The sequence below is a fragment of the Centroberyx gerrardi genome, chromosome 22, assembly GCF_048128805.1.
Source record: "Centroberyx gerrardi isolate f3 chromosome 22, fCenGer3.hap1.cur.20231027, whole genome shotgun sequence".
In the NCBI taxonomy this organism is placed as follows: domain Eukaryota; kingdom Metazoa; phylum Chordata; class Actinopteri; order Beryciformes; family Berycidae; genus Centroberyx; species Centroberyx gerrardi.
The window spans coordinates 11,844,285-11,916,373 of NC_136018.1; the positions used below are offsets into that span (position 1 = coordinate 11,844,285).

General features: G+C 44.3%; 3 protein-coding genes across 5 annotated transcripts in view; all 3 read right to left on the reverse strand.

The window, feature by feature from the left end:
• Positions 1-309: 309 nt before the first annotated feature.
• Positions 310-37,527, reverse strand: slco5a1 (solute carrier organic anion transporter family member 5A1). Its single transcript, XM_071924014.2, has 9 exons — positions 36,134-37,527; positions 16,278-16,410; positions 15,940-16,157; positions 11,172-11,336; positions 7,246-7,444; positions 3,492-3,651; positions 2,059-2,300; positions 1,651-1,715; positions 310-767 (listed from the first exon to the last, which is right to left on the reverse strand). The coding sequence occupies exons 1-9, from the start codon at positions 37,092-37,094 to the stop codon at positions 310-312; spliced, it is 2,601 nt and encodes an 866-aa protein (XP_071780115.1). The 5' UTR covers positions 37,095-37,527.
• A 24,603-nt stretch (positions 37,528-62,130) lies between these two features.
• prdm14 (PR domain containing 14) lies at positions 62,131-67,422 on the reverse strand. Its single transcript, XM_071924022.2, has 8 exons — positions 66,786-67,422; positions 66,224-66,277; positions 65,961-66,121; positions 65,313-65,583; positions 65,014-65,216; positions 64,306-64,407; positions 62,994-63,213; positions 62,131-62,300 (listed from the first exon to the last, which is right to left on the reverse strand). The coding sequence occupies exons 1-8, from the start codon at positions 67,420-67,422 to the stop codon at positions 62,131-62,133; spliced, it is 1,818 nt and encodes a 605-aa protein (XP_071780123.1).
• Positions 67,423-70,145: 2,723 nt separating this feature from the next.
• Positions 70,146-72,089, reverse strand: part of ncoa2 (nuclear receptor coactivator 2) — a 65,309-nt gene continuing 63,365 nt past the window's right edge. For all 3 annotated transcript variants that reach the window (XM_071923992.2, XM_071923993.2, XM_071923991.2), the window contains exon 22: positions 70,146-72,089. This exon is cut by the window's right edge and continues 1,514 nt beyond it. The gene's annotated coding sequence lies outside the window, so the exon portion shown is untranslated.

Here is a 72,089-nt window from a genome sequence, read left to right on the forward strand (position 1 = left end):
CGTGTACATCATCCAAACCTTGAAATGGAGGTCTGACCTTCTGTGGACGCTGTGTGTGGCTGCAGCTGATGATATGCTCAGGATCGAAAAAACAGGTCCATCGGAGCGTCTATTATCACGGACAACGATGGCCAGCCCTTTAAGTATGGCGGGCGTGCTTGTCGGTCCATTGGTGTCTCTGCCTGTCAGTCAGAGCTTCGGAGCCCCGCCCCGGTGTCTGATCGGTGTAAAGCAGACACCGCGTGGCGCAGAAACAGAAGCAGGAAGGCACATGCCACGACGAACTCCAGAGGGAGGCTTGGCCTGTTCTCAGACGTGGGCGGAGCCTCTGTGGTGATGCGGCAAGAGGATGGGCGGGGTTATTGCTTTGAGGGCGTTGCCGGGGCAACTGAGGCTGCTGTGGCCACGGTTAAGCAACAGGGCGGCGGGCGGGTCGGGCCGAGGCGGGATGAAGACCGGGCAGGAGCGGGTGCGGGCGTGGCTCTTCTGGCCCCCGGCGTGGCAGATGAGCTCGCTGACGGTGCCCAGCGGAGGCAGCCGCTGCCGCCAGCGCTCCGCCCGCTCCTCCTTGTGCTTGATGGAGTACCAGGTGAGGAAGATGAAGATGAAGCCGACGAACTTGAGGCTGGCGGCCAGGCCGAAGTAGACGAAGCGGAACGAGGTGACGTCGTACTCCCAGCATGAGCCGTGCACGCCGCAGTCCTGCTGCCACAGCATGCAGGTGGTGTCTATCACAGCACCGAAGTAGATGGGCGTAGGGATGTAGGCTGGGGTGAGAGAGAGAGAGAGAGAGAGAGAGAGAGAGAGAGAGAGAGAGAGAGAGAGAGAGAGAGAGAGAGAGAGAGAGAGAGAGAGAGAGAGAGAGAGAGAGAGAGAGAGAGATTTCATTTTATTCACAGAAAATGATAAGCTGCTATGACGCAAATAAATAATATCACTCGCAGCAAAAACCTTGGATGTGGTTTAACTGTGTTGCAATACAGCCACCCCACCACTTGGTGGCACCATTTTTTTAGATTAGAAATACAGTATGTTACCATGTTGACCCAGCACTGCCAGCAATGCAAAAACTTCTTCTTCTTAGACATGCAGTATAGTGAAGTTCAGCTTCACTATACTGCACCTTTACTGCACTTGTGCTGCCTCTGAGTTTTCTGAAATCATTATAAAGATCCTATCCCTGCTCCAATTTTATACCCATATACTATGCATGCATGCACGCACACACACACACACACACACACACACACACACATACACACACACACACATGCAAACACCCACCTACCACCCACACACACAGTTCTTGGGATGTTTTATGACACAGGTGATTTGACAGTTACATGTTCACATAGCCATACCAAGAAGATCAGAGGCATGTTAGGGCACTGCTTACTAACCCCTGAGGCTTTTCTACACCCATCTACCCAAAAGTTCAGAAGCAGACCACTGCGGTGCTGCATTCCAGTCTTTCTCGAAAATTGTGGAGGCAGTCTCCTCCACTTCCTCTACATCTCCTCTTTATGGCTGAAGTGGATATAATGGATGAAATCAATAAGGGATCGTAGCTTTTCACCACGACTCACCAGGTCAGAAACAGTGCGTGGTCGTAATATTTTTTATATTTAGTGCATGTGGTCTGGAACTTACCTAGAGTTCGGAGCAAGACAAACTGCATCCCAAGAGCAAAAGGCCTCTCCTGCTCATCAACAGACCTGACAAAAGAAGAGCACAGCATATAAAGTAAACAAATTCAAGCTCCTTAGTCTTCACTGTGCCCTGAAACTCAAAGACTAACATTGGCACATCCCAACAAGTGCAATAAAAGGCACAAATTATGCTAAATTTACATCCATTCATTAGGTCAGATGGACAGATAGACAGAAAGCTAGACAGGCTTTTGGGCAGGGAGGACACAAACTGCTGTGAGACACGAGCAACCAGCTGCTAACCAGCTGCAGCAGTAATCACCCCTCTGCATCCCGAGGGACGAGCCAGGAAAAAGGAGAGGATAATTAAACTTGTCTCTGACAGTGATTGACAGAAGCGGCCCCCTACCTGAGTGTGACGATGATGGCGGAGGGCTGGGCACAGGCGGTGATGAGCGTGACGATGAAGAGGAAGATGAGGAAGGGGATGAGGGTGTTGCAGGTGCGGTCGCACTTCCCCGACACGGCGTAGCCGTTCTCGTTCAGGTAGGTTTTCACTATGACCAGCTGCAGCTGGTTGCCTTGGCCTCCAGAGGACGGGGTGATGACCTGCCTGCTCTGCACACAGCCGCAGTCTGTGTAGTTCCTGATCTGTAAACACATGAACACACACATGTAAGCATGCAGTGCACACACATAATATACACTCTCTCTCTCTCTCTCTCTCTCTCCAGCTCACACACATACACACCAGTGTTCATCTCGTCATGAAGTAAGTAAATATTCTGTCCCATGACAATATTTGAAATGATTTTATTTCATTCTAGTATCGATGAAGAAAGCAGACGTTTTTCTCTGTTGTTAAAAGTTGTTCTGTCCATTCTACTATCTTTATCATAGTAATACCATTAAAATTTATCTCCTCAGTATCTGTGCTTTTTACCCCTCAGTGTTTTGACAAATTTTCTTATACTGATACAAGTTCCTGGCAGTTCCATACAGTACAGTATGTTGTGTTGATGTGTTTGATTACCTGGACTTGACTGATTAAACTTAATGTTTGACTTGATTGAATTTATTCTCACAAACAATGACTTTTTCACTATTATTGAGTTGAAAAACAGAAAAAAATAGGAAAATGTTTAAATGTTGTAACCTAGACTAAAAGATTGGTGTTGTTTTTTGAAGTGGACGTATTTTTGTTGACTATAATATAATTATTTTAGTTGATAATTGATTGAATTGAGTCAATATGCCATGACTAAAATCTGATTAAATTTGAAAGCTATTTTCATCAGAAGACTAAGACTATAAGTGAATTAAAAAATTATGTGAAAATAAACACTGACACACACACACACACACACACACACACACACACACACACACAATGGGTGGCACCATAGGTATGGTGCAATCATTCAGTGATCTAGCAAAGAATCTAGACATTTCCTTTCCTCATTTTGTTATAATTTCCTGTCTGACATTGTCGTGGAGCCTGAGACTTCCCGTCTCATATTTACTTTTGGGGATATGGGAGGAGAATGTATATTACTGGTTAAGGCTGTTGATATAAGACACACAATGGGTTCACATACCATAATGGCACGCATAGCTCTACGAAATCCATTCATTTTTTCCACATAAAAGGCCTATATATCAAATTCTGCTGAGGCAGGAAGGTTTAATCAAAGAATATTGTATCACTGAAAAACAAAGAAGCTATGAGTGGAGCCAGCATGGGTGTGTCAATATAAGTCAATGTGTGAGTGTGCATGTGTTGATACCTACCATGCAAGTGTGTGTGTGTGTGTGTGTGTGTGTGTGAGCACGAGCACTCACCCCGGTGCTGTCGTTGCCCACAGTGCTGCATCCGGCCAGACAGGGGTTGAAGTAGGTGATGCCGTCAGAGCCGCAGACCGGAGCGTACTCATGGATTCTGCAGCCACAGTTCACATTGCAACTGCCTGTCAGGTTCCTGTGGGTCATCGTCAGGGTCGGCCTGCACAGACGGACAGCGGAAAGGTGGGGGAAGAACGAGAGACACTGATCAGGTCCACACGGAACGCATGGCGTAATATATTTAGTCTTCATTGCATTATTTATTCTTTTTTTTTTTTAAAGGAGAGTAGGCAGTCCACTCATCTGTAGTATTTTTTATTGGGACTTCTGCATTTTGTGTTTCTTAAAATTTAGACCACATTTCCCATAAAACCCTGCTGCAAAGAGAATGTTGTTACAGAGATAAGCTAACATGAAATTTCAGTTAAGCTGTATTTGCAAAGTAAGGTTCCTGTTTTGTGCCATAAAGCAATCTCCCTTTGTGCTTTAAAGCAACACAGCAATCCAACCGGCATGAAGTGTAAAATGTAGCGTACAGGCTGGTGCAGGCTGCCAATCTTTTCAGCAATGGGCTCATTTGTTTACTTTAATTACACTAATGTCTCAAAATTAATTTTAATATGCTACACACAGCCCCTGTAATTAACTTCAATTTAGCCTTTTACAATCCGAGCGTGATGATCGCGACGAGGAGAGAAAGAAAGGCGAGAGAGACAGGAACAAGAGAGAGGGGGGTGAGAAAGCGAGACCTCCGCCGGGTCGCCCGGCAGTGTGGGAACGGCCGCTCTAAGCCAAACAGGTCCGCTGCTCCGTCCAAACTGGGAGCAGCGAGGCGAGTCCTGGGTTTTCTCTGGGAGGCTTCGCACTGAGCCCAGCGGAACAGCCAGGGACAGGCTCTAACACAACACAGCCCTGGGGTGGCGCTGAGACACACACACACACACACAAGGACACACACATGTACAAACACACACCTACTGCCAATTCCAATGAGACAACACCTCTTTCCCCACGTGTGCAATTGGATAGTGTGTGTTGAAATGATTATTTGTGTCATGTCATGGTGGGTCATTTGGCCCGCCTGCCAAAAACACATTCTTCTTTCTTTTCATGATATATATTACAACATAAAATAAAACCTCTCAGTGTATTTCATTCCCTGCAAAACGGGAAGGAATTAGCTTATATTATATTTATACTACCACTTAAGTCACTGAGCCATCGTGTTCTACAAGACTATATGGTGATTTTATAGTGGCTGTCATAGGAGTAAAGTTAATTTGTCAAATCAGCACAGGTTAAGAGAGGCACTAGAGTTGGGCTTGTCCTGACATAACAGTGCCACATTCCAGGACTCTGTGTGTGTGTGTGTGTGTGTGTGTGTGTGTGTGTGTACGCAGGCGCATAAAATGGCATCTACCCTGCCAGCGTCCCAGTCTCGCTGCACTGATCGCACATGCCCTTTTCCCAGACAAAGCCCCGGCCCTCATTGAACCCTCCAGATGTTGTGTCGCTCTATGCAGGCTGCACCGCATAAAAACCCAAACAGAGAGCCGAGGGACACAGTGGCTTAATCTGGTTTAGCACTGCAGAACAGAGCACAGGGTGAATGTCTGCCTTCCTAGTATTAGAGAGAGAGGAATGAAGAGGAGTCTGTCTGGCACAAAAGATCGGAGGCGTCAGAGTTTAGCGAGAACAGGTTTTCTGTGTGTGGGTGTCATGGAATAACCTTAGCTGTGTTTTGGGATTTTGATTGGAAGAAAAATGGAGGACAAACAAAACTATTTTCTTATATTCACGTTTTCACCAGGTGAATGCATTGTGGAGCTTGTGCAGCATGGTAGCTATATTATTAGATTTACTAAACAACACTGAACGCCTTTTTGGATCACATTGTTGTGTGGAAATATTGCCTGATAGCATCACTGTTGTCACTACAACAGAGCCACTGAGACTGAAAAGTCAACTGAAGAACAACATTTGCGAGACAGTGACTAGCCTGTCAGTGGGAGAGAGCAGAGTCTAGACTCAGCGTGTGAGTACAGACAAGTGGCACAAAGGGTGGGCTCAGGCTAAACATTCCTCATGTGGGTGCTACCAGTGAGTGGTGACCAGTCCTGTTCATAATGAAGAGACCCACAGGCTCACAGGACCCTGCTGACCCCTCTACAAACACTGACTCAAGTCATTAATAGGTCACATATGGGACTTAAAAGGGGAACTCTGACTGTTTGGCTCTTTATAAACTCTTTGATCAACTTAATATTGTGCAAAGAAAACAAATGGTAGCAGTTTGTGTGTCCGGTGTTAAGTGTTCTGTGGTGCATGCAGTATATGCTTGTGCTTTTGAGAAGATGCTGAGCTTGCTTGACCATGCTTAAGTGTTATAATGCACCGAATGAATCCACTAAACAAATACCGGACATACATTAAACTGCTACCAATGTCCTTGATGCACCATGGTAAGTTGATCAGAGAGCTTATTTGCCAAAAAGTGTATTCCTTTGCAAATTGTAGGCACCAGCCAAGCGGGTCCGTCTCCGTAGCATTTCCATTATATACCATTCCTTTTTACACAAGCCTGTGTTGTGCAGTATTCATTAGGCAGGCTAGTAAAATTCCAACCTCTGATTATTGTTGGCCTGTCCGTCAGTCAACACTACAAAAACTGAATCGGTTCACCTTATTATAACAAGTAAATTCCCTGTGTGACTTAATTACTTACGACTATATGCCTGAATGCATTAAACAGATGACTTGCTGTGCAGGAGCTGGCTTCCATTGTCGTACAATGGGTACAATAGCATCAGTATGACGAAACAATATGAATAATGAAGTAAGTGTGTAATATGTGTGTAATCACTTTACCGGGTCTCAGTGTGTGTCACACCTTTTGGATCATCCAAGGTCACTCCATACTTGATGTGTGTGTGCCTGTACGCATGTGTATGAGTGTGTGTGTTCATAAGTGTGTGTACAAGCAGACTTCTACACCATATTTCAGTCCGTAGCAGTGACACATCGGATGACTGTTAACTGTGCAGCATAGCTGGTGATGTGGTGTTGAGCAGCAGCTTCAGAAATAGAGGTGGCAGAGTGATTCATCGGAGCCACAAGAGCAGATGCCAGTGTTGCTAATTAATCATTCACACTCCGCCTCAACGCCACAACGGATGATGATGATGGGAACAGTGACAGCACCCTGGAACCATACCCTCCAACAGTGTGTGTGTGTGTATTCTGGATACTAGTACATATCCTGACTAAGGTCATAATCGGGGATAAGCAGTTTGGATGCATCTTTCTATCCTGTTCACACAAATCCCTGTGCACATGAATAGACAGAATAGTCCATATATTATCACGGAAAGGGAGCTTACACAGCAAAAAAAAACATATGCTTATGCAGGCTTTTGTGCCAACTCTAGTGCTTGAGTATCCTGTATTGGAAGATAAATGTAAATATAACTTTGGTGTTGTAGAAGTCATACTTTAGGCATGTCTGCTGCACTTCCGCTGCACATCCAAAAAGGAATTGTTGGGAAAATCTTGCACGGCTAACACAGAACAGATGCAGAATGATGAGGGGGAACTTCTACTGACTATAACTAGGCTAAAAAAATATGTGGTTTTGATGGTAGTGTAAACCAGGGGATGAGTGTGTAACTTACTAGCATGTTTTTCCCACTTAACCCTGCCTCTCCATGTTTAATCTATAATAAATCTGTGATAATATAAAAGGAATTGTCCTTACCCAGTAGTGTAAGGTATATTGATGCCTCCCAGGTTGATGCTCTCGCAGCCCACTATGAAGAGTGTGGAAAAGCAGAGCAGAGACACTCCGCTGCAGATCATGGCCAGCTTGGCCGACTCCCTGGCACCGAGCTTTAGCTTCTTGATGATGTAGCCCCCCAATACGATGCCCACCCCGGCACTGGGCACGATGATCACACCTAGGGCGGAGAGAGAGAGAGAGAGAGAGAGAGAGAGAGAGAGAGAGAGAGATGTGGGAAGAGGGATAGGAAGAGAAAGAGGAGGAGAGCAAAAGGGAGCGGGGAAGATAGGGCAGAGGGGGGAGATGGAGAGAGCGAGTGGGGAAAAAGATGGGGAGAGGATGAGAGAGGTGGGAGAGTGAGAAAGCGGAGGGAGAGGTGGGAGGAAGATGTGAGAGGGAGAAGGAGAAAAAAAAGAGTAGGTGAGATGGAGGAAAAAGACAGAGGTGTTGATATTACAGGCGGCGCACAGAAATAGAGAGCAGCAAATTCTGACATCGAAAAAGTTCACACCGAATTAATTACTGTTTAGCAGCACAGAAATTTATACCCACACCTGCAAAGTGGCAGGAAAAGAGAAGAAGTCTAAAAATGAAGTACCATAAAACAACTATTTCCATCAGGCTGAGTAACATGAATGTATGGGATGCTAATGTGACATGTTTTTATATGAAATTTTGTATTATGCCTTGTTGGACAGGACAAACGTCAATCTTTGCGCGACTACCCTGGTTAAACAAAGAACAAATAACTTCAATATAGTCATATATAGCCTAGTTCAGCCAAGCAGGCTACCAGTGAATCATCTCAGGCTGTGGCAGGGCAAAACACGTGCTCTCTGTCCACTAGAGCCAGTCTAATTGACAGCATGGAGAAAAGGCAAAGCTGGCTGCTGGCAAGATGGACGGGGTGGAAGGGGTCATTGTGCAAATCCACCGGAGGAGTAAAAGCCCAGAGAGGCTGCACATGCCTGTCCTCAAGCCCAGCCACGGGCGCTCTCGGCTGGGTAACGAGACAGCGGGATGAGGGGGTGGGGGGGTGGGGGGGGCTGAGACAGAGGATCAGCGCAGAGAAGTGATCCAAGTGCACAGAGATGTCATCTGCTGTTGGTTGGTGTGTGTGTGTGTGTGTGTGTGTGTGTGTGAGTGAGAGAGAGAGAGAGCGAGAGAGAGAGAAGGATTTGTCTTTGAGCGATGTCACAGGGTATACTGTAAGTGTCCGCCCCCACACACACCCCTCTCTCTCTCACACACACACACACACACACACACACACTACATTTGCTGCGCCCTCTTGGAGCGCTCTCAGTAGGGGCCGGGCAGCAGACAGCTGTAGCTTAATATTATCCTGTAAGTGCATGTGTTTCTGTGGTAAAAGCTTGTGCTTTCCACAGGATTAAACACACACACACACACACACATCTACACATCCAAACCGGATATCATGTCACAGTGACTGAAAGCACACACACACACACACACTGTTCTGCCATCCAGATTACTAGCTAGTATGCTGTCGTAAATATGAGAGAAATATGGTGATTTCTGTGTGTGTGTGTGTGTGATTCTGCCTCTATGTGTGTCAGTGTTCAGTGATATACATCTATGAGATCCTAGTGGAAAAGAAGTCGTGACTCTGACAAGCTCTTGCACGGCCTTTGTTAACCGCAGCTTGTGCGGGAGAGACGAGGTGGAAAAAACACGGGGGACAAAGGGAAGAAGTGAGAGAAAAAGAAAACAGATATCTAAAAGGAAGAGCGGTTGAGATAAGGGGGAGCCAGTGAATTGAAAAACGACAGAGAAATTGACAGCAGCAGCAGCAGCATAGGGAATCTGCAGCTGAGGGGAGGTGTGTGTGATGTGTTATAGTGCTATTTCTGTAGCTAATGAGCATGGAGCAGTGGCAGCTCTAGTGAGAAACAGACTGGTAAACTGCGATATTCCCTGTTTTTGTTTTTTTTTTTGGGGGGGGGGGGCATGTTTGGTGCAAAGTGGTCACTGTTGAGGTGTTTTTGCCCGGCACTTCATGGGGATCGCCTGGCATTCAGTGTGGCCCGGTACAGTGACGTCTTCCTCTGTGCGTACCGCTCTTTTCTTTGTCCATGGTGGCTAATCGCTGCTCATGCAAACTACCCGGTTCTCCCTCTATTTATTCCAAACAAGCTGCTTTTGCTGCTGCCAGAAATATAAAACGCATCACCTCCTGTGCGCCAGAGGATTTTTCCCCAGAAAACACCTATCCGACACCGAGTGTTCAGAACAGCAAATGTAAAAGCTGTCACGAACTGGGTTGAATAACTATTGTGTTCTATCAATCGGCATGAAAACAGGTCAGATTATTACTTTAACGCTCTTGGTTCGTCTGGTCATTCTTAAAAAACCGAGGGGAAGAATCACAGTTGGTCAGTCCATCTGGCAGCCCAGAGAGTCACAGTGCTCCCGTCAACAGGAGTGCCCTCTCCTCCGCCTCTCCCATCATCATCACATCCCAACAGCTTGGCATCGTTTGGGTAGCCATGGCAACTGCACCACCCGTTTGCCCTTACCCCTTGTATCCTGGCAACAGGCAACTGAGATGAGGCAATGGCATTGTGTGTGTGTATGCGTAGGTGTGTGTGTGTCTGGAAATGACCATATGTTAGCGAGCAGAATACACACACACACACACACACACCTTTTGCTTTCATAGCCAGAATTGAGTTTGCAATCAATCCTTGCTGCAATAATCCTGGTACCAGATTCGTTGTGTATTTAGCATCACTGGCTCAGATGGGACTGAAGGATGAGACGAGGGGTTTGTACGCTGCACAGTATGTGATGCGCAAATTACAGGCAGAGCCCAGGAGTCCGAGCGTATGTGCGTGTGTGTGTGCGCGTGTGACGCATGCAGTCAATAGAGACTTGTGTGCTTCAGTCAGGGGATGTAATGGTATCTCTGAATGAAAAGCCAACAGGAGTCCATGAGTCATAGCACCGCCCGCTGACTGCGTATCGCCGCGCGCGCGTGGAGAAGAATGTGAGAGTAAACAGGTGCAGAATCTGTATAGTAACATGCTGCATTCATGCTGATGACGAACAGCTCAGCATGGGATTTGTGTGAAGATTTGTAGTTAAATTTGAGTTTTCACAACAGTAGACTGTTTACTTTCTTTTGTTAATAAGACACAGTTCAAAGAAAATACACGATTTCGGCATGAAATTCAATTTTTTTCAGAGGGCATTTTTGCCTCCATGATCTGATATTTAGGGGCATTTTGGTCCTTTTCTGGGCCATTTAATTGAACTATGAAATAATGCATTTGCATTATATTGTATATTGGCAAATAAACACTCAATTTGTACCAGTGAGATTTGTCTTATTTTAAATCATATCCCACATGTCCTGCACTTCTTTCCCACTGCTGGAAACTCATGGCAGGCTTTATAGAAGAGGATGGTGCCGTTTCCCCTCTATGTCCCCAACCAGTCCATCTTCCACCCCTCGATTGTTGAAGTTTTTACGATATTGGTTGTTTTATTTTCTGTTGACACAGTGGCTTGTGTGGAGTCAACATTTTCTTCTACTGCTAGCTGTTTGGTGCCAACATTTTGTACTGCTTCAGGCCCTGTGCTCAGTTGTTTTCTGATTAAAAAAAAAACGCTCAATTTTGCTAGCCTAGAACACACTGGAAAGAAACCTCTGGTCACAAGCTTCCACAATTCACATGGGACTATTTGACAAATAAAAAAAGTGCACTCCTAATTATCAGGAGCCTTTTTCTACCTCCTCATTTTTAATTTCACAGACAGTTTTGCCCCAAGCCCCCGTTAATTCCTGACGCTGCTGTACACTCAGATGCTGTGGCGATAGCACCGCGGTAAAAAGAACAAAAGACTGGAGTGAGAGAGAAAGAGAGAGAGAGTCTTACCGGTATATATGCTGGCGTTGGAGGCAGGGATACCAAACTGTGACTCGATGAACTTGGGGATGAAGGTGATGAAAGCGGTGACGATGGCACACTCCGCCGTGTAGGACAGGCTGACAAACAGGAAGGTCATGTTGCTGAGGATCCTCACCGCTGCCTTGGGGAGGTCTGGGGAGGGAGACAAGACCCGATAGACTACTTCATTACTGGGGTGTGGTAATTAACGCACAATCAGTATCTCTATTTGGCTCTCATTCTCTCTCACACACACAAACACACATTAACCCTAACCCTAACCCTAAACTTAAGTAGACTATAAATCATTAGGGGAACGCTGTAATTAACAACAGACATAGAAAATTGTGTATCCCAAATAAACCTTATCTCAGGTGCAGGATAAAAACAAGTAATTAATGAACAAAGCAAAAAAGGAATACCTATTAATAACATCTATAAATGTCCCTCACACTTCAAACTTGGACTCAACCCATGCCTCATCATATCTGGATAAGCGTCCTTGGTTTACAGCAGGAGCACACAGCAATACACAGAGAGATGCATCGCTAAGCGGTTCAATGCTCTACGATTCCCATAAAAACCACATGCTTTTAGGTCATTGGTGAACAAAATCTAAACATCTATTGTGCATTTTTGGTAGCCTGTCATCCAATTAGCCTCTAGTCAGCAAATGTGTTGTCTCTGGTGTCAGCAGACTAGTAATAACTGTAATTCTATCAAGTCTTTAAGAGACACAAAAACAAGCACTGCAAATTCAGCTTGAATGGCATCACCCTTGCTTCATCATAACAAGGGCAAACATGCCCTTCATGTCCGCCGGAGGACAGTGCCCATATGACCGGGTCAACACGCCCAGTCATCTTGCTTGTCACTCAAAGTCATGTGGTTAAACTGTACATTACTGATGCTGGGCAGATTGAAATGGATTCATCTCTCTGTACACCCCAGCACCTACTGTCCACTTCATTGGCTGGTTGAGCAACACAAACAAAAGGTGGTAGAAAGCTTTTCTTTTCCCCAAAGGGTACATTTTGTTTTCACTTGCCCTCCTCCACAGGGATTGCAGGGAGTGCAGGATCTTTTTCTAAACAGCGTCCCTGGAGCTGGTAGGGGTTCAGTGTCTTGCTCCTTGCAAGATCCCAAGTCTTGTGCTGGGGGATCCCAAGGCGTAAGACAGCAGGATCCCTGCTGTGGACACGGTTGTCTGGCTTGTTCTGTTTGTCCCGTTGCCATCATGACCCTGACCCAGATAAGTGACAATCACATTGAGTATTACATTGAATTATCCATAGTTATTCATAATTCCTATATTCCCATAATGATTTCAATGAAAGCCACCTGAGCCATGCCATAATTGAGCCTTGGACCCTCCGAGTTTAGATTGACAATATTGACAGCAGCTTTTATTGGTCCTAACAAGCTCACAAGTGATTGCCTTGTCCACAGCCACAAGGGCTTCTACTCACACCCACACAGAAAGTCATTATCACAGAAAGATTTCACACAATACAGTGTGACCAGGGAGAGGGAGGGAGGGAGAGAGGGAGCGATAGAGAGAGAGACAGGGAGAGAATTGCAAATATCACATTTGCATCTTTTATTGCGTGGTTGATAGTTCTCAAGGCCAAGAGAGGTCCTTCAACCGAAAACAATGATCACACAATTAAAGCTGCAATGTAATGTGTGTGTGTGCACAGGAACCTTCTTTATTTAAATGGTTTTGAACTTTGGTGGCTTATTTCCACCACTAAAACTTTGTTTTGTGTGATATTTCTCTCCTGTTCTATCGCTGACCTGAACTAACTGTGGGAAGGAAGATGAGGGATGACAGGAACCAAAAGGACTATTTATAGTGTCTTTCATTCATCACCTAGCCCTGCCTCTGTGATCAACTGAAAAAAACAAAAAACATTGCAATCAGATTTTTAGATTTGACCCTGAAATGCTTACTCTCTCACCTCAGCTGTTTTTCTTTCTGTGTGTGTGTGTGTGTGTGTGTGTGTGTGTGTCTAGGGGATTATGAGGTTGGGGGTGTAGGGAATTCCACACTAAGCCCTTGGATGAAGCCAAGTATTATGACTTTACAGTCATAATTAAAAATGACTTCTTAAGGCTATCATGAGTTTTTTTTCTGGCTCACATGCTCCTCACACAAAGAAAAGAAAGAATAAAAGAAAAGGCCGGAATTAGGTAAGGAGCGGCGTATTAGTGCTATTTATCAGGCAAGTTATGTAGCTATGGGCGGTCCCAGGCTGGGCGGCGTAGTGCCTTCATTTGGGCATAGCGTCTCGCCGCTAATTCAGCTGATCTTGTTCTAGGTGGAGAAAATGCTAGCATCTGTTAGCGTTATCCGAGATCAGAGGTAGGAATAGCATGGTGACGCTAATTATTTCATTCCTGGGGAGCTGGGTTGTAATCTTGTCAGGATGGGGACAGATGGTGAGGTCCTGTTGATGTCTAAAGCAGCTGCTCTCTCAATCAGACGGACCACTGGCTCGCAGGAGTTGCCACGCTTGCTTTCGTAGAAATTATTTGATGATTCAAACCGTTTCCAACCATTTGTGTTTCCCCATAACTTTTTTCTTTGAGCGAAAATAGCTCGTATTAGCATAATATAAGAAATAGTTGTAAAAGCACTGAATGTTATATGTTGTGGTGTTTCATTCCACAAAGCTGGTAGTCTAAGCAGTGGAACCGACCTGAGCCCAAATCCCGAACATCCAGACTTAGCCAGACTCCTGGACAGTGGTCTTGTTTTGCTAAATCCTGGAAGACTGCGGGTCGTCCCATGGTGAACCAGCAATCCACCAGGGCTCTCATGTAATCTTTTTGAGTCCTCGCTTGACTTTCTGCCAATCTGTAATCTTAAAGGACTGTAGCCAAGTGGCTCGCACACAACTCAAGTGAAAGCAGATGCTTTGAAGGAAAATTATTTAGGTATTAGTCATTCTAATGTTCATTATGTCTATTAACCACCATTACTTTTATTTATGTTGTTCAGTTGCAATCACAAAACCTGTGGACCTCTCATTTATCCTCCCTCTTACTAATATAGAGCTATTGACTGCTGATTCAGCACTGCAGCTAATGTTCATTCTGTTGACTGAGGTCTGTGCCAGATGCTTTCTTAACTCAGGTCCTTACCATCTATTGTGAACTTGAGTCTGAACATTGGGTTTGGAAGTAAATAATGGCATCACACTTGGGTCAAATAGTGCTTGCAAATAATCCTTGGTGTTTTTTTTATCCTCATATAGTAGAAGATGGGAGCAAAACACCAACCTGGCATTCCACAAGGAGTAAAAGAAATGCTAAGAATCATTTGCAAATACTATTTAACCATCTGAATTGCATCCTATAATCAAAAACCCGTCCTTCACACATGCATTGCTGAAAACTTTCCATGTTAGCAAAAAAATGCTAGCTAGTGCTCTGAAGGGCAAAAAAGTGCTTGGTGAAAACAGCCACTTCACTGCAGAATATCTTTCATGAAAAGTGCTGAATTTGTCCTATAGACAAACACACACACACACACACACCTCAATAGAAGGACACAGACAGAGCTAAAATACATTACTGAACCAAACATTAGAGCACCTGAGTTTGCAAAACAGCCCATATATACACCCTGCTGGGACAATTAAAACAAAATGCAATATAGCTAGCAGTGGTCTGCAGAACTGTATTCATGGTTATGGTAGGTGTTAGCGCCGCTCACCAGGACAAAAATCCTGTCTGGTTTGCTGCGGGTGTTATTCAAACCTGACAGTTGAGAGCATATGTATGAGTAGTATGCACCCATGCAAAATGTATGTTAGAATTCACGATACTGCTATTGAGCATGATGAAGAGTGTGCGAGCAAATGTGTGTGTGCGTGTGTCTGTTGCAGTGTGCGTCTGCTCCTGTGTGTGGAAACGTGACTGGGTTCCCCTGAGAGCTCATTTAAGGGAGAGAAACTGTCTGACTGAGAGGAAAAAAAAACAGAACAGAGGAGACTGGGAAACACTGGAGCAGCATTCAGCTTAACCAGGGAACTCTCCCAAGGAAAATAAGGACATATCTGGCATATCTAGTTCAGCAAAGAAATAAATAAAAAAATGTTCTAGCATAAATGCATGTAGGTGTACAGGTGCATGGAACTACAGCATGTTATATGTAGTTCCATTATACGTATACAGTTGTACTAGTAGTGTATAGTACTGTAACTGTACTGGAATTTTTATGTTTTCACATCAATTGAAGGATTTCATCCCATTTCAACCCATTTCATGGGTTGAGAAGATTCTCTGAACTCTTCAGCTCATGAAAGTCTTTCAAAACCCATTGGATAATGTCAAAAATGCATTGTCATCAAGCTAAAAACAAGGTTAGTTCCTGAAAACTTGCCATTTTGGAGATACAAGATTTTCAGCCGACAGCACCATTATTCTACTTTTAGCCATGTCCTCTATTCATTTATAGTCATAGTATAACTATAACTCAGAGTCCTCTGAAGCTGGCTATGTTAACAATAAATTACCAGCATCATTAGGCAACTGCTTGGACAACCTCCTCCATCACCGATCAATAGCATCTTTACAGGAGGTCTCAATGGAGCCTTCACTATTAGATAAGAAGACTAATCCTGGCCATTGATTGGATTATGGACCATTTGCACATCAATAGCTTAGACAGCTCCTGTATGTAAAGGTATTTACAACCTGTAGGAGTCCAGTGCTAGAAAAGTAATGACTGACAGTATCCATTCCTCACCTTTGATGTCCTTCCCAAAGCCCATGGAGGAGGAGACGTTCTGGCCCTTGCTACTGGACTTCTCCTTCATCACGTCGTCGTCACTGGACTCATCACCGGCCGAGCTAATCTTTTTCTTCTTCCTCTTCTTGTGGCGTGGAGGCAGCTTTTTGGGGAAGGCAAACATGGGGAAGATGACCAGAAGCATGGCTACAGCACACAAGAGAAAGCCGCTCCACCTGAAAGGAAGAAACAACACCGGGAACTGTAAAGGCAAGGAAGTACAGACCTATACGCACAGGCCTATACACACACACACACACACACAAGAATACAGGCAGTCATGCAGGTGTATTTACCAGTTGCCAACAAAGCGAGGGTCGCTCTGGTCAATGTTGACTACAGTTTTGGGGTCGACGTAGAAGCCAATGAGGACGCCTCCCAGCAGGTAGCCAGCTGCAGGTCCCAGGGCTCCCATCACATACATGATGGCTAGAGGAGAGACAGACATAACCAATCACAACCATGGACACTACATCTGCAACCACTCACATCATTCAATAGTACATGGTACATACATGCTTGGAATCAAATTTGTTTTTCAATTCATCAGTGAGAAAATTCCCATAAAATCAAACTACAAATTTTTTTTCCTGACAAGAAATGTTAGACACCATTGGTAAGTTTCAAGTGAGTGTCAAGCCCATGTTAGTCTTTATCTCTCATTAATAAAACAGGAAAACAGCACTTTATTTCACAGCCCACATGTTTCTCCACTTAAAACCCATTAAAGTTCTTAATGACTCACTGTTCTCTGTGACTCAGTTTAAATCGGACTTGGCACCTGTGGGAGCTGTTCGTTACCCCTGAGGCACGCAGCACCATATTCAGAACAACTGCACTGAGATCGGTAGGAACTCTTGACCGGCCCTGGGGGCATTACTCTCAGCTTCTGAAGCGTCTGGAACAACTGACCTGGACGCTCTAGGGGTCTCGCATTAACCCGGGGCCCCGCCTACAGCTCTTCTATTACAACAAACCTTAGAGGAAGCAGGGGCGAAACATTAACCCTTCGGGGCATTCAGAGCATCACTGATGTGAGCCAATTACTCTGCGCCACTTTGCCAGAGGAAGGAAAAAAAACTCATTAAAGTCAGATAACCTTAGTTGGACAAGTGGAAAAATCTCCTGTGGACATCCAGTGGAGAGGAGAGTCAAAACCATTTACCAGCCGTAGTCAGGGGGCACACATTCTATAATTACACCTGGAACATTGCCGCTGGTCATGAAGTATGTGTGTGTGTGTGTGTGTGTGTGTGTGTGTGTGTGTGTGTGTGTGTGTGTGTGTGTGTGTGTGTGTGTGTGTGTGTCTGGGGGGGTTGGGGGCTTATCTCCTAATGCTGGCTGTGTGTGTGAATATGCATTTAAATAGTTCTGAGAATGAAAAACTTCTCACCCACAAGCAGACTTTCCAGTTATATTTCCATTTTCACTGCCCGGCTAGTTACCAACCACATGCTTGCATCCACCCCCAGCCCCCACTCACACACACACACACACACACACACACACACACCTAGCAAAATGCTCCTGTTCCTCTGTTTGCTTCTCTCAAATGACAGTTTCTTGGATGTTGGCACAAAGCTCCATCAGTAACACAGTCCAAACGCGTGCGTGTGTGCATGCGGACATGTGCGAGTGTGTTTGTGACTCTTTGTTCAGCGCAGAGGCAGCAGGTGTGCTGTGTGCCCGGACCAACACTCAAATCTCTATTCTCTCCCCCGAGACCAGAGGAATACCTCTTCTGTACCAGATTACATTACAAATGAATACGCACGCGCGTGCACACACACACTTTCATTTCGCTTCCATCAACAAAGATTGTTTTTGTCGGAAGGGAACCTCAAAAACCATTTAATCTCAGTCTATTGTGCCAAATGTGCTGTACTGCCAAATTTATTCTATAGCACTCCTAGAAATACAACCCAAATGGCTCCCATCCATTACTCCCCGCACAGTTTCATCCCCAACACTCACTCTGAAACTGAGTGAAGTGAGGACATCCTTTCCTCCGTAGAGGTGGCCAGCACAACACAAATATGCATGTTCGCTCCTATAGCGAGGTCCCAACCATGGCCCGAAGCCCAAATCCTTATCTAGGCCTAATTAAATCAAGGCCTCCTTAAACAGAACCACTGGGAAGAGGAGGAAGAGAAGAAATCATTCCTTAAGGTACAAAGGGCTCGTCGACAAATTCTCTTATCAGCCTATGGCAGACACACACAGACACACATGGAGCATGAACACAAGCACACATATAAAACACACAGGACAACAATGATCCCTAGGCTGATACAATGCAAGGAGGTGCAAACACCCTACCCATCTCTGTCTCCCACACACACAAACACACACGCTGTGTTGCAGTGTTAACTGGGCATAAAGACAGACAGGCATGGCTGAGTGTGACAGGAGAGATGTTTGTCATTCCATTCTTCACCCTGACCACTGACCAGCACAACACTGCACAGGGACAAGGGAATCAATTTAGGAAATGATCCCCATCACTGAGGTGCACCGAGATTCATAGGACAACAAATTGGTGATAGGTTGTTTGTTTGTGTGTGTGTGTGTTTCTGCACACATACCTGTATGTGGGTGAAAACGAATGGCAACAGACGCACAAAGAGAAAGAAGAAAACGTATATCTGTGTGTTTTGCATGAGTGCGTGGCAGTTACACTCCTATAAATCTACGCGGGCAGACATGAATCACTTCTGTATGCAGCTAAAACAGATGGTCCATCTTTCGCCTCTCCTCTCTATCCCTCCCCATACCCAATCAATCATATTTCATCTTTTTAGCTCCTTTCACTGTGTCATTTCTCATATCCTGCTGGATGGAGAGTCGATTCACTGCAGTAGTCAAACTGGTACACAATGTAACAGGATATTACCACCCAGAGACAATGAACATGACGTGAGACAATCCATCAGAGTTGGCAAGGACAGCGAGAGGTCTCATTTTATTATCTCCGTCTTGAATTAAGAACATTTCAGATCACGTTCTTGTGGCACACAGCAAATCAATTTCGCCCTGTAAGGAGAAGTGACCATTGGAGGATGACGTTAATGCCGTTTGTTGGGTAAGCTACATTGAATTTCAAGTGTGGTGTGTATCTGTGTGCGTGTGTGTCTGTGTGTGTTCATATATAACAAGGTTCTCTAGCAGAAGAGAGGCGAGTCGAAGCCCACACTGCAAAAAGTATCCATCTTAACAAATGACTTAATCTAGTATTGAGTTTTTTAAGTGAATAAATCTGCAAATAGGGTGAGATAATTTTTGCCTATTTCCAAAGCAAGTCAACTTGTTGATTGAAGTGTCATTTTAATTTTTTTGAATCAAGTGTCATTTTCATGATAATAGTGATATACCTTAGTCTGCCTTATTTCAAGATACTGACACTTGAAACAGTAATTCAAACAACTGGAACTATCTCACTGCACTGGCAGAATTTGTCATTTGTTTTAAGAAAAACAAGATTTTAAGACTAAACAGACATTTTGAGACATGAAGAGAAGCCTGCTGATGAATCGCCCCCATCACCTCACCTTGCAGACTGCTGACCCATTCTGTGCCCCGTATACAACGCACCATTAATTAACACACTCCCAGTGGCTTCAACCAGATATGCTGGAGTCAACCAGCCGTCTCCTCGTTAGGCGAGGGTTGAGCGCCAAGTGTGATCCTTCAGCTGCCCTCCAATCTCCATCCTGGCCTCTCTCGGGCACCCGGGCAGGAACAGCCATATCTCATCCCCCTGGGGTGATTGTGCAAGCGCCCGTCTTGCCACTCCATCCATCACATTAACAGTGTTCTGCCTGATTGGAGGGCGAAAGGGGTCATAAACCACGCCCGACTCCACGCCCTACCCCTGCCCGCTTGGCACCGAGCCACGGTAGTTTAGGTCCGGTAGGTCGGGATGGGAGAGAATAGAGGGCTGTGGCTATGCTGAAGGGTGGCCGGGGCACCGTCGCTGGATTGAGGAATATGCTGGCACAGCAACTGCGCTCCATCACACACACACACACACACACACACACGCATGCTGGGATGGCAGACGTCAGTGGAGAGCAGCGGGTGCATGCCGATGAGGAACGCATGGCACGCCACAGGCTCAGTTTACTCAATTACGCAACGGACCTTCACCACTGGCACGTGAAGGACAAAACATTATAGCCTTCATATAGCTTCGCACACGTGTGGAGGTAATGGATTAGGAGCTCTCCATTGCAGTTATTGGCTTTTGTGTTCTACAAAGTCAGCATCTACACCATCTAGGAGGCCGTTCAGCCTGACTTTCAGTATGTTGTGGCGCTATTATGCTGACTATGTTCTGAGCATTAGACATGCATGAAAAGAAATGCATTGAGGATGAAGTCAGGGAGCGTGCAAGTTAACATATTACAAGCAGAATCCAATATCAGCAGTGAGAGATTAATGAGGTACGGGAAAAATGTTAATTGAATTGCAAAAACACAAATACACATGCACCCACACAGGCATGGAAAAGGCCTCTTCAGGAAACACCAGCGTATCCATTACAACAATGTCAACCAAGGTCAGCCCGTCCTCGCACCTTCAACACACACACACACTTAATTCACACATATATGAACGCTCACGTGCGCACACACACGTCGGGGGAGGGGCAAGGGCATCCATGGTAAGAGTGAATGAGGGATAAGGTTAGAGAATTTGATGCGTATCGTTGACCCCAATTTAGCGTTTCAATTCCAATGTTTATGATGGATGGACATCATGGTGTCAGGCAGGCGGCCTGCTGCAAAGAGGAAGAGGAGATTTACTGGATAATAATCCAGTGGGAGAGAGGGGATACAGTGGGATACAGGGAGGGATAAAAACCGATAAACTGAGAAAAAGGGGGGCAGGAAGAAAAAGAGGAGACGGAAAGAAAAAACAGAGGAGATATGAATAGGCAGAATAGCATCTGAGAGAGGGCGAGAGAGACGGAGGGAGCGATGGAACAGGAGAAAACAGAGGGAGAGAGGAAAGGGGGGGGGGGGGGCTGCAGTCTGTGTGACTGATCCTGCTGTGTAACAGAGTGATAAGGCTTGCTCAGCAACATCCCTCTCATATCTAACCTTCAGGGACCAGCGCTGCTCTGTTGTCTCCTCTCCGCCTCCTCCGCACTTCTCTAAGAGCCGTGCTCCTCCTGACTGCTCCCTCTCTATTCATAATCTGCACTGACTGATTCAGACCTTGTGAAAATGAATGAGGCCGAAACAGAAACTGAAGACGGGTGATAAAGAGGAGAGCAGGTGTGAACCAGAAGCACTGTTATGAGGAGGTGTCAAGCAGTGTTGCATAGGTGACGCTTGTGCATGTAAACACATTTATGGACCAGTGTGATCATCTTATAAGGCAGATTAATTCAATTATGCCAGCAGTGGAGATATTAAATGTCCAGGTGACTTTTGAATTGATAAGCTTTACTGAACAGTAACATTTATAGATGCACTTGTCAATCACTAGCTATCCAATATTCATTACAGATGTTGAGATTTTTTTTTTTTTTTTTGTCAGGCTGCTTGACTTGACAATCCATTCCAACGTGCAATTCTTGTCCTTGGAAGAGGACACCTTCTGCATTAACTGCAAAGAATTGTGGGACACATAGCCCTCATTCCAGATTCCAGGTTCTTCTATAGTTACCTTGGGTGTGAATGGCGTTTCAGAGAAAATGAGACAATGATTGCAGTCACCATCCCCCTCCTAACCTCTGCTGATCTTCCACTCTCCTTGCCTCCTCTGGAGCTCCCCACCCCTCACCCTTGAGACCCAGCCAGCCCAGCAGCGTGAGGCAAGAGGAGAAAGAGGAACCAGGAAATGATGAGAGAGCACCTTGCACCTAATGAAGCAGCTCCCCAATGGCCAAACTAATTACCAGAGATTAATGAATTGATTTAATTACGTGTACAAAATAAAGGACAGGACTTTCATAGCCTTGTCCGACCACCATGGGATAAAGAGGATGATCAAGGCCAGAATTTATACCGCAGAAGAATGATCAATGTTGGACCACCCGCTTATCCGATCTGCCACCGTACACGGGATTCAATTAAATTCAGCAGCGTGTGTGTGTGTGTGTGTGTTTGTTTACGTCTGTGTGCAATAAGTCTAATTTGTTTTCAGTTTGTTTCTCTGCTCCTGTCACTGTCCTGCGACACCAGCCGCAGAGGTATGAGCTTGGCTCTGTAATCCCTCTTCACTCTCTGGCTGGGAACTCAGTCTCAATGAATTATGTAGCACTCCGCCTGGCTATTACCCTACAAAGCCCAGTCAGTCTCCAAACAAGCCTGGGAATGGATGGCACGCAGACAGGCAGCGACCTTGGGTTTGTATTAGATATGTTATGTGGGAGTTGTCTAAGCTGTCAAAGATGCAATCACATCACACTCTGCATTACTCAAAAGCCACGCCAAGTAGATTCATGTAGCATTATGCATCATAAAGCAGCACATGACATTATCATGCCTATTCACTCCGACCCGGACTAATAATTCAGATTTTTACACTAGCTATGACAGAAAATATCAGAATGAACGATTCTGTTTTAGTAGATAAAACATCAATCCTGTCAGAACTAGTTATGTAATCAGAACTGTCACCTCCATCGTCAGCACAATCGTAACACTTAAGAATTGTCCATTCATACAAAGCAGCCGTTACCCTGACCTGCTGTACTGTACTGTCCATTTCAATGCCTAAAGCTCTTTGGAAAGTGCTGCTGCAGGTGACAGCTGTATGATAGATGATCTATGCGGCTGCTGCTGTTAGAAAGAGAAAGAGAGAAAGAGAAAGAGAGAAAAAGAGAGAGAGAAAGAGAGAGAGAGAAAGAGAGACAGCATTCTATGCGTTCCTGTGCTATGGGGATCAATTCGGTCATGTGACCTTCCCCCGAGAGACAAGAGGAGGAAAAAGACAATGAAATAGGGGAATGACGGCATTGTCATGAGAACTTGCTGACACAGCAGTGTCTTCTTACAAGTCCTAACCTTACAGTTTTACCCAGAGGGCATGCGGGGGGACTGTGGCCTCTCACACGCGCACACACACACACACACACACACACACACACACACACACACACACACACACACACACACACACACACACACACACACACACACACACACACACACAGGGTAGGGGCAGTGGGACAAATTCCATTACCATCCATGACTTATCAAGACAACGCACATACACACACATACACAGAGAATGAAACATTACACACCAAAAGACATATTTTTCTCCTAAGCCATTCTCTGTGGGAGGCTGTGTACAGGATGTGTTGATCACCATCTCTTTCATGTTGCATCATGCTCTCTGACGCCCATTACAGACTGTGTTGCAGCAACCAATTCCCGTCACATAAATAAGTGTGATTTCTCATTCATGGCCTTGGTAGAGGAATTATCTGTGTGCATGGTTGTGCGTGTTCCCACATTAAGCACCTGGTGAATAAGGGAATAAGGGTCTATATGGGTACTTGTCTAGCAGCCTAGGGCCCTAGGAGAGTAGAAGACTGATAAAGTACTGAGGTTTGTACCAGTGTTTCATAGCCATAAGAGGCATAATCACCTAAGAGGTTAGATAAATCACAGAGGAGGATGAGATGGCAATGAAAGTAAGAGAGGATGTGAGGGAGGGAGAGAAGAACAGAAAGAGAAGACCAGAGAAAGTCTTAAGTGTGTGTGAGTGTGTGTGTGGAGAGGAAGTGAGCAAGACTGAAGACAAGAGAACAAACAGTCTGATTGAGAGAAAAAAAGCCAGTTGATTAACTGCCCTGATTCTCATAAAGTCAGAGACTACATGGAGCTAAACCGAATGAACTCACTAATACTCACTAAGAACTGACTCGGGTTACAGACCCTCAATTTACACACACACACACACACACACACACACACACACACACACACAGCATAGTAGTGTGTTGTGGGGAGACAGTCTGATGAGATGGGGGAGATTGGTGTGATGAGATGGGGATTGATAATGTGGATCTGTGACTGGCATCTGTACTGCCTTGCTCATTGACCCCCTACCAGGCACTGGCACACGCATGTATACACACACACACACACACACACACACAAAGTGCACTTGAATAATCACACCAGCACATACAGTAGACACATACACGCACTTGACAAATGCCAGCTGAAAACTCATGCGGCGCTACAATAGCTCCGGTACGGTAGAAACAGGTCAAGAAGCCATTTTCTCCCTTGTGTGAGGCAGGCAGACATTCCCATTGCGGTAATAAAATGTAGCTTTAGCTTTACAGTAGCACCGGCTCATTTGTCACTACCACTCTGCTTTGGCCCCAGCACCCGAATACAGCACAGCCTCAGCAGATCTGTGAATGCTGTGGGCTGCATGTGTGCATACACTGGCCAGCAACTAATGCACACAAGGCCTCATCTGGGGAAAGCGACTCGGTGTATGTTATGGGGGCCATTTATCGTTGTTTGAGGTCTCAGACGAGGAACACCTTCATATTACTGTCACCTCCTATCCATATCACAGAGAGGCATTCTGTAGAACAGCAGAAACCACTCTGCCTATATGACAGCAGTGGCCCCACGGAATGTAAATATACAGACTTTATGCAGGCAAGTGCAGTAAGATGCAGGATGTGGTGAATATTTGAATGGATGAGGTACAGCAAAGAACCTTGATCTTGGCGTACCATGAGTACAGACCGGTACAGAGGCCAAGAACCAAGCCTTAATGAGACAGACATGACTTCTGAGAAGCATATGATCGGCAACAACAAAGCCTGGCTACACATCAGTGTTTCTTACTGCATTAACTCCCAGGCTTTACCCCCTTATAAACCCCTTAAGCATAGTCATGACGAGTCACAAGGGGCGTCCAGAGACCTGATCCCCCATCTGAGTTCCACCTCCCCCCCCCCCCCATCTCTCCCCCTCCAACCCTCCAACCCGTGACCCAGTGACCCCTTGTCTCACCCAGATGCAAGTCATGTGACGGTGATGTAGTGGATGATTGATGGTGGCTGGTCAGGCGAGAGACACAATAAGGGCACGTCTATATGTGGACCTGAGATCTGATTCATAGAAGATATAAATCTACTATACATGCACCACTCGCGTGATACTAGCAATCCTGGCGCTCTTTGAAGGAAATTACATTCGACTTTGTGTACTCCGTTGCTGGGTTTAAAGTTCAAGCTTCCCATTGCATGGCAATAATGCCCAAATCTTTGTCACCCATATTAGCCCGTCCCAGGAAAAACCCAAACAGTACACTCTAATCAGTGTTTCATGCTAGCGGCTATACTTTGCATGCAGGGGTTCCCCAAGCTCACTTTACTAAATCAAATATTTAGAAAATGAGAGAAAAGAGAATGGAGGGATTTTCTCTATTTTTAGCAGCTCCCCAGCTGGCATGAGGGAGGCTCCGGTACAGTAGTCAGCCAGCCAGCGAGCCGGTGCCTCTGCCAGCCATGAACAAGCTTTATTTGGTTGTCAGAAAACACGTCTGTACTCACAGAAAGAGCATGACAACAGCACCACAACTTTCTTATTAATAAACAGTTTTCGACTAGACATAATACAGCAGGTACTCAGAGAAAAGGTTGTTTTAGCAGTGGCGATTCATGGCCTGGCACTTTAGTTTCTAGCATGCAAACGCTGGAGCTTTTTCCTGCGGGACTCGATCCACCCACATCTTGCGCAGTAAAACTTCTGCGCGCGTCAGTGGGGTCAAGGATCCTAAGGCTGACACCAAATGACCATTTTCTGCTGATTCTGATGCTGGCCTAAGGCTTCTGGACCTGCACTGACAGCAAAGGACCACAAATCTGCAGCTGCTGATGTCTACTAGAATCCACTTAAGGGCCAAAGGCTGGGGGAATACAGCTGAATGCAGAGAAATCTACATGGCAGTCACAAACTCCATTGGAAACACTGTGATGGGAAAAAAAAAAAAGGCCCAGTCGTTGATGCATATTAGATCAGTCTTCAGCAGCCAACCTGCGCTTCACTAAAACCTGTGATTGTGCCTCAACATCCATCACTGTCAGATGGGCGAACCATCTGTTTGGGGCAAAAGATTCTGCGTCTCTGAGTTTGCGGCATGCTTTCTGAGTCGTATTTAATCAGAGTTTGTTGGAGAGGAGGTGTGAGAAGAGGTGAGAAGTTCTTGTCATCTATGGCAGCATTATTTAGGGGTACTAGTCTCAGTAGACAGTTGGAAATCTATTTCCCTCTCTCTTGCCTCTTTTCTCTCGTTCCCCATTTCTCTCTCTCTCTCTCTCTCTCTCTCTCTCTCTATCTCTCCATGTGACAAGCCAATCAAAGCGACACAGTACTGCTTAACTGGCTTAGTGATGGAATGCCATTCAAAGGCGCAGCCTAAGAGAAGTGTGCTAATTCCTTTGTGCCCTTCTCCCTTTCTTATTCCCTACCTCCCTTTCTATTACTGTTCAATCTTTCTATCGGCACTGACCCATCAGTCCAGACTCCTTAATTCTCTAATCCATCTTTCCTTGTGGATTTTACTCCTGTTGTCTCTTCCCTTCCTCTTCCTCGTTTTTATATATACATAAATGTCATTTTGGCCCAGACTAACTGCTTGGATAAAGATTATGTGAGGAAGATCCCAGTGATTACAGATAGTGCAAAGACGTAAATTTTAAAGGTGGGCTAAAGTGGGTCAATCGGGCAATTTCAAGCATTTTCCTGCTGTGAAGGCTCCCTTTCAGTCAGCGGTTCACAGGGAGAGTGAAGTCAGGGTCAGTGTGTACCTTGCCATTGTACAGGACATGCTGCACAAACCTCACGGCATGCATAGAGACACCGCTGTTACGCTCGTTTTTCACTTTTAATGGTAGAGTTAAGGTTAGGTTTATAAAGGTTATTTAAGGTTTATTCTAGCTGAAAATTATACAAAGTTCTGGCTTTACAGCTTGGTTAGAGAAGCAAGACTGGGCATTTATAAAAAACTAGCCATTAAACTGAATGTATGATCGCAGTTGACTTACAGTTATTATGGCTGTGCCTCATTGAGATGATGAGAATAGCTGCACACTCATAGTTCTGATGCAAAATGAGCTGTCATGCTACGAGCGTGCGGCTAGTCTCCTAATGCTCTCCATCCATATGCCAGCACCTCATCAATCTGGTGTGCGTTTGACTACCACCATTTTTGTGCTTGCCTCATTACCAGCTCCTGATCAAAGCAGTTATCCAACCAGTCTGGGGAGACCCTTACATCTTTGACATACACAGGCCTAGAGACAGATGTCCTCTCAAGAGTGCATCCAAAAGCAGAGTCAAATGCACCAAGTCGTTGCCACTCTGTGTGTATTTGAGTGCGCATGTGCACATAGATAATGCCCGAGCATTTGAGAGGGTGGCAGATAATCTTGTGGCTGAATGAGGGCCCATGAGTGTTGGCTGCTCTCAGAGGGGGACATCTGGACTGGGGGTATAACCACATTATACCGGGGGTCTTTGTGTGAGTCTGTGTGAGCGCATGAGAGGGATTGGTAGTGGGTACGGGCTTAGCTCTTAGTTTGTCAGCCACAAGCTTGCACCTGCAGCTTTTCAGCCTCTCTCATTGATAGACATGGCACAGCAATCTGGTCCATGGTGCTATAGCAGTGTCCCCCCTTTTCACCCAGTGCCAAGTATTAGGCCAATTCACCAGTACATCCTCCTCTGTCCAATCCCTCCACAAGCAGAATATACACCAGAGAGCAAGTACGCTTGAATGAAAGTCTACCAAGCTCTCTCAAAAACATGATGTCATTCTTCTCCATATTCAAAGTGTACTTTACTGCTTTTATTCACAAGTTTATATGCTGTGTATATTTGCAAGTTTACATTATCATCTATATTTTCCCATTTACCGTCATTTAGAATAGCTCAGATTAGCTCATGTCCTGCTTATGACAAACCATAACGATAATGAGATATGCTAATATTAGCCGGGATACCAAGGCATATAAACACTTTATCGCATGTACTATTGTTTTTTTTGGCAATTTGTGTCCTGTTTGAGTTCCATTACCTTGGCGTCATTCAGAAAATTGTGTTTACTCGTGTCTTACGGGATATGAACAGGATAGGAAGATAAAATATAAACAGCTTATCCCAAATATGATCTTAACCATGAGTCAAGGCTACTCTGCATACTGTGTATGTGAACACAATCATTGTGGCACAACACACAGTAGATACTGTAATTATATAGCACAGCTCTGCTTTCGTTCACATTCTTCTGTGGTACCTGCAGGTTACACATACACCGTTCTGCAGCAGAGGTGCCTTCTCAATGATGTGTGGGTGGATGGGAGTGTATGAATCCACAGTCTTGATGTCGATAGGTCAGGCTTTTCTGCAGTCTCTACACAGGCACAGATGTTCAAATACCACGGCAGGTTTGCAGGAAAACCTTGTGTATGGTCTGCAATGTAGAGCCTCTCCTCTTGTACAGTTTCACACACTTGTGCTCACTCCCAAGACCCAACACCTCCCAGAGCCCCAACCCCAACCCCCACCCAATCCCACCCCCAACTGCAGGTGCGCACACACACACACACACGCACAAACACATACTTCCTGGGTGCAAGCACACTGCCACTCTCCTCAACAGCTGCTCTCCCCCCTTTCGCAGCCTCAGACCGTCTACCAGCAACAAGGCCTCCACGAGAGCAAGAGGCATTGCAAGAGGAACAATGGAGAGAAAAAAAAAAGATAGGAGGAGTAGGCTTAAGCAAATTAAGATAAAGCATTTGTATCTTTCAGCTACTCAATGAGTCCTACTGTGTACTTTCTGATAAACCGTTGGAGACAAGAGATGGCAATTTTTCTCCCCCACTTCCCACACCGAGCAAAGTCTGCTCACGACGCTCGTCGAAACACTGTCTCTCCGATGGGCTATATCATGGCTACATGTTACCCTATTAGCCTACGTTATATAATGTACCACCAGCTTAACGCTACATTTACTAGCATCACAGTGCCTGGCAGGACCGCTATGACACAAACAGATGAATGTGCACAGCAAAATTCGCCCCAGACTGCACGCCTTTCAAACTACATTTCTGGTCTCTACGCATTATTTTCCAACGTGTGTGTGTGTGCGTGTGCGTGTGTGTGTGTGTGTGTGCGCATATCTCCCGTGCTAAAGCAGCTACCCCACAGGGTGAGGTCAGAAAACGTTTAGAGCCATCCATCTCCCTCAGAGTGGGCTCCTGTCCCTCCAGGGAGCTCGACACAGATGGGTCTGCCTGGCCTCGGATGGCCCTTGCTGCTATGTACAGCCAGCACAGTAGGACAACAGCTGAAGGTCACAAGTGGACCAACAACAATTCACACAAAAAACATCCATCCCTATGAAAACAGCCAATGTAATTACAGCACACAGTGCATAAATATGTACAAAAAAATCAAACAATATGAATTATCAGTGGCTATTTTACAAATATTATGAAAAAAAAAAACACTACTTCCATTTTGTTCCCAAGAATTGCCTGAATGAGAAAATATTTGGATATTTAAATGGAAAATACCCAAATGGACAGTATCCTCATAATGGTGAACAATAGCGCAGAAAATACCAACTGCCTTGGTGTTCTACCAAATACCACTGCTTTTTTTTGTGCTCAACATGGTCTTGTCAATTCCTTGCACTTATGTAAAGACCATTAACACTTCTCCCTCCAGCAGCCCTTCCTCCCTCCGTCTCCATCTTTGCAGCACTGGGGTCAAGGAGAACAATAGCCAGTTCACTGCTCCGAGGGCACAACACTAGACTGGAGGAACATTTTTCCAACTCTGTACAAAAACAACACCCCCAAATACACCCAGAGGCTGAATAAACTCGGGAGGCCAGCTGAGCAGAGTAGATATCACTGAAGAGAGGAAGAGATTGTAATTCAGTGTGACGTGGATGCAGAGAGCATCTCTGTTCAGTGTTATCTTCTGTACTCTTGTGGTAAAAGCAACTGTTTGCTCTGGTGAGAGCTGACGCAGGCCAGAGCTGGTGACTCAGACAGCAACTCAATCAGAGAGTGTCTTTTTGAAAACATAGTGCTTGATGTACAACGGTACACTCAATGGCGCCGATAGCCATCACAGGACATACTGTACCCCTAGTAAAGGATAAGCATCTGGTAATTACTGAGAACAACTCATTTCCTGCCTGCACGCAACAGGCATAGGAAGGTCATGTTTCTGTTCACAATGCTGATTAGCTCAATCAGAGGAAATACACAGAAAGAATGCATTTTTCTAATGAGTGCTTTCAGCCGAGAGAGGGATGAGAGCAAAAGTACTGAGGAAGACTGGCAATGAATGGAGGGCATCAGAAGTGAAGTGGCCTCTTGTTTTTATTGCTCTGAGCCATAAAACACTTTCAAAGTAGAACTGGATGTGGTGGCTCAGCGGAGATATTAATAGTGTTATAGCCAGCCACACAGTTACAGAAGATAATGCAAGAAAAAGTATAATGCTCTCCGCAATAATTAAAGCTTTTCAATTAAACCAAAATCTGCTTAATTTCTTAAGGAGCCAGTGTAATTTGTCCAAATTGACAGACATTGTTCATGTAATCATATAATCCCCCCAGACGTTCAATAATTAGAACTCATGGCTTCAAGGCTGGGGGTCGGGGGTGGCTGGGGTCCTGCGCTCTTCACAATTACTGTATGACATCTGCCCAAACACACAGGTCTGCACACTGAGCACTCAGCCATAAAATTAACATACCATCGCTCTCTGAAAATCTGAATTTTAATTGTATTTTATCTCCAGAGTCAATTTCTAATACGTCTAACGCGATGTCCCAAAATGTATTAAGAACAATTACAATCCCCTACAGCATGTTTCCATGCAGTGACAACTAAAATACCTCAAAGCTTTCCTGGGACATATTTAATTTTAACGTGAGCAGCGAGAGCCAGGGATCAAGGAGGATTTGGTGGAGCGACTTCGACTCAGGAGCCAAAAAGAACAAAGAAAGAATGTGCCCTTCTTTTTTTTTTCTACATAGCTGAAAACAAAAGGTTTCTCAGCGTTCCCACTATCACACAAACCCCTTGGTATTTCCCCAGGAACCCTCCCACACTGTCAACACAACACTGCCACAAGTCTCACGGACTGGGTTTGGATAATAGCTATAAAAAAAAAAAAAATTTGCTCAGTGGTGATTGGTCAATGAGGTTGAGTGAGAAGTGCTCATGGGTCAGCACTTAACTATGTGCCCACTACAGTTGTTCTGCCTCTGGATCCACATGTGACCCCACTGGTCTTGGATTACCTGAACTTTCTCCCCCTTATTCTGTCACTCTTCCTATCTGAATAAACAACAAAATGTCTGTAACAGAGTGCAGGTTGGTGGAGAGAAAAGATTTTGGTACACTGACAGACTCATTAGTGCTGCATGGATCAGCCATAGAGAGGTCAGTGGTTCACATGGGAGAGCAGTAGTACGCCTTGACATCAGCTGAGGAGGAACAGTTAGTCGTAGTCAGAGCTGGCCGCCCCGCAGTCTGCAGCTAAAAAGGTCGCCTGCTGCTGAGTAACCCTACGGGCCACTGTGGCTAGCAGAGCAGTGCGAAGGGAGAGGGGGCAGAGATATTTAAAACCTCCAGAAGGCGCGAGGATGAGCCGAGGGGACAGTGACAAAGCAGGACCGGCCCTCTCTGCCTATATATGCACCAGCCTCCGAGCGGGGCGAGCGTGTGCCCTACCCTACCCAATCCTGAAACCTGATCCGTCAGCCAAGAGGGGCAGAGTGCAGCGGGGAGAACACCGGGTCCCAGGGGACTTGTGTGTTTGTGTGTATCAGCTTCTGTGTGTGTACAGTCTGCACTTGCTTTGGCTGCGGCTAAGCTGAGCAGAACACACAATTTAATGAAATTGACTGGGTGAGCACAGCAAGGGACACGCTTGGGCCATTACTGATAATCCTGAATTATAAAAAACATAAAAACACATAGTGAGGGATGGCTGTGTAACCTTTCATTCCCACTCTCTTTCTGAAAATGGTTAATCTGCAGGGGACACACACACACACACAACGCACGGTAGGAGAGGGAGCAAGAGGGGGACTGAGAGCAGCTGTTCTCTTTCTAAATTTGTCGGGGGAGAGCAGAGAACACACTCCTTGTGCTTGCGTGCGAGTGTGTGTCTGTGTGCGTCAGCGAGCGCAGACAAGACCAGTGTTCAGGCCGTCTCCGCGGGTGTTGAAGAACAGCTCCTCTCTTCCTAAACTGAACATTCCCTCTCTTCTTCCTCCTCCTCCTCCTCCACTCCGGTAAATAAACAGTCCCCTACAGTCCCGCTGTGTAAAGCCTAAGTAGAGGCTAAGTCGAATGCCCTTGGTTTTTCATAGGCATCTATTAAAACATTAATAATGCACAAGCACCAATAACGCGCACACTGGGATGTTACTTTCAGAACCATCTGCGCTGCAAGCTATAAGATGCAGAGACTGTGGGACACTGTCCGCCAGCAGGAATCAATTAACCTTATCCTGCATGTAAAGAGGTTAGTTAGACACATCTTAGCATGCAAAGGAGGCTACTCAGTCCTGGCAAAAGAAGGAAAAGATATGAGAAAATTATTATATGTCAATCATTGTCCATAATTGCAAAGTTATCACAATAATGGAAATTTTATACTATCCTATATTTTCTATGCTAGAGTTTGATGAGACACCTATGGGAAGCCTATAGGAATGAGTGTGTGCATTACGTGTACATGCACACAGCAATCTAATCAGACCTGACCTCTCATCCATCCCCAGTCAATAACAGCTTCTCAGCATCATTAGCTTGTAAATCACAGTGGGTGTCAGTGGACTCCCCTTCCCCCCTACCGTAACCTCACTGAGGTGGCAGCCACTGTCAAAAGCTTGGGACAGATCAACACTCTTATGTATGGAAACTGGATTATTGAATGTTTAGATCTATGGGTCATTGTGTTGCCCAATCAGTTGCAGATGATGATGGATTGTTAGAGATTGGAGATGTCTTTGTTTCTCTAAATGTTGCCGGCTCAGAGATGGACCGGGTTCATTCGGTATGCATCTGACCTATTAAATTTCAGGTAAAAAAAAAAAAAAAAAAGAGAAACCGAGACATGGAGACAATTTCAGTGCACTTTCATAAACGCTCACTAACAAGAGAGACTACAGCGTTAAGAACAAAAGCTGCAGGGAAAATCTAAGTTAATCAAAGTTTATCCTTTGAAAAGAATTGTGACTCAACTGAGGAACAGAAAGCTCATCTAATGCAAGTAGCCAGCCTCACACAAGCTGGAGTGGCTCAGGCAAATGTTCACCATAGTAACGTCAAGAATGGTATGTAGTAAATCTGTCGGAGCAGAAGGAAAGAGAGGAGAGTGAAGAGAGAGAGGTGGAGATTTGCATACAGTGGCGGTTTTAAAACTAGAGCTTCCAGCTGCTGCCAACACTTGTCTTTCTGCTCCCTGGAGGACTACTGTTAAACCACAAAACCCTGTGAAACAGTAGAGAATAGACAAAACCGAGAGACACCGAGAGAGGGTAGCAAGAGAGAGAGAGATATGTACAAAGAACTGTACAGTGACTACTTCACCATTTGCTTAAGAAGTAGAGTTATAGAGGTAAAGCTCACACTCCATGCCACTTACATTGCCATAGTGATGTGGGGCCAGAGCTGGAAAAGGGGGTGACAGGTCAGAAGGAATGCCCTACTGTGTACGCATGCATACACAGAGACAAACACAAAGATAACACCCCCCCGAAAAAAAACACTCGCACTCTCTTTCTCTCTCATACACACAGACATGCACGCACGCACACACACTCTCCAAGGGCACCAGAAGTACCCCTCGGTGTAAACCTCATTGTCCTACAAAGCGAACAACTCCTCCCTTCTGAGCCAGCGCAAATTGAGATGGGGTTTACATTAATGGGTTTGGGGAAGCCTCCTCTAGGTATATTTGGGGAATCCTCCTCAAGATATAGGTAGCCTACTGCTCCACAAAATTAACTTAGTAAAATATAGAAATCGGTTTAGGATTTCTGGGTTAACATGTTCGGTACTGCATGACATTGGCCACTAGCCAGTGAGAAGGGGCCCGAGCTCTCATTACAATTTTACTATTTGCAGGGCGAAAGGGGGATGGGCAGAGGTAAAGAAATTAAGATTGTTATTTTGCTTATAACTCTTTTGCACATGAATGTGTATTTTCTGTGCTTTGAACTGATAACTGATGAATCCTGATGTCATATCAAGTATTATATGGTCGCTGCCTTTCAAACAAACAAGGATGCAAGATAAGGGATGACAAGCCAGCACACCGCTCCAGCCACAGTCGATTCATGCTCCAAATACCACAACATGCCTGGGAGAATGTCAACGATAAAACTGCAGCCAAAACACCTCAATAATAAAAGTGAATCTCAGTTACTATCGTTATTATGAGCTTCTAAAAGGCAAACCAAGGACATTTTACCCCACTTATCTCATCACTGACATGTAAGGACATGTCTGTTTTCACAAACAACGCTTTGTTGAAATGAAACAGATTATCCCTCTGTGAACCTTCTGAAAATAGCCAACAAGGTCAAAGGAGCAAGTGGCTCGTGCCACAATCACTGTTGCTTTGACGGACACCTACATGAGGCGATGCCTCGACTGTCACAACTCAATGAGCCTTACAAGGGGGATGCATTTGCCCTCAAGTACCTTGCCAAGGTGAGGGCAAAGAGCAAGTCGATGTTTGAGGTTTGGTTGTTTTCTCCTTGTTTTCCAGGCTGGCTCAATAGCTATGCTGCATTGGCTCCTTGTGACGCAGTCTCTCTGATCAATACTTGGTCTTGAGGGCAGCGGAGCAGGCAGTATGAGTGGGCTCAACAGCCAATATGCTCCATAGGCTGTGTAATGTTGTGATGAAGGACCAGTGTCAGCTCCCTGCCTAATGCTGTGCAACCATCTCAATGCTTTTTTCACCTGCACACCCATCCAATACCCCTCTCTCACACACACACACACACACACACACACACACTAAAGATCTCGACAGACAGACTGACATCAAGAGAGAAAGGCACACGCATGCACACACATACACACACACACACACACACACACACACACACACACACACACACACAGACAGAGGTCAGTGGGACAGTGGACAGCTGTGAGATACTGCGCCAGACTGATGGGTGCCCCTTGCCCCAATAACCCAACTGGGGGGGTGCAGACAGAATGGAAGATTACCTTTTAAATCATGATCTTCCCTATGAGCTATGTACTGTATGTGGTATGTACAGCCCATCGCTCTGAGCAAAACCATTAGGGCCAGCAAAGCCCCAGCATACCAGACAAATGACAGGCTACCTCTGTATAAATGTCTGGATGATTTGAGGAGGAATACAGCTGAAAATCTGCTAATGATCAGCAGAACCTCATCTTTGGCTGACCACAGGAGCATGTGCTTTAATGCTGACAGCCATGCATGCACATACACACACACACACACACACACACACACACACACACACACACAAGCCTGAAGGCATTGTGCATACATACATAGACAAAGACACAGTATTCTCACACACACACACACAGAGTACTGGACCATTAATCATAAGCAACCCAGTTCCACTTCTCCCCCTACACTCCTCTCTCACATATGCTTCTGGCCCAGGGTTGACTTTGCAGCCTGTGTATTTACCCACTGTGGTGCAGGGGTTGCATGCCACAGAGATTAAATCAAAAAGGCTGAGGGGGCGAGCGCATCTCTAAACAATATGATTGTACGTCCAATACATGTACCCTCCTGGTACAAAGAAGACAGACCAAAAGCCGGTCAGGTGAAATGCATTTATAATGGAATGAAATCAGATTGGATAATTGACAATAATTGTGTTAGAGAACACTAATTCTATACCCCATGAGGTCTGCATCTTTACAGTCAAATCACATAATTGTCAAGTTTATGTAACATAAATCCATCACTTTCCTAAATGTCAGTTATAAACAATGAAAATAAAATGTATTACAGGATTGAACAGAAATTTTCTCACTGACCAGAGTGTTTATAAGTGCCACTAACCTAACCTCCTACCCGACTAGTGGTGCATCCAGCCTTACCCAGGTAGAGAGATGCATTTTCCTTCTTCACGTTGTCGTCCAGGTAGGTGGGCCCCAGGGTGTAGATTGGCGTCGACCCCATGCCCACCAGTATCTGGGCGCAGATGAACAGTGCCACATACAAGTTGTGTTCATTGCCCTCCTGGTCGCGAGGGCACGATGCCACGTCCAGCTCTCGGCCGCTGGCGTTGCCGCTGAGACAGAGACCTTCGTGGCCCGCTGAGGAGTTCACCTCCTGGATCTGGTAGGGCGGCGAGATGAAGTGGGGCAGGGAAAACAACGCCGCCCCTACAGCGATGAAGACGCCGCCGACAGCCAGCCAGCGCGGCCTCTGACCTCTGCCACCAAAGTAGGAGATGAAGACGACCACCAGCAGGCTGCCGATGTCAAAGCAACTGACCAGCAGGCCAGACTCAGAGCTGCGGAGACTGTAGCGCTTCTCGATGGTGGTGATGACACTGCTCAGGTAGCCCGAGACCATCAGAGACTGGATGAAGGTCAGGTAGCACATGCAGAACAAGAAGCAGCGCGAGTCCCGCAGGATCACCCGCACGTACTTCCTAGCTGGGATACGGATGAGGCGGGTGAGAGAGAAGCCGAGTTTTTTACCCCCGGAGCCCGCGGCCCTGTGGCCCTCCACAGGCAGAGAGCTGCTGAGCCCCAGCATGCTGGAGGCAGAGGGGGAGAAGTCTGTCCTGGAGGAGGGGGATTCATCCGCCTGGCTGGAGTCTGGGGTTTTTGGCTGGAGCTCGCTGGTCTCGTCCACGGCCACGGAGGTGTGGGTCGTGTTGACCAGCCGAGGCTCCGCAGCCTCGCAATCGTGCTGACACGGTCCGTTCAGGATGGGCAAGCTTTTGGACTTGAAGCAGTTCTCTGAGTCCATGTACTGGTTCTGGAGGTCGTGGATCTCCAGAGACTCAGACAGGTCGCTCCCCGTTTCATCGTTGTCCGACGAAGTCATGGCGCAGCTGGAGATGCAGCTTCAGTGGGCTCCTGGCTGTGTTGACAAGTCAGAGTCAGTAACTAGTGCCACATGAGGACACAGTGGAGCTACTGCAGGGCTGGGTGCCGGAGCAAAGACTCTGCCCGACAGTAGGACTGGGGCGGACTGAGCCCCTCTGGCTATGGGCATGTTTTATTCCACATTGCCATTTGCAGCAGTGCTGCTCTGTCACAATGAGCTGCTCTCAAAGAAAAACATTAGGGCCAGACTATCCTTGCAAGCCACTAACCAACAGTGATAGTGGTGTCTTAACTGAATAGAAAAAAACATCACCTTACCTAAGCACCTCAGAATATTATCTATGTTTGTTTACAATAAATAGCCTAGAAGATTCAAACAAAATGATTAATCAAAAACAAAAAGTGCCTTCTTTATAATGTTCTTCCTATTCCTAGCCCCATTTAACGTTAGTCGATCTTGATTTTATGGCTCTTTGTTAGATGACAACCTTTATGTCTTCATAGCTGTTTTGTTTCTTTTGTCCCGATAGCTGTGCAGCATCCTAGGGGGAAAAAAGAAAGAAAGAAAGAAAAAATTTAACGATTATTATCAACATTAAGAGCCACTTTTAAAGTGGATACATTTGTATAGAAAATCTAACCCGTTTCACTGCTGACATTCTGTGCTTATATGATTATAACAGACACTTCACATCGCCAGATAGCTGGAAACGAGCAATATTATCTTACAGAAAACAAAAATAATCCTACACAAACAACCGCATCGGTGTCAAACTGTCGCAGCGCTTATGGCTAAATAACATTACATCTCCTCTTTGTCAAAACCAGAGATATAGAGAACAATGAAAAGACCACGCTGTCCACAAACGTCTCAGTCGTGACTTTGAAAAGAGATAAAACCTCGATTCAAGAAGAGACACTTCTGAAATAAAGCAATATTAACTCACGGACTCGACTGTAACGGCGACAAATATTATTTCACATAACTTCTAGGAAAGGCTAGATGGAAACGCTGAGGAAGGCTATAGGGTCTATAGGAGGCTACTCACACAGGACAGAGGGAGGTAGCCTGTTGTTGTCTGTGGAGCGGCCACTCCGTGAATGAATCCACTGGCTGCGGTTGGCTGCTGCTGGTGGTGTGCTGCATTCAAGTGCTGTCGGAAATATTGCAATTTCAATTGGGCGCACATGAACGACCAGACAAAGTGGTAAACATGACTGGGAAAGTCTGAATTTTCGATGATACCCAAGTAACCGAGATGTGACGTTAAGGGGGCGGAGTGTATGGAAGCCGTGTCAACAACTGATGGTAAAATTGATGATTACACCACAACTTTTGGCCAATAAATTAATTTAAACAACAATCACTTTTCCTCCTCTTTCTGCCTCTGCATCACAAATTAAATAGGTCTGTGCCATTTCATTTCTAAAACACATCAGCAGTCACGAAGGTAACTACTGTTACATGGTCCATTTTGTTATTATTTACGACCAAAAGCACATAGATGGGCGACAAGATCTATTTACGAATTTGGAGATCTGGTGTAGGTGCTTATGAGGAGTACTTGAATGCAGCAAATCACGAGCCACTGGGACTTGGAGTCTTTTCCTGAGTCTCACGTGCGTTTAGATCACGCTGTAGCTGTATGGAAAACAGAGATGAATAACAGGCACTCACTGAGACACAAAGCCCACACAGTAAGACCAGAAAAGCTACTGTATACACATTTTCATTCAATTTATTTTGATTATATTGGCTGTAGGACTTCAAGTACCAGGGTCCTTGTGGGGTCCATATGGTGGCTTGTTGCGTGCGCTGCGTAATTTTCGACAGCTGGGACCTTTGCTGACCCCGCAGTGATTGACTGCGCATAGGCTACGGGAATGGCTTTTAACACAATGGGCTCTATTCTTGAAAGTCTCTCTGGGGCACTAAAGCTGGAATCTGAAATGTAAAAATTGTCTAGTGGAGTCAGTTTATTTCTTCTGAGAATATTCCAATCAGGGTTGTAGTGGAGGGTGAACCCACCTAAAATCACTTAACCCAAACTTTGAGAAATATTTTCAGTTTATACCCAACGTTTTAGGCCGATATTAATCTTTATGACATAAATTCATAGTATACATCATCCAATTTAGTATCAAATGAATGAAAGTTATAAGAAGGTGATTGTCTTTTGAGGAAAACACCCATAAATTATTGCTTTTCTGAGAGGATCGTTGATTTTTGTTTATATTAGTGATGGTTTTCCACCAATATAGGCCATGATTAGAGATCATAGTTTACCCATCTTTTTATTTACCGCATCAGTACAATTCTAACTCAAACAGAAAATTGTAGCATGTAAATATACTAATTTCGAAATTGATTTTTGATTCTGTAAATCCTTTATTTGACATTCATAAGAATCATTAACATTCAACAATATTGGTAAAACAGGCATGAGATCCGATGGAAAATGTCCATACTGACACAGAATAAGAGGAGGCTATCCTTGTACCTTTCTGTAGAGAGACAGTTGACTCTGTCAGTTGATTCCCAGTGACTGTCAAAGGGATGGATGACTTTCCCCAAGGTCATTAATTCATTTCCTGGACTAGGTAGGATGGGTGATCAATCCCACTCCTCCTCCTCTCCTCATTCCTATGCTCTCTGCCCCTCCGCGGGCCATTGGAGGAATAGGATTTGAACAAAGCCTGAATACAAAATGTTTCACTAAATTGAGGTAACAAATGATATACAACCCAATTACACAGCTTCACTTAACTCAGTATGTGTAGTGGGAGATGTCTGCTCTCCTTGTGATTTCTTCCAGTGTTTACGTGGCAGACCCTTTTTATCCAAAATGACACACACTCTGCTTTTTTCCGTAGTGTGCAGGCTCACCCAGCCCACCCAGCTCCTTGCTGTCCGAGACGGAGCGACCGCCTCTCATCAATCAATCAGATGGATCAATGGGAGCCATCATGGTCCATCATAAAGGCCTCTGTCATCGCCGTCCAACGGTTTTTCATCTCTGTCTCTGTCTCTCAGCACACAGGAAGTTGATCAATACCACAGACTGAGGTGAATACACAATGGCACGTCTTAAAGGGGATTGAGAGGATTTATTTAGCAGATAGTGGCGTTGTATCATTCTGGTTGGGCTATCACCGTTAGCTTCCTCCCTCTATATGCATAGCTACACTGGGAGCTCTTTTATAGAAACGTATTGATCCGGTCCCAGTCTTAGCTCCATTCCATATAAACATCCAATGTCATCATCTGTCCTGACTTAATCCATGTCTGTGGCGTTCTAGAGGGTGAATCGCCTATAGGTGTTAGTGTTTGCGTATAGTTGTAGCATCTGCTTATATGATAATGATGATGTGTTGCAGATGTGATGGCAGGGAGTCCATTACATATCTCACAGAGTGTGTGGGAAGGTCACAAGGCCACAGCTTTACTCTCTGGTATGGCAGCTGCTAACAGGGAGCTTAACCAATGGCAGCGCTGCAGGCTACAATGATGCCAAATTCCTTGGTGTTATTGGTAGGATCCAGTTATTTCAACCGAAGCCACCAAAAGCCATTGTAGTAGATCCCTGTTCACACAAAAAGTACGGTTCAAAGACCATTACAGCACCTCTTTAGCTGGGTTTCGGTGTTTTAGAGGATTGCTCGTGATAGTTTTTTGATACTTTGTTGATTGTTTTTGGGAATTTCATTTCTCTTGCCCCCCTTCACGGAGGTCAGAGTGCAGGGTCAGCTAAAGAAAAGCAGGACTGGTAGGGATTCAATGGCTTTTTCAAAGACACTTCAGCAGGAGAGACGTTTGTCAATATGGGGGCTTTAAACCCAGGTCTTCCAGTTGAAGGACGCTCTCCATAAACACTAGGCCACCCTGCCGCCAATAGATGTTGTTATTATGATAAAATAAGATGTGATGGTTGTGTGTCACGGCCATGGTAGGGGATGGAGCACAGTGAAATTGAGTCAGGCTAAAGGAGCCTCCAGCCAACAGTTTGAATCTTGTGTAATCATTTTAAAAAGAAGGAACATATAGATTTTTTTTTTTTTTTTTTTGTATGAGTAGCTCTCTAGATTATAGAGCAATGTGAACTTTTTTGACAGTCCGATAATGCTGAAGCAGAAACAAACTTCTTTTCATTTTCATTCCTAGATGAAGAGCCAGGGTTCAAAGGTGTCTCTTTTTGTATCTGCCTCTTTCCTCTTTAGAGCCTGATATATATTTTCAGAAGATCTAATGCTGTTGGATCAGGATAAGCCAAGGTCCATGACAACTTCCCATCAGTTCATTCATACTCCAAGACAGGGACATTATTCTAGATAGTCTTATGTTGTATGATAGACGGAGGTGAAAAAGAAACGTAGTAATTTACTCTAGTACTGTACTTCAGTACAATTTTGAGGTACTGACACTTTACTTAAGTATTTCCATTTTGTGAGACTTTACACTTTTACTCCACTACATTTCAGAGGGAAATATTGTACTTTTCTCCACTACAGTTATCGGATGGCTGTAGTTACTAGTTACTTTGCAGAATAAGGTTTTACATGCAAAACATACGATGAGCTCATAAAATATGATGCACTGTTAGAGTTTTAATTACACAGCAGTATATGGAGCAGTTCGACCTACAACATTAAAATACTTCTTACAGGTTACTGCATAAATAATTTAACACTCTGAAAGGGACTGTTCTTCAGAATGAGTACTTTTACTTTTGATACTTAAGTACATTTTACTGCTAATAGTTTTATACTTTTACTTACTTACTGAATGCAGAACTTTTACTTTTAATGAAGTATTTTTCCATTATGGCATTGCTACTTTTACTTAAGTAAAGGATTTGAGTACTTTTTCCACCACTGATGATAGAATATCTATTGCAAGCTGCACAGCAGATTTTCCTGACAGTCCAGTGCCATTGATTCAGAAGAGATGGGGAAGTTTTCACACTAACCCATGACTGCCCATCAAAGATAGACAGAGGGAGTGTGGAAACATCAGTGGTGACAGGAACAACCTTCTCCAAAGGTCAGTGTGTTCATGTCTTTTCAGAAGTGGTTTTATGGAGTTTCAGTAAGGCTTCAGAAGAATTTGGCTTGAATGTCATGCACCGACTGAAGAACAAAACAAGTCTGTTTTTGGTACAGAAAAACAAACAGAAACTTCCCATGTGAACAAGTGAACCAGCACAATAGAGCCTAAACAAGCATGTCTGCATTTTCAAAAGGGGGGATTGCTACAAAGCTTTCCTTCATATTTGAATGTTTCCCACAATCATTGCCAACAATGATTGCTGTATTGAGTTCCACATAAACCCAGCAATAAAATGCACATCTTGTTATGATGGCAATAGTAAAAACTGTTATTGTATTACTTGTCATGGGGGGCCAGAAATCAAGCCTATTTAAAACATCCATATTGTTTGGCAATATTCAGACCACTGCTATGCAGAAATTGATTACAGCATTCCCTCTTGATCTGGCCAGTAGCAGCAGCACATTGTTTATGATTAGAGGAGACAAGTCAGCCCTGGAATACAGTTTAGGAAAAATAAAACTGGAAATAGTAGAATAGGCTGTCCTTGGTATGTTGACATTACATGTGGTTATTTTGTAGGGAAATTATGTTCTGCTCTCAAAATTGAGCACAGGGTCTGCAGTAGAGAAATACAACACTACCCTCTAGTGCACAATCTAACACAGTGAAGCCAGAACCTGCAGTTTGGTTGTAGTTCTAGGAATAACCAACAGATGGCGCTTTGTCCTCAGGAATCTTAGCATGACAGAAGCAGAAGGCTGGTCTGTTTCTGTGGTGCAGACCACATTGATAAAAAAGGGTTTTGATGATAAATGACAGCAATAAAAGAGACTGGAAAGAGAGTAGCTGTTAACTGTAACTTCACAATGACATTTTAAACTATTTATTTGCATGTTTGGCAGTTACAGCAAGGCTGCACCTAAAGATTTCAAGAATTGAATGATTCCAACTGTTGACTAAATACAATCAGTAATTAATTTAATTCTTTCTGCAAGTTGTTTTTTCCCCCTTTAATTTAATATAAGTTATACAAATGTTATGCTTTTCGTACACTGCCAACTAAAGCTGAAATTGGCTGTAAAATCTTGAATTGTTTGAAGACATTTTGTCACTTTAGCACTATATAGAATTAAACAGCCAATGGTATATGCTTTTGCATTTGGCTTAGATTTTTCTTTTTACACTCTATTTATTTTTGCATGTCTTTGTTGTTCAGCTGCACACATTAGACTGCAGTCTTTGTTATATCTGGTTAAAGTGCCAGTGGGAAAGATATTGTGTCAGTGAGATCTCCCCATGTCAGTTTTGCTGTGAGTAATGAGTGATGGCATCATCATCATCATCATCATCATCATCACTGCAGCCTGGTCTGACACTCCCCGTGGCCTTGGGTCCCGCACCGACCTCCGTCTCCCCCTGCCCCATCCCACGCTCTTCCTGTCAACCATCCCAACTTTATTGACATTACAGGAATCGCTAATGAAACACCGTCTGGTTCTCAGCTCCCTGTGTCTGCCTGTAGAGCTATTAAAGGAAATCGTGCACACACACAAATGTACACAGACGTCATGTGTGTTTGTGTTCACAAATATACCCCACCCCCCCAAGAACATATACACACACACTTTAGCCTTTTCCTGCACATAGCCTTGGCCATCCTGCCCACCATATAACATACGGGAAAATACTGTAATGAGAGATATTGAAGTGTGTGCATCTGTAACTGGAAGCCAGAGCTGCTGCTAGGAATTTTGGGATTCCTGAAAAGATGTGATACGGACCTCCTAAGACTGTTGGGTGGGTTCTTCAGCTTATAGGGCCCCTTCACTCTTTGCTGTTGTTGCATCACCTGCTGCAAAGAGGTGAAGGAAACGGTCCAGTTGTCTCCCACTGTCGCATGGCTTCATCAGCTAATGGCTTTACTGCAGCACTCAGAGATATAGGAGGACTCTATGCCTGAACTATAACCCTCTGTGGTACTGTTTTACCACATTCTGTTTACAGGACAGGCATCCTTTTCAATTAGCCATGCTCTTTGTGCTAGTTTGAAGGGTGAACATTGCTCGTGTTCTGGACACTCTTTTAGTTTCCCTGGTCTGTAGTCAGGCCTACTCTCCAAATTAGTTCACCCATTCAGAGGGGCAGGTCAACCGGGAACTTTGCCACCCCAAGAGCAACTGATACATATGAATAAGGCAAGCAGGTCAGGACAGAAGGGTGGTGTAGTAATTGTGTTAAAAAGTGCAAGGGCCCCAAAATAAAGACCCCCAGTATAAGCCTGTGGAGGCCCCCTCACTGTGCAGAGCAATCCGAGCAGATTGGGCCCCATGCTTATGCTAAAGTCCCGAACCCCCACACCCCCAACCTCCAAAAGCCCGATGGGCAGGCCAGGTCGCCCAATCGGTGGGCTTACACAGGTCGCTCCATGACAAAGGCCTGCTGAATGTCCCTTTCCTAATAAATCACGAGGACATTAACAAATATGTGCCTGTGCTAAGAAAAGAGCACAACAACCCCCTTCCGTGGAGGATCTTTAACACTGATAACACACAGCTTTGATTAGCAAAGACAACCACACAGCGACGGCCGAGAATTCCCTCCTGCTGAGGGAATCATTGGGAAACGTTTCACTGAGAAATCTTTATTCTATCTGATAATAGCTTACTGTTATCTTGCTAATTTCCATATGAGGAAAACCTTAAAAGTTCATTAGAAAATCATCTTAAATGTCAAAAGGATGTATGCTGGAAGTTACAGTACAGCACTCTGTGAAAATGTTGTTTTAACTTAAAATCACAAATAATACAGCTTGGTATTTTTTGTTAAATTGGTAGGCAAGATGCAGCGAAATTAAAATTCCACCAGTTTACTGTGGCAAATTTACTAGAAACATCTTATATTATCATCAGTCAATTACACACAGTCTCAGTTAAACTCAATAGCCATAATTAAATGAAGTGTAAATGAATGATTAAGGCATAAATGAGTTGAGATGATACATTATTGCTGTAACAGTAATATTTTTAATTACTTATTATTAAGCTTGTTTGTTGTGAATACTCCATTAAAAAAAACAAAAACTATAATATTCAATAGTCGAGCTGAGAAGCTATAACCATTTCCACAGCAATTACACATCTTCCCTTTGGACCAAAAACACATTATTGTATTACTTAATACACCGAAAACACATATGGAAAGTGTCAGTCATTTGGATTCATTAAAAAAGGAGCTAAATAAAAGTACAATACATGCAAGGAAATACATTTTAATGTATATTGTTTAATAGGCAGTGATAAGGTGATTATGTGGGTGAAGGCGGGGGACTGGGATGATGTTATGAGTTGGAAAAAGCAGTTTAGCTGCATACTCAGCATTTCTGTGTTTCCACAGGCTCAGAAGAAACCCTAAGTTTACTGTAAACAGGGGGCTGTTTCAAGCCATCCTCAATTCCTCTAAAACATATGGAAATGGGCAATACCTTGAGGGCTTTGTCCTTGTCCTCGAGCATCCACACGGCCCTCACACTGTTAAAGGGGGGACTGCCAAACATTTCATATTCATGGGACACAATTACCTCCATATGAATGGCATAATTGCTCTTGAGAGGCTTAAGCTACTAACTGAAGTATGCCTGGGTTTTTCAGGCCCTTGGGCTAAGGTCTAACATCTCTCTTAGAGGGAAGGAACCTTTGCCTACTACCTTTTTGTTTTGAAAAGGAAGCAGCATTACTAGAGATAGGAGTGAGTTTGTTTAATTCCCCCTCACTGACTCTTCATTAACAAACCATAAATAAAAGAATCTCTCCATAAATCTAGGGTGCAGAACTTTGAAATAAAAAAGGCTGTCATTGGTTTCCTGCTTAAACTAATGCAGCTGTGTCATTTTTTTCACTTTTTGAGAAGGAGAATCTTTGTCAAAGTACATTGCTTTATGAAATGTAATATTTTAAATATGTCATACCCCATCTAGAAATTTGTATCTGCTGAAACAAATTATTTTTCACTGTACTGTACTGAAACATACCTGCTTTGGCTGATGCAAAATGCTTACATTGTTTAATGGAACAGTAATAGTAGCAGTGACAGACAGGAAGGTTAGGTTATCCAATGAAAAGCATTAACCATTAGTCATTGCTTTTCTCTGAATAGAGCGGGCCCTTTTTCATGAATCTAAAGGGAAATCCCTCTCCCATTCTTGTCATACAGCCTGACACACAACTGCCCTGGTTTTTAGAAGCCAGAGGTACTTGAGTGTGTGCCTTCTTAACCCCTGAAGAGGATCCTTCTGCCCAGCTCATCCCACTAATTACCTTCTAGCCATACTGTAAACGGGCCACTCCTGGTAATCAGCCTAAGCTGGGAGGATGGCTGGATAGAAGGATGGATGGAGGGAGGAATGGATAGACATGAAGGGGATGGGTGCATTTCAATAGGCAGCACCTATTGAGCCTGGTGCGCTGGGCCTAAGCCCTAGTTTAACACCCTGTCTAATTTCTAGTCTTTAACTCCTGATGACTTTATCCCTAACACATGCTGTGGCTCAAGATTATTCCCCGACCGAATGGCTGATGGATTCCTCCTTCAGTGTATTTCAAGTCAATTTACAGAGTTGGGAAGCTCAGCATGACTTGGTACCGCCAATTTGTACAGATGTAGCAGTACAGCACCCACTTTTTGCACGCTTGCTTTTGTACCGTTGTCCCATTCCAAAGAGACATTGTTTAAACTTTAAAAAATGCTGCAGTAGTGATGGAAGATAGATGGAGGTTAGGGAACGTCTGCAGTAGTTGACGGTTTATATCCCTGGTGTCTGCTGCATCATTATTTAACACACTTGTGTGTTTATGTGTGTGGGGTCATTTTCGTGCAAAGTATGCAATGGCAATTTGAGTGAGTACACACAAGTGCTTCTCTTATCTTTTTTGCAGTTGTGGTGCTACAGGGCAATTTTGGTTTTGATCCCCTGTTTTGGTTCTGTTGTTTGAACATTTTAATAAGATAAAATCACACATTCTAAATAATACAACTAGAACTATTAAACAGAATTTTCATTTCATTGCATTTTCTAGTTGTTTTTGTTTTCCATGTCCTCTGGTCAGTTTCTCTGTGTTGGTAGTGTTCTGGATATAGTGGCCCACCGCTGCTGAATGAATACAGAGGAAACACAAACACAGAAACACATGCTGCAGGTCTCTCCTTCCTTGTTCTTCATCCCTCTTCTGTATCACCCTAACAGCCCACACACACCCTCTTCTTACAGTAATAAGGTGCTTGAGACACAGCTGCTAATAGAGCAATGCCTGCTGCCCCCGATCCACACTTCTGCACACATGACACACACACACACACACACACACACACACACACGCAAAGACACACACACGCACACAATGCAGAGGTGTTTGCACTGTAATTACTGCTACACTGTCTTTGTCTGGACCATAATCCGGGGGATCCATTGTTGGTCACACGTGCCTGGTCCTTCATTAGTACCACTACTCACCCTCCTCCTCATCCCAAAACCACCCCCAAAACCCCTCCAAAAGGCTGTCTCTCGTTCACCCCCCTCTGCCCCTTACACAAGAGAAGTGTGCTGCGCCACAAAGGGACAAAAAAGAGGCACAATTAGCCCCGTGACAGTAAGCCTCGGCACGGGCCAGGAAGCATGCCGCACAATGGGACAAACTTTTATACGACACTTTAATGCAAACAGCGGAGTCTGCTGCCTCGTGCCTCGGCGCTTACGGCCCGGCCACACTCATCACAGGCCTTTGTGCCCGGGAAACAATCGGTCATTCATTTCATTTATTAGTTACTCATTAATTGGGGAGGCACAGTATTGCCTGTGAGGTAACAAGGGAGACGGGTGTTACGCGGGCTTGAGTGAAAAAAAGAAATCATCAGTAGGCTGGGCCTTTAATTGAATCCTGTGCCAGTCATTCAGAGACGCCTCTGTCAATGATTATATGGGAATCAATACAGTGAGGGCAATTGCTATCTGAGAGGGGATGAGCACACTGGTGAGCCACCAATTTATTTTACTATACTGTAAATTGTCGACAATTGCTGTGTATTTCCTGATTTCAAGGGCACACACAGCTCTGCCAGTGCATCCAGTAGAATCACAAATTTAGTTCATAACCCCCCCATCCCATTTACACAAACACACATACAATATCACACGCATAATCTGACAAACACGCACATAATCACACACACAGTCTTTCTCTCATCTGTTGTTCTGCCCTCATATGTGCTACTGAGCTGCAGCGACGCACATCAACAGGTTTCCACTGAGCTGCTGCGTTTCTGCACTCCAGGACCCACATTAATGATCGGCGGGCTTAAATAAACCCTCTGTGGTTGTTCTCTATCGATCAGGTGATCTGGCTATCAGATAAGCTAACAGATCTATGAAGGACTCGTGCTGTAATTGAGTTGCTCTGTGTGTGTGTGTGTGTGTTTGTGTGTGCGGCCGTGTGTGCGTATGTGTTTACAGGCACATCGTGTACGCCTGGGGTATGCTCTTGAAGGATTATCAGCACCCTTTGGGCACATAGTGTCTTTTTTTGTGTGTTTCACACAGGCAACCCAAATGGGAGGTGTGCTCCCTGTGCTAATTATGAGTTGTAAAGCAGGTTGAGATTGTGGTTGTTGGTTTGAGTCCCAGAGGGGGGTCAGTATTCAGTCTGTCCACTGCACTGTGTGATTAGGAGGGGGGTAAAGTTTAGATTGAGATGCTGAACCAATCAATAGGAAGACTCCCTTCACATCTCTTTGATACGCTCATTTAGTTCAATGTATTTGAAAATTATTAAAACACATGGAGGACATGCATTTCCATTGTGGTGCTATGACAGCTGTGCCGGCTGAAAAGGTTGTATATGCAGCTCAGATGTTAAATTGTAAGTATAAAGTGTGAAGACTCTACTTTTCTCCTTTTCATCTTGTTTCCTTTTAAACCTTCATTCATTATGTATGCTAATCTTTGCTTTGTCAGAGGACAAACAGCAAAGAACACAACAATGAAAAATGACAGGTGCAGAAGATTACTGATGCGTTATCACTAATCATAAAGAAATATTTGGGTCAATCACAAACCAAATTCTGATAGCAGCACCACAGTAGATATTCACATTTCACTCAGTCTGTATAAAATGCAGAGAGGAGACACAGAGTAGAAGAGGGGGACAGGAATGATGGGACAGGGAAAAATCAGTTGGTAAAAACAAGACTGCTGCGTGTGTGTGTGTGTGTGTGTGGGTGTGTGTGTGTGTGTGTGTGTGTACATGCGTGGGATGTTTGTTCTTGGGCACTTCCATGCCTCCATGGACACCTGTGATGATAATGCCACTTGTCAGCTCTCACCACAGCAGCCAGCCCAGTGAGATACACTGACTAACACACACACACACACACACACACACACACACCGCCTTCACCCCTCATCTCAGAGCTTTGCTTCCAGCAGGAGACAGGTTTTAGGACAACAGTCACAATTAACGGCGGTGCTGGTCACTCATTCTGGGCGCTGCCTTCATTAGGTGTGTGTTTTTTTTGTTGAATGGACAGTCTAATGGCCAGGTTTAAGGCTAATAGGCCACAGGGGGATAGAAGCACCTGAGTGAAGGCGTTGCTCGCATCACTGTCTAGTACACACAGACACACACTAACATACACACACATGGACAGCAGCAGAGGCCACATACAGGACTGGCAATGTGATAAAGAGGCATTATAATGGCTGTTATAAAGGCTGTAGTTCAACCTCATTAATACTGTTACTGTCCAGAAAATGGAGGAGCAGCAGGACCAGAGATGGAACGAAAGAAAAATACAGTAATTAGGTAGGTCATCAAAACTTTGATATGGAGAACCGGGACGACATGGACAAAATTAAAACATTCACCAGAGATGTTCCTCAGAATACTAACCAATAACAACCAACATCTACACTTTTCAAAGTTTTTTCCTAGTTTCTTTGCATAAAAAATTAGTATTTTGTCCCATCAATCACCTTAGTGTTACAACATCACACTAGATGTATGTCGTGAGTGTCCTTGAGCTTACAGTGGCTGACCAGAGCAGTTCCAATTTGCATAACTCACACATAGTTACCTGTGTGAATACAGCGAGGATCATATCTCAGCCTCTAAATCAGGGCCTGTAGCCCATTAGAGTTTCCCTGCCTTTCTCCTCCTCTATTCCAGACAGGAGTGATGGGTTTGTGCGCGGAGGAGCATCATCACTCACAGCTGCTATCGTAAATCCTGGCCGGCCTCAGCCACCCGCCAAGCAAACCAAATGAGCTCATCTTTTTGCCCCACGTGGCGCCTCTGTTGCAGTGGTGAAATATTGAGGATGATGATGCGGGTTATTATTGGTGATTTCCTTGGCTGTGTGTGTCATTAGGGGAGGGAGGGGTTGCTGTTCTTCTTCTTGTTTATGTGAGTGTGTGTGTGTGTGTGTGTGTGTGTGTAGGGAGAGTGTTATGGCCTCCTCAAGCCGGGATGAATCGGCTGTCCTCAGTGCACTGTTTGGATCACCTGGCTGATTGTATTTTAGCTGTTGATTAACTGAGGCCAGATTGAGCTATATAAGAGCAATGACTCCAACTGTGTCATTCCTCAGCCACCACACTGTCTTAATAAATCCCATTGGAGAAAAAAAAAAGCAGAAAGAAGATTCTTTAAGGCTACAATGTAGGAGTATGGCCCAAATGAGAGGTTGTGCCTGGAATGTAGATATTCATCATATCAGGTTTGAATGAATGCAGATCAATTACCATCAGTGAAGAAGGAGTAGAGAAGTTGGGCCATAACAATGATGTGCTGAAAGAAAGAGACATAATAAAAGTACAGGGGAGAGAGAGAGAGAGAGAGAGAGAGAGAGAGAGAGAGAGAGAGAGAGAAGCACTGAAGTTCTCTATCTCTTTCCTAGTCCAGCCCTATAGACCCCTGCTCTCCTCCTCTCTCCTCTCCTCCACGTTCCCTCTTCCTTTAATTACTGTGTTCATGCTTGGCGGGCGCTGATGACTTGATTAAGCCTGCCGTGTGCAGTTCCAGTCTCTACCCTGCTGATGAATGAGTCTAAAGCTTATTAACTTACTCGTTCTGATCAATAAGGCGCCGGGCCTGAACACTGCAAGGACAGAGGGGGGGAAACTGCCGTGCTGCCCTCTGCGCCGGCAGCAGGGATGAGAGCAACACGCGTGATTAGCGCATGTAGCCAATCCCCTCGCTTCGTGGAGGGAAGAGTACAGTGGATTAAGAGTACAAAGATTACTTTTAATTGCAGAGGCTTTACGACTTTCTTCTACCACCTTTCATGCTGCAGATCAGCGCTTTTAAATACTTATTCGGCTGAAAATGTTTCGATCTTATTGGCGTTTTTGGTCTAAATTGATCATAACTACGATTTATACTGGCCTAGTGGCTTCACACGACCAAACCGTCAATTGGAAAATTAAAATGTTTTACAGGTCAGATAGAGATATCGTCAAAGCAACCATTCAGTTATTGCCTGCATCACCCACAGAGCGTCCCCTTCCAGCATTAGCCAATCCTCCAGTGCTCATTAATACCCAGGAGGCCTTCTCACAGCATCCAGTCTGGCTGTGTGATTCTGGAGAAGGGTCACATCTAAACCCTATTCCCCCGAGGAGGCCTTTCAGCTCCAGCGGGGCCCTCAGAAATGAGAGGCTCATCATTGAAGCTAATTTGACCTCCAATGGAAGCAGTCAGCATGCAGGAGCCTATACAGCGGTGAATAGGTATTGTTTGAAGGTGACATTCCCGGCTAAACCGGTAAACCTCAGAATAGCAGATTATGACTGAGAAAGGTGCCAGATTGTATGTCTGTCTCCACCTTGCAGCCACAGAAGTCTACAAAACAAGAAAAAAACAACATGCTGTCTTCTCTTCAGATTCCAATATTGATCATTTTTTTGTGCTGAAGATTCAATCTTTTGTGGTGAGAGGTGCCAGTATTGATGTATTGTGGTCAGTGATACAGACAGCGAGCCCACACACACAAGCGCTAAAAGGTGTTTGATTCATTTTTCATGTCAAAGAAAACAGATGCTTCCTGGGTCGGAGAAGACACATCATACGATATCCCTCCATGCTCCAGCCTCCATATCCCAGTCCACCAACGCCCACATGTCTGGAACTATCTCTGGTTTTGTCAGGGTCCTTAATGAGCAGCACTTTGTAATGGAAGCCTCTAGCTGTTAGCAGACTAGACCAGGCTCGGCTAAACTAGGCTACAGTGTGTATTGACCTCTGTTTCCCCTTCGCTAGCTGGTGTGTTTGGACTGTGTGTGAGAGTGTGAGCAGGACGGTCTTCTGGGAAGAGCCCTTTAAGATGATGTGCACCATTAACGTGACTGCAGCCCGGCTCCATTTCAGAGACATTGATCTGCTGCTGGAGCTTACAGAGTCGTGTGGCAGCAGGAGTGTGTTGGAGCCTGAGATGACGGACAGGAGACCAGAGGAGGTTCTTAAAAATGATGTAATGAGGGGGACTAATGCAGGATCTACTGTGGTATCCAAAGGCCAAACTTTTGACACTCTCCATTTTTCATGATTTTTATGTGGTCTCATCTCCAGGCTCTATTCCTATTCCTGGACCAATGACCTCAACCCCACACTGCAAAAAATAAAAGGTCTTAGTTGGGTGGAATTGCTCTCTTTGGACTAGAGAGCCTTCTTAAATAAAAAATAGGATAAATGATAATAAATGGGAGATTTTCCCATTCTATGAATCTATCACAAAAATATCTCTAAAAAAAAAGGAGGCGTTACATTGCATCTAAGGACAAGCAGGGACAAGAATACATTAAAAAATCCATCAAGAATCAAGGTTCTAGATACTCAACAGACATACCTCCTCCCCACTATTGCCACAAGACAGAAAACAAATTTGGACGTGATGGAAATTCATGCCTATCTCTGCAGTTTTCCTCTGATAAATGTCCATTATCAGAGATATAGACTGACTCTTACCGGTATCCTGACTCTGAGCCATCTTCTGTGACTTCTATTACCTCAGTCAATAAGTGCAATACCAATAATGTAGTCTGGAATGTATAGTTTGTATTAAGTCAGGATTTGTGTCTTTTTCTAGTATTGCATATTTAATGGGGTTCTTTTAAAAAAAGATTTTACCATTTTACCAAATGCCAAATATTTATCTTACACAGCAGTATTGCACTGGCAAAAGGCACACCGTAATTGATAACGCTTTGATGACGATTGACTACAGAAAAGCAATAATGATTGTTGCCATCGCTAATTAATTGGTCTGGTGTTACCAGATGAATCAATGGCCATCAGAAGATTGTCTGTGGCCAAGATGAATCTCATGTGTTGGAGATTGTTAAAAAAGTATAAACAGATCAATGGAGCTCCACTTTATAGGCTTGGATATGTCTTGGATATCCTTTCTGGCCGGTGTTTGAGTGTGTGGGGCCGACGGTCCGGCCGGTAACTAGAGCTGTAACACAAACCCATTTAGCATATGGCATTTTTACCACGGAGGGGTAAACACAGTGGGGAGGCCAGGAGAATAGTAAAACACACTGCTCAGGCCAGATCTCCCTGTGGACCCACACAGGGGAGACACACACACATACACACACACACACACACACACACACACAGAGGACGCAGTGTCCAGTCCCAATGACAGGCCGAGGTCATTCTGCTCAATACAGGAAGCTAGAGATGTTTTCCTCCATTTCTCTTTGAGTCTTTCCTTTTCTCTCTGTCTTTTTTCCAGCTTTTTCTGACTTCTGTGTTGTCTCAGCCTAGACCAACAAATGTGTTACAATGAGCTGACCCTTTACCAGTCTGCACCCCGTCTCTCCTTCTCCATCTTACTCGAGGTCCCTCTTCCATAGTCCCTTCCTCCCTCGCTCCCTCCCACCCCTACAGCCCTGCTTCCCTCACTCTGTGGGTCACAGTGCATTTAAACCTGTCACGACACTAAAGGATGTTGATATCAACTGTCAAACCTTAAACCCTAATGGGGCTTTTTTAAGTGACAACCTTAACAGATCAATGTGCCCCTAGGAGTCCGGTTACAGAGGCCGTCAATGACCACACGTGAAGGAGAGAAGAACGGAGGAACCGGGAGGGGAAACAACAGGAGAAGAATCTGGAAGAACACAGCAGCCCAAGCTGCCCCAAAGACACAGCAGTTGAAATCAACATGTCCAGAGTACATAACTTAGATTTCTGCATATTATAACAACTGCATACGCCCCGAGTACCCACCTGCCACTTGATTTAGTGGCTGTCTTGGTGCTAATCACTCTGAGTGCTGCAAGCCAATGCTTTGTCCAGTCGGGAAACTTACCAGGCTTTTCCAACAAACTGCTGAAAGGGCGTAAAGGAGCAGTGGCGGCGGGGTGTTAAGAAGTTAGATGCCGGGAAGCAGCACTAAGGTGGCGCTAGGCTAGAGAGAGGCCATAAAGCCCTGTTAGGGTACATTAGGTGGAGGAGAGGGTCATAAGGCTTCATGAATGTTTCAGTAGGATGGGTGGGCATTTGTCTTCCAGCTCCTCTGTAAAAAACCCATCATGACTCAGTGGGGGGGGGTGGGGGGTGGAGGGGTAGGGGGGTGGCTGGCTGTGGCTCCAGGGCCGGGACACTCTACTTTCCTGTGGTAGAGCACTCAAGAGCTCGCCTCTTCCTCCACAGGTTTCATCTCCATCACTGTCAACTCACTCGTCGGCCTCCCGTTGAATCATCGCCTCTCCCGCTTGCAGGAGCAGGTTTAGGGCTTTCAGTCTCACATCCGCTAATGCTTGGCACCGTCGCTGTAAGCATCAGGTGCTTAAACAGTCATTCCAGCCCCAGGGTGGCTGCTATACACACATCGACACATCAGGGCCTTTGAGAAGCTCTTCTCCCCTTTGACCTCTCAGGCCTTTGGGAGCTGCCTGGGGTCACGAACAATTGTCCCGTGAACAATAGAGGGTTTGATTTGATACCAGCACCGACCATACAGCCTGCTCGTTAAACAGTTTTTTTTAAAGGTAGTGAGGAAGACAGAGACCCTGACATTGACTTGATGACAGATATCGTTAATATGTCAGTTCCTATGAGTTTTTCTGGTGGTGGAAAAGTTCAACAGCCCATGATTCAGACTCACAAGCACACACTGGGCTTCATTCACAGTCTTTGGCTACCCATAGTAGACTACAAGTTGATGAAGAGGCAGCATTGAGGTGATTAGAGAAGGTGAGGTGGGGGTGATCAGAGGAGGAGGGAACTAACTAGCTGATAAAGCGGTTATCCTCCCTTGTCTCTGTGCTGTAAGCTTTGTTAATGTGAGTGACAGCTATTGATGGGTATGTAGCTGACCAGCCCACCTCTGTGTGTGTGTGTGCGTGTGTGTGTGTGTGTGTGTGTGTGTGTGTGTGTGTGCATATACATGGCTGTACTGTATGTATGCATGTTTGTGTGGATGTATGTACATGTGATTGTGCGAACACATCTATGGGCATGTGTGTGTTTTTCTGGACTTGCGAGTGTTAAGCTGCATGCATGTGTGTGTGTGTATGTGTGTATGTGTGTGAGGGGTTGGTTTGCAGGGTAATACTGTACTGTGCGTCTCACTCATGTAGCCTACACTCATTCCCAGGACGGGCCATGGGGGAATAGATCATTAGCCGTCCTGTGTGGCTGGTGACTGTTCGTCCTCAGGGAAGAAGAGATGGAAGGAACAAGGGAGGCGGGGAGGGAGAGAAGAGTGCTTATTAGCTAATCCAGTACCAGTGGGATGAAATCTCCAACTTCTCTCTCTCTCTCTGTCCGTCACACAATCACACACACACAAACACACTCCCTAACCCCCCTTCTTCCCTCCCCCTCTCCAACAGTAACAGAGAGAAAGCAAACAGATTCTTCTGTTTGACAGGATGGTGTGGAGTCGATGTCCGCCATACGTGTGTGAGTGCTGCCGGGGCCCTCTAAGGGTCCGTCTAAATGGACAGCTTAGTCAGGATTAGTTGGGCTAACAGCAAACGTCTTAGAGGCAGAGATCTCGCCACGCTGGTGCATGGATGCGCATGTGGCAGGAGTACAGTGTCCATATGTTGTAAATCCTTCCCTCGGGGACAACACATGCAGTCCTCCTTTTACCAGGACAGATTGGTAGCAAAATACACATTCTTACTCATCTACTGTACACACTGCAAATCTATTAGGTGAGGAAGGCTGGTTGTTTATTTCAAATTTAACAAGGAAGATAGCAACATTTTCCATCAATTTCCTCCCTAAAATGCATAATTACTGTAAGAAGGTGGAAGGGATTTTTGTTAACATTGAAATCAGTGAAATCACCCACTCCATATAATGAAATATCAATGGCATCTTGTTGCCTGTAGAATATACTATGTGACAAATAGATTTGGGATGTCTAAATTGAAAGATTCCTTGGTGATGTTAGCTGAAATTGGTTTCTCATCAATGGCCAGCGTGTGCCTTTCCTTTGGCCTACAGTGTCGTAGCAGCATGAGGTCCCGCTGTCCTAAAGTATCAGTTTGAGTCATCCCAGGACCATTCAGCAGCACGACCCCACCGAGAGGCACATTCGCCTGAGAATAGGCCCCGGCACAGCAGGGGCAGCAGCACCATACGGCAACCATCGCCTGGGATTTACATGGCCATGGTCTATCAGAGCACAAGTGTGTGTGTGTGTGTGTGTGTGTGTGTGGTGGAAAGAGAGTACAGTAGTTATTGTGTCTGAACCAAGCCACAACATTCGATACTTCATTCTTCTATTTGCACAGATACAAGGACACACACACACAAGGAGAGAGACAGAGCAAGAGATGGCGGGTGAGAGACAGAGAAAGAAGAGAGCGAGAGAGAGAGAGAGAGAGAGAGAGAGAGAGAGAGGGAGGTAGGGAGTACTGTAACAGTAGCTTCTCTTTTAGCTACCCTACTGCCGGCTTCATCACCCACAGGAATAACAGTTGGGTACATACAATGGCTTTGCGCATAAAGACACACAAATAGCACACCAGGAACTTTTGTATAGCGTGACGCATGGGGAGAAGAACCCTATAACACTTTCTAACATCCCGAATGACAATGCCAGATGTCAACCTACAAGCAGATTTACTCCTCTCAGCACAGTTGCATTTGAATCAAAGAGCACCCCAGCGGATGATCGGAGTTTAAATGGTTCAAACAGGAGTGAGAAAATAATGCTTTTATTTTAATTTCTCTCACAAGCATGAGCACTCTCACAAAACCAAATGCTTTCAAATTCTAAAATCCCCTCTTAAACCAATAAAACATAATTAACTATCTGACAGTGATTAATTAAGATAGATAGATAGATAGATAGATAGATAGATAGATGGATAGATATTAATATTGATAGTACAATCTCTCCTTCTGAGACTTGAAGCCCAGGTATACAGGAGAAGTTGTGATGGGTGGGTTTGGGGGTTTGGGGTGGGGAGGTGGGCCAAAATGTGTTGCCCCACGGGACCACAGTGGAACCCCACACCAGCCCCCACAGAGTGGGATAAGACCATCTGCCCTCCTCATGCATGAATCCCCCCCTAGAAGACACACACACTCACACACACACACACACACACACACACACACACACTGCTCAGTAGCAATATGGAGAGGCTTTGCAGACAGTGTTTGATCTGCCTTTCATGCAGCCAGCAGCATGCAGGCCGCTGAGCCTCTCTCTGTGTCTCCTGCTGTACTGTCCGCTGTCCCGGTGGAAATCACCAGCAGATAACAACAGCACCAAGCTAAGGCATGAATGGCTGGACACAAGCTGATCAGCCTCATCCCTTCACTAAGCATGGGGGGATTGGTGGGAGGTTGATGGGGGGTATTGGATTCCGCTGGAGAGACAGTCCGATAGAGCTATTCAAACTTATGTGACACTTTCTGTGAAGGCAGAAGTCACACAGAAAACAATGGCAACCATGATGGGAAAACCTTGCAGCTGCAACAAGGTGACTATTGTTAACTGAAACTAAAAATAAGACTAAAAGCAGGCATGAAAATAAATACATTTTAGCAAACTAAAATAAATATAAAAAATAAACCTAATGATAAAAACAGAAACTAACAGAAACCAAAACTAACTGAAATAAAATATAAATGAACCTTTTGCCTGTTTCCTTAAGTGAGATGGAGAAAGCGTCCTGTGGTCATGAATTGGCCCCGATCAACTATCAATACATTATCAGTACACTGATTCCCACTGTGCACATCCAAAGACAGTTTTTTGTCGGTATGCATGTACACAAAACAGCTACTACTAACACACTCCATACAGGCATGAGCATTGAAAAACTAAAACTTGACCTAAAACTAAATAAAACATTTCTGAAAATAAAAACTAAACTGAAACTAGCAAACGGCATTTGAAAACTGATCTGAATTGTAAAACTAACAAAAAGTGACATGTTTCAGAAGTAATCTTCATCTCATCATCACTCAGTTCTCTTGTGGTCTGGGTGGTTGTATGGAGGGACGGAGGGAGACTGAGGGACAGATGGACAAAGATGACCGGTGTGGTTTTAGCGAAGTTTATGAGTCCACTCAGCTGAGAGTCTGAGGCCTGTTCCAGACAGGCCTCAACATAACATAACAACATAACACTGTCTGTAGCACACACACACACACCCACACACACACACACACACACTACACTGACAGCTATTAGGCAATCAATAGAAGCTAATAGATCAGAGCATTCGACCACTCAGCTCCACTGGCTTACTAGACAGACAGAGAAGAGAGGAGAAGAGAGGAAGAGGAGAAGAGAGGAAGAGAAGAGAAGAGAAGAAAAGAAAAGAAGAGAAGAGAAGAGACATCCTCTGTTTATCCTGCCATATGAATACAAGCAAAGTGCCTGTGTGTGTGTGTGTGTGTGTGTGTGTGTGTGTGTGTGGGTGTGTGTGTGTGTGTGTGTGTGTGTGTGTGTGTGTGTGTGTGTGTGTGTGTGTGCATTGTGAGCATGAAGCATACAGGTGGCCCCCAAATGTAAGCATAGCCCAACAATGGCAAACTCCTCTTTATATCAATACACATTACTAATTAATGACAACATTGAATTCAATTGCAGCCACATTTACAGGATGGACGTTATAAATCACTGCAGCCTGCTATCATACATTGTTTTGAAAAGAGTTATGGCCCGTTGCTTCCACCTCAGAGGGAATTAACCTCAGCGAACCTAAGCAATAAAACGCCACTGCTCCTTGGATGGGAGGCTATCATTAATATCACATTAATACAGAGATTAATCTGATGGATGGCTCTCCAGAGGCCGCTGGAGAGGTTAAGTGTGAAATCAATCGGTATAAACGACCAAGATAAAAATTCTGCCATGCTGGAGCGTCCGGCCTTTAAATCAGCCAATCAGAAAGGCGCCTGTAAAGCCAGCCTTTTAGCACCGCTCGCTAACAGCCTCAGAGAGCGTATTTCAGCTCTGGCAGCTCATTCTCCTCTATCTCCTTCTGTCTTTCTTTCTTTCTTTCTTTGTTTTCTCCTTCCACCCCTCTGCTCCGGGACGACCACAAAGGGGAGTTTCCTCTCTTTTCACAGCAGTCCCTTCATGGAGGCTCGGGGGTTGTATACGTGGGAGGGGCCGGCCCACTGGAGGTTGATCTACACTTGTTCAAGCATCCATATTTCTGCTATTTGAAGGGAGAAGGAGGCTGTTAAACATTCGGTGAGAGGGTTGACCTCTGACCCCGGAGGCTGCTGTCAGATCTGTTATAGAGAGAAACCAGAGTGACTCCACTCCTCTCCTCCCTGCAGCCGTCCCACCAACATGTACAGAAAATGAATCTGATCTTTGGCCCCATGTATGTGACTCAGATCTGATGTTAAACTAGAAACAACAAAAATCACATCTACATCACATAGGCACAAATCTTTGTCCCATGTGGAGAGGCAGCCTGTGACTTTCTCCAATCTCTTTCTTTCTTTCTTTCTTTCTGTCTTTCTTTCCTCCCCACTAGTTAACCACTGTCAGCCTGGTTGCGCCCGTCTACATGCCCTCGGTGTGAGGTAACGCCACAGAGGTTAAAGGTGACATAACAGAGCACAGAGACAAAGACTGGACACTGTGTCATCTGTCAGACCCCACGCTGCCGCCACCACCACTATACCAATTGGGGCTTTCCTCAAATTAACACACACACGCACACACACACACAGTCGTATCTCTTAATGGGCACTCCGTCTATGTTCTCCACTGTTCATTCGTTATTCGTTTTCTTACTTGTCACCGACCTTTGTCACTTTTGTTTTTGTTTTAATGGTTAGTTTCTCCTCCTCTCTCTCTCTCTCTCTCTATATATATCTATCTATCTATCTATCTCAGGAGAACACATGTGGGCCAGTTGGTGACAGTGTGGGACAATGTGAGGGCAGCAGATGTCAGTCATGGCGCGCTCTTTTGTGTCTGGAGCAGAGTGGTCCATTCTCTCCTCACTGCTGCACTGTATTGTCATTCATTTGGTCCAGCGGGGCTTGTTCATTTCAGCTGCCAGCGCTGAGCATGCAGGCTCCAATCCATCACATGGTACACAAACACACATATACAGTACATGCATAGACAAGAGGCACACATGCAGTGACACACAGATGAAAACAGGCGTGCACACAAATGCACACACCCCATGCTGTTTGCACACGCACGCACACACACACACACACACACACACACACCATAGACATATGCAAAAAACATGTGCACACACACTATGCACAAATGCACACACATGCACACCCAGTCACAGTCCATGGTGCATATTTTGATTGACTTAATAACTTCTTACTCTCTTTTTAACTAGATTACTGGGCTGGTGTTCAGTATGTCTCATTTTTGGAGAAGAAGACAACCATGTAAAAGTAGAAAATTATAGTAAGTGATGAAATAAGTTTTCATTAATTTATTTGAACTGCCAGGGTAAAAACAAATCCAATTAAAATCTGTTGTTAAAGTTGTTAATTCTGTATAGGCTACAATTTTTTTTTTTTTATCTCCTCTTGCCTTTCAAATGATAATGTTCTTTTCTGTTACAACTCTGAAAAAAATGCCATTAGCCTACCGGTTTGAACTTAAAATTACAAATAAAAAATAGAAAAGGATGTGTACTTAGTTAAAAAGATTAACAATGACTTACTCGTGCACCTAAGGCCTAAGAAATCGTTTGTGTTGTATTCATTAATTACCCTTCTTATTCCTTCTCATAGGAATGAAATGGTAAACAATTCGTACACAGACCAAAATAACAAACCAGTAAACGTGTGTCCATGCTCTGGGTTTTTATTTGTTGAGCATGAAAAAGCTGATGCTCATGGCGAACAAATACGGACACCTTCGATTGCTTTTGCAGCCTTACATTACAGTAAAAAGCATTATCATACATTATAAATTAAGAGGTAGTATAACATATTTATTTTATACACAAATAGGCTAAGCAAGTCTACAATGATAAAAACAGCTTCGCTTTGCTTTTCAAGCATTTATAAATGATGCATAATAACCAATAATAGCCAAATGTTAACACTTAAATAATAATAATAATAATAGTAGCCTAATAATAATAATAATGATGATAATATTAACGGAATCGTGTAATTACATTCAGGTTTACAAAAACCACTGCAGATCGAATGCTTTTAGCCACAAAACAACACCATAACACAACAGATTGAAATAAATAAATATGCCTACATTTTGGCATAATAACAATTTAAATTATGAGCCTATTTAAATACAGTTTACGGAACAAAATCCTCTTTTTCCCATAAGCAGCAATTATACCTAACGAAAATGTCACCATAATATTCCTATAGGGACTTATAGTGTCTGTGGGAGTTTTTCTGTGATATTTCTATTGTATCCTTCTGAAATTTATTATAGGATTATATTATTGTTTTTCGTTAGGATTTACTGAACGGAATTTACAGGCCTAGTTCCAGGGTCGATATTCGGGATTTAAAACTGTTAAACCGGTGTAAGGAAAGTTTTGGCCGGCGTGTTTCTGTATTTTTGGATTGTCTTTCGCTGGAAACACGGACTCCTCCACTGATCCGCTGCCTGGAGGGGATGGAAGCACCGTGCCTTCCACATGTGGTCTTTCTGTTAGAAAGAAAAAAACAAACAAACAAACATAAGTTTTCATGGTGGACGCAATGCAAAACAGACATCTCTTTTTGCAGCATACAATATTTTTTATAGGCGACATACAATAGTGATTATTGGTAGCCTAAAAAAAAGGTGGGCAAAACCGCGATCACCATAAGGAATCACAAGCACCAATATAAACAAATCAATTAAGCTATATTTAAAAAAATAAAATAAAAAGCAAGCATTAGTTTATCTTTTTTCCTTTAAAATACTATTCTCACATAATTTATTCTACATTATTTTGATGCTGATACCTTTACATTATAAGTCATATCAGCCAATCAGCAACCTCTATTCCTCAAATAATTATGCCTACCTGTAAATCTGTCAACGAAAATGCTGCATCTTTTGTTGTGTTATTCTCAATATGTTTGATCGTTATAATTATTTGTATTATCTTCAATACTCTGTTCGCTCAATTCTTATCTATATCCTTATATCTGCTGCTGCGATTACCCAATTTCCTCCCAGGTATTAGGCTATTAAAATTGAACTAATCTATATAAAAATATGTATACACTCTATTCCACAAATAAAATGTATAGGTTAAAACAGACTTTAGGTGGGTTTGCCGTCCACTAGCCTAAATTCTATTTGCAATTAGGAAGAATATAGCCTATAATTATCTTAAATATGATTTCTTACGTTTATGACTTTTCATGTGATATGCGAGTTCCTGGTCCTCTTGAAAAGAGACTCCACACAGGTTGCAGGGAAAGGGCTTGTCCTTGGCGTGGGTCCTCCGGACGTGGCTGTCGTGCGCGGCGTGGGAGGCGAAGGCCTTCCCGCAGTGCTTACACTTGAAGGGCCGCTCTCCGGAGTGCTGGCGGATGTGTGTGCGCAGAATGCTGGAAGCCGTGAAGGCCTGGCAGGGGAGGAGGCGAGAAAAATGTCAGTGAGGAGTGGACAGACTTTTGTAAGAGTTTTTGGTTAACGGATAATGATGGCAGGATAGGCATATAGCAGCTATTCAGCCTCTCGGATAGGTGGCATCATGTTTTTGACTGCAATTCATAAAACAGATAGTTCCGGACCGGTCGTTAGTTCTGATTGGCTGAGTCACTTTGGAAGCACCGCATATATTTCTGTATTAATTCGCCATCCTAAAATCACATCTCATACCGATACTTATCGTTTAGCAACCACCTTATTTAGCTATTGTTCAAAGATTATATTGCTTTTTAACTATTTTAAACTAGCCTATTGATGGAAAAATAGCCTAACATTCTCTTGAACATTTTATAATGTTGTGTTTCTGCATTTTTATTAAAGCTATCGTGCCGCGCCTATAACGCCTCCTAGCTGTTCTAAACTCACTGTGAACCGCTGGTCTCGTGCCTTTTTGCTTAAATTGTCTTGATGAGGAGAAAGAGGATTAGGTTAAACAAAACCTTGCTCGGGTACATAAAAACAGGGGAGGATATCGAGAACAAAGAGCGAAAAAACTTCTGCTCCTTCGAGGGCCGTAAATTAAAAGTAGAATCTCCGCAGACAAAAGGGTGGGTGTACATCTGGCGATAATAAGCATGTAAGTGTCTCCGCGGAGCGTGCCCGTCGAGAGAAACAATAATGAGGGGCTCGCGCCAAATGCACCATGAAATGAGGAAGCCCTAAATGGTGGAAGCCGAGCTCCTGCGGGCTGAAACCAGGCAGGTTTTAAACGATGTGCGCACACTTCAGAGTGATGAGGAGGAGCACAGGTAGCCTACAGGTCCTGTACAGACCCGAGGCCAGAGGGAGAAGGGAGGAGGACTCGACCCGAAACAAGGGGAAGGTAGACACCATAAGGAGACTCCTCATTAACGCCAATGCTGAAAAATCTCCTTTTCTCTCTCTTGATATTAAACTGTTATAACTTTTCTTGTAGGCTATTCCGACTTTCTACAGTCTACAATAAACTTTCTATACTGTACAATACGACATGTTTATCACGTGATCTGTCATCTGAGCCTCCTACCTTGTTGCAGTACACACACTTGTAGGGCCGCTCTCCAGAGTGCACGCGCATGTGTTTGTTGAGACTGGACGACTGGGAGAAACTCTTTCCACACACCGAGCACTGCAGAACAGACGATATGATACATTAGTATGAGTGAAAATTAGTTCAATTATTTTTCATTTTTCATCATTTGCATGTCAGAATCCAGGGATGTAGTGGAGGGTAAAGCCACCTCAACTCAGTTTACCAACATTTGTATTTTGGGAATAGAGTTTATCTAGGCTGATCTTGCAGAGTACAAATCACACTGAAGAGTATCAAACTGAGTTATATGATGATTTGGGGGTTTTAAGGAAAAACACAAGAATTTATGATTTTCTGAAAAATATATATTATTGGTGGCTGTGATGCCTTATGAGCAGCACCACCGTTTTATATCACTGTCGAGGCCTGATGAAACTGAGAGGCATCCGATCCTAATGACGGTGGAGGGAGCTGTTCTTTCAGCACCATGGCGACACTCAAACTTCTGCAAGCATACGTGTGCATCGACCCTGTACTGTATCAGTGATCATCATAAGGCATCTCAACCACCAATACAAAACAAAAAAATTCTATATTTTCAGAACTTGCTATGATGTAGGCTACATCCTGAATTTCACACTATAAAGATGTTGGTAAAGTGAGTCCAAGCAAATGGGACAAGCGTTGTTTTAATTTCAGTACCTTGTGAGGCCTGTGTTTCTCGTGAACGTGTAAAATGTGGATGCGCAATCTGTCTCTCTTCTCGAAAGACCTGTTGCAGAGGTGACAAGGGAACTTGCGGTCGCCCTGGTCCACGCAGCGAGTGTACTTCAGATGTTTGTCTCTGTAGTACTTGTATGCAAACACCTTCCCGCATCGGTCACACTTGAATCCCTCCCCAGTATCTGGAGAAAATACAGGAAAAATACGTTTTTAAGTAAAACAGACTAAGCAGGGGTTATTAAAGTCAGGACCTGAGTGGCAGAAGGTTAAATTCTGACCTTCAGTGTGACCTGCCGCGTTGTTGTCCTCCGTGGAGTCTTTGAGGGTGAGAGGGATGCCGAGGAACTGCATGTAACAGTCCCCATACCACACCAGCAGCTCCTGGCCCGGCCTGATCTCCTTGCACACCTCATAGAAGATCTGCCCCTGCACCTGCACAGCAATTAGGTTCTGCTCCTCTGGGAAGCGGGCACACTTCACCAAGGACATCCAGTTCCCTGAGCCGCCCCTGCCGTCCACAAAGTGACTCAGTCGGCCGTTTTCAAACACCTGAGGGAGAGGGGGATAAAGAGAGAGTTTAATTTTACGCAAATCTCGCACTTATTACGCACACATTACGCACAAGGATACAGTTTACAACAGAAAAAACAGAAATAGAATGCAATTGAACATAAACTGTCGTTTGGGAAGATTTTTGTTGATGTTGACTCAGTATTGAATTGTATGACTGTGCGTGGGGAGAGTGGAACCAATATTCAACTCATTCAATAGTCATTCTTATATATTGTCTTTCGGGGGTAATTTAGTCAATTAAATTACAGTGAAATTGAATTATTCCTCATTTTGCTGGCGGACCCCCTGGAGCCCCCTCAAGGACCCCTGGGGGTCCCCGGACTATGACTTTGGGAACCAGTGCAGTACTTTACCTCCCACATCAGAGTGTTGTCGTCGTATGTTTTGATCTCGCTGGTATTGACCAGCTTTCCCTGGAAGGGTCCGAACCGCGTCGCTTTCTGGATGCTGTTTTTGTCTGCGAAAACTCCGCAGTGGGAGACTTTTCCCCAGGCGGTCTGGAGGACGGTTAACCCTGCAACACAGCCAGCAGAGAAACATATAGGTATCAATAACTGTGCCGTCATGAAATCAGATAGCTAAAGATGCTCTAGAAAGAAAGTTGTACGGGCTTTACCTTCTGGGAGTTCAAGTGTTTCGTTGTCCAAGGGGAGAATCTGACTCTCAGAAACTGAAAACAAAACAAAACACATAAAAACAAATGTGAGAAACTAGCAGAGAATATAAGCCTCTTAACTGTCCTAAGGTAGCCTATGTCTACATCTAAACCTCCAAAAGCCGCTTATACTACATTTCTGGGGGGAAATGGAGCAGTGATTGGTGACTGACAAAATATTATTATTTGGTGAATATGATGAATTATTAGACGTAGGCCACCAGACTATCTTACACAGACATACACAGTTTATAGGTAACACTGGTCCTGTATGCTCCCATAATGTGTGTGTGTGGATTTATTTATTTGTTTATTTTTTTTTTTTAGACATGGTTTTGAAATAGCCTAGACTTCTGGAGATGTTTGAGATTTTTGCTTGATCTTTGCTCTCCATTACATGATAAAAACTACAAGATCAAATTTGGGCTAAGGTATGGCGAGTGCATGTCTTGCCATACCCAATTGACGCCCATGTAAATGAATGAACTCATCATTGAATCACCATGGAAACGTGAAGTCTCACCTGTGTTTCCGGGCAGGGCCACCCCTGATATGGCGTGACCCGCGCTGCGCTCCTGGCTGCGGGAGTAACCGTACAGCACCGTGAACAAGTCGTCCTCGCTAAAATTATACGACGTGCGCGTTTTCCCCGTTGTCAAGTCTGCTCCCCGGAGGCGAAACAGACTCTCCTTGGGCGGTGAGGTGGTGGAGGAAGAAGCGGAGGAGGACCTTTCACTAAGCGGGCTGCTGAAGTCCGAAGACAGGGGTCCGGCGGCGTGCTCGGTCACCACGGCGGCCAGCTCCTCCGGTTTGGAGTAAAGAGGGTGTCCCGGCAGCATCTGGCTCAGGTACGGGATGCCGGAGGCGCTCAACATGTGTTCGTGGAGGACCGAGGCGTGGTGGCCGCCCTGGCCGAGGAACGGAGGGGCTCCGCCGGGGAAGCTGAGCGGCAGGGACGCCTGGGTGTCCGAGACCAGACGGCCGAGGGACTTGAGCGGGTGGAGGAGGCTGTGCGTCCCGTGGAACAGGTCCATGAAGTGGTGACCGGGGAGAGGGGCGGGGTAGAAGCCCGAGCCCCGGGCTGGGCTGCCCTTCAGCATGCCGGCCTGGTAGCTCTTGTCCTTCAGCACGACGGGGATGCTGGACAGGGACACCGACATCACAGCGGGGAGGAGAAGCAGTGGTTCAAGGAGAGATGCTCTTCTTTAGTGGATATGGGAGAGAGGGAGAGAGAGAGAGAGAGAGAGAGAGAGAGAGAGAGAGAGAGAGAGAGAGGAGGAGGAGGGGAGGGGAGGGGAGGGGGGGTTATAAAAGTTTAATGCAGGGAAAATAAACAAAAGGAAAACATTAGGCAACATTCAAAGAATTTCACCACACCAGAATCTATGAAATTCATTTGATTACTTTCAGTAGAACAGTAGCAGTGCTTCAGTTGAGGTGGTTTTGAACGAAATTTGATTGAAATTGAAAACTGAATTTTGAAATTTCCTAACAAAACGGAACTAGACTAGTCAGCTACAATTAATTTTAGAAAAATAACCTGCTATTCAAATGTCACACCCTATAGAAATATTATTGCAATTTTATAATGATGCCATAGGAGATTAAAAAATACTATAAAGCATAAGAAGGTCACTGTAAACTCACTATTGAGTAGACATAGACACACTATTAGTTGCTATAGGAATAGGCCTATTATAGAAATGATATCGGGATTTTTCGTTGAGGTTACTACAACTTGTCCCGTGTATCATAGCTTCTGTTTTAAAATTAGCCCACAAAAGTAGTAGCCTATAATTAATAGACTACTGCTGATAAAAAATGAACAAATCGCTATTGAATAATGCAGTCCGCGGTCAAATCGGATAGCCGATTTTGCAATATTTCCAGCTGAGGGGAAACCCATCAAATGTTCATCAATGGCTTTAAATGAGTAGTTGGTACATCGTGTGTTTTTAGGAACCGTTTCCCAATCAGCCAGTAAATAGAGAGACAAATCAGGGTCATGACACTAATTAAAGAACAGTGGGTCAGCAGCAAAGGTCAGCATTAATGAAGCTTAGCTTTTTATAGACTAAACAATTACAATGATTCAAACGAGACATCAGCAGGGCATTCTCTGAATAATAGGGAAACTGATAGGCCTATTATCAACCAAAATAAAACAAGGATTTAACCTGTATCATTTCAAAACGAATAACGAGTTTTCTGCTTCAGGAGTAATTTCTTATTAAGAAAAACACGACGAAAAGACGTGAATGAGAACTATTTATCCTATAATAAACTTAAGAAAGATACTATACAAATATTTTTAAAAAAGTTAAATATCTTTAAGGCTCTATAGGAATAGTGCAGTGATATCCTAAGAGATGAAAATACTATAAGATATGGTAAACTCAGTATTGAACACCACAGACGCACTGTAAGTTCATGTAGAAATATTGCCGCAATATTATAGTGATTTTTGTTAGTTGGAAAAACAACTTACCTTGTATATTTTCATAAAGGAGAGATTATTCACAGCGAAGTTGGCTCTGTCATGTCCACAGGCTACAATCTGAACAACGTCCAGTGTGTAAAATGAAACACAGCAGATAAATCTCCAGATTCTTCAGGCAAATGAAGCCAGCAGGTCTGAAGTTGAGAGGGTCTTGTCAGTGTGTTGGTCTGTGTCATCTGAGGGCGCACAGCCCGTCCTGCTGTATACAGTCAGGCCAGCGCCTTCTTCCTATTGGTCAGCCAGCAGCTCAACCCCATGCATCTCAAAGCCCATAGGAATACCTTTTCTCAGGAACAACCCCCCCTAACCCTAACCACACACACACACACACACACACACACACACACACACACACACACACACACACACCGTTACATATACTTCTCGCACTCACGCAAATATGCTGGTACAATGAGGATAATTGCTAGAGGTTCCCAAGCATTTCCATGTCAAGCACCCCCCCCCCCCTCCTCGCTCCCCCATCTGATTAGATGTTATCAGAGGGACCCCCACCTGAGAGGAGTTTTATTGGTAGATATGACTTGGTAGCTACATAATTATATTCTGTAGCTGGAGAGGCAACATTCAGAGAGTGAAACCAATGATCATCCTGTATCTTTGTGTCACTGCCCGAACGTCACATAAAAATGAGGAAAAAGTGAAATTAAATGTAACACCCCCCCCGTCTATAATTGATAGGGGCAAGTGCAACTACTGCACATCAAAAGTCGAACATGACAGATTTATTTTTCCATTTCTATCGTTGTGATAATTCTAATGGTAGATAATAGGATGCCTACTGCAAAATCGATGGTTTCCTATGGTTCAGGTAGGCCTATCTACATGCTGAATTAAAACATTTATTCAAAACAGCCAAAAAACAGCCAAAATATCCTCAATAAATTACACTAAGAGAGTGCAACCTTAACGAAAAATCACCACAATATTCCTATAGGTATTTATATTTGTGTCTGGGGTACTCAATAGTGATTTTAACGTGACCTTATCAAACTTTGTTGTATTTTTTATTTTTTTTTATCTGCTATGGCATTAGGCTACCATAATATTCCTATAGGATATTGTATATAGTTTTTCTGTGATATTTGTATGGTAGGCTCTCATTCAATTTGGATTATTATAGTTTTTCATAGGGTAAATTCGTTAAACAAAATCTGCTAAATTTAGTGTAGTTTTCTAGTGGCTTAAGTAGGCTTCAGCCTATTCGTTCAAATCAAATCGTAGTTTCTTCGTGCCTTTCCGTACGTAAAAAATAAAATGACAGGCATGTATTGCGTCTGTCAGTTGTGTTCACACACTGAGCTCAAAACCAGGCCTACCTTTTTTGGCCCATGTCAAATCACACAATGAGCAAGAGGCAATCAATTAAATGTTGCAATAACAGAATTCTTTATTTACAAGGCAAATAGCATCAGCGAAGCCATATTAGTTCACAACTTGCATAACTGTGGTTTTAACTTCTCTTGTATATCTAACTTTGCATAAAACGCTCACACACACTAGGGGTACAAAGGTCGATGCGGGTGTACAGTGTGATTTCTGTGAACAATGCAGAAAAAAAATCATTTCTGGAAAACGCAACACTAAGCTTTCTCCAGAGAGTCCATATAGTATATTACATATTGCTTCAGTATCATGATTTCCATACACAGCTCAACAAACGGTGAGGAAAAAAAAAAGAAATTATAACACAGTCTTCAACCCAACACAGACAGAACAGAGAAACTGAGCAATGACAGAGAGTCCGACTGTGGCCAAGTCTCCAGCAACTAAGATGAGTTGAGCAATGATGCACCCATTCAATATTGTACACGAGTCATTATACAAATTTATACAGACAGCGGTATAATGTACAAGAACGAGAACGGACGAAATCTAAGGCATTATGCTAGGGTTTTTAGCATTTCAAGGTTGCATTTTAGCTCTAAGAAATTGGCAGACAATACAAAAAGGGCATTTAAAGTTCTCCAAAACCATAAGTAAAGAGAAGAAATATTTTGTTTAGTGGGTCCAAAGCCTGGATATTTTTTGAGGGGCAAAGAATTTGTTTGCTCCTGTCCTAGTTATAAATGCTAAAAAAATGCATTGCTACCACATGGCTTTTAAGTCTTTTCAAAATCTTGACAATCTTTGGAAATTTGCAAAGGGCTGTGAATCATTCTCTAAAATGGCTCTAAAATGCTTGTTCTTCGTGACTGTTGCATTTACAATCAAAACAGCATTTATCAAAAAAGTGTGATCTCTTTCCCAGCAAAACAACTGCAGCACAACCTCAATGATGGAATCCAGACAACCAAAATGTTACTGTAGACTTCCTTCGTCCCAGAGTTGACCTGCTATAAAGTTTCAAATTTAGTATTATGACAACTAAAACTAAATTTAAAAAAAGAAGCAACTAGGGGCAACTTCTTATACGCTGAAAAGAGCGTGGTGCGACTGTACAACACCATGCCGTCAATATCAACTGACATTACCAGTTGTGGTCGTACACCAACACCATCAGTCAGATCCTTAGGCCTTTGATGACATTCAATACATTCAGAATGATTCTTTCTCTTCCTGTACAATTCTGCTGCAGCACCTACACCAGACCCTGTGAAGTGACATCATCATAAATTTCTTTGAACCTGTTTTTCTGTGGGCCTCAAAGCACGCTGTCCAACAAGTCGTCTTGCACTAACGAAATGAAAAGGCTGGTAGAATTCATAAATCCAATTGAAAGGCGAGGGTTATTTGGCTTGCTCCAAGTCTGTCCTGGGTTAAAATAGTTCATATCAAAAGTTTTCTTTTTTTTTTTTTTTTTGAGGAAAATGTACTTTTGAGGTTAGAGAAGATGACTTGCTTTTGATCTTGTGAAGGAGGTCAAACCAAACCCCTAGTGGGGTAAAAGAATAGCATGTCGTTATTGAACACTTTATAGTTGTACTAACTGCCTGAGGTCATAAAATATGGCTAAGTGTCTGTCAGAGCGGGTCTTGTGAACCGTGCAGTCTTAACTCTGACCTCTGCTATAGAAGAACGGCTGGAGGCGGAGAGGGCATGTGTCGACAGGCGGATCAGAGCCCGCGATCACCAACTACTCCCCTCTCCGGGCCTCGGCCAGCGCTGCATAATCTAATAGGAACGTGCGTGTGGATGTAGACTTTCTTGGTACAAACTGCAATAAAAAACTATCTGTGTTTAATACTGCATCCAAACGTGGAGCAAAAATGTGTCTTTCTTCAGGAAACTGTACAAAAATTACAAAAACAAAAACAAAAAAACAACCCAAAAGATTCTCAAGTAATCGTTATTGCTTGTTTACATCAC

Coding starts and splice junctions, on each gene's coding strand:
- prdm14 (XM_071924022.2), bottom strand. CDS start 67,422: ATGTCGGTGTCCCTGTCCAGCATCCCCGTCGTGCTGAAGGACAAGAGC. Junction 66,278..66,785: donor GGCCCTGCCCGGAAACACAG/GTGAGACTTCAC, acceptor TTTTGTTTTCAG/TTTCTGAGAGTCAGATTCTC. Junction 65,584..65,960: donor ACAACACTCTGATGTGGGAG/GTAAAGTACTGC, acceptor CCTCTCCCTCAG/GTGTTTGAAAACGGCCGACT.
- slco5a1 (XM_071924014.2), bottom strand. CDS start 37,094: ATGACTTCGTCGGACAACGATGAAACGGGGAGCGACCTGTCTGAGTCT. Junction 1,716..2,058: donor GCCATCATCGTCACACTCAG/GTAGGGGGCCGC, acceptor TTCTTTTGTCAG/GTCTGTTGATGAGCAGGAGA. Junction 768..1,650: donor TGTCTTGCTCCGAACTCTAG/GTAAGTTCCAGA, acceptor CTCTCACCCCAG/CCTACATCCCTACGCCCATC.